The sequence below is a fragment of the Cervus canadensis genome, chromosome 24, assembly GCF_019320065.1.
Source record: "Cervus canadensis isolate Bull #8, Minnesota chromosome 24, ASM1932006v1, whole genome shotgun sequence".
NCBI lineage: Eukaryota > Metazoa > Chordata > Mammalia > Artiodactyla > Cervidae > Cervus > Cervus canadensis.
The window spans coordinates 8,711,569-8,782,708 of NC_057409.1; the positions used below are offsets into that span (position 1 = coordinate 8,711,569).

General features: G+C 46.9%; 2 protein-coding genes and 2 non-coding genes across 7 annotated transcripts in view; 3 read left to right on the top strand and 1 right to left on the bottom strand.

Annotated features, from left to right (window-relative positions):
* Positions 1-11,328: 11,328 nt before the first annotated feature.
* On the bottom strand, positions 11,329-59,845 carry PAFAH2 (platelet activating factor acetylhydrolase 2). Of its 2 annotated transcripts, none has more exons than XM_043445308.1 (11): positions 59,713-59,845; positions 40,386-40,527; positions 39,272-39,425; positions 38,371-38,467; positions 30,854-30,922; positions 30,348-30,489; positions 29,321-29,434; positions 25,123-25,214; positions 22,960-23,130; positions 21,037-21,191; positions 11,329-12,533 (listed from the first exon to the last, which is right to left on the bottom strand). In XM_043445308.1, exons 2-11 carry the CDS (start codon positions 40,473-40,475, stop codon positions 12,439-12,441), a joined length of 1,179 nt encoding a protein of 392 aa, XP_043301243.1. In that variant the 5' UTR covers positions 40,476-40,527; positions 59,713-59,845; the 3' UTR covers positions 11,329-12,438. The 2 variants fall into 2 exon arrangements, with proteins under 2 accessions (XP_043301243.1, XP_043301242.1); XM_043445307.1 differs by lacking the exon at positions 59,713-59,845 and adding an exon at positions 47,717-47,864.
* LOC122426981 lies at positions 36,945-37,053 on the top strand. The gene has a single exon (XR_006265325.1). It is a non-coding gene; the product is annotated as a U6 spliceosomal RNA (small nuclear RNA).
* Positions 59,846-61,720: 1,875 nt separating the features above from the next.
* On the top strand, positions 61,721-61,966 carry LOC122426952. The gene has a single exon (XR_006265300.1). It is a non-coding gene; the product is annotated as a small nucleolar RNA U89 (small nucleolar RNA).
* A 2,996-nt stretch (positions 61,967-64,962) lies between these two features.
* The window catches only part of EXTL1 (exostosin like glycosyltransferase 1), a 16,100-nt gene continuing 9,922 nt past the window's right edge, over positions 64,963-71,140 (top strand). For all 3 annotated transcript variants that reach the window (XM_043445531.1, XM_043445532.1, XM_043445533.1), the window contains exon 1: positions 64,963-66,598. In XM_043445531.1, coding sequence (XP_043301466.1) covers positions 65,823-66,598 — 776 coding nt within the window. In that variant the 5' untranslated portion in view covers positions 64,963-65,822. The remainder of the gene's footprint in view (positions 66,599-71,140) is intronic.

Genomic DNA, 71,140 nt, shown 5'->3' on the forward strand with positions numbered 1-71,140 from the left:
TAGAATTCAAACTCATTTAGCATACATAAGGTTGAGGTCCTAGAAGTTTCCCTCTCATGCTTCATTTCAAAAAAGTACTCATACTCTAGCAAAATGAAAAAGGAATCCCCAAACAAAATGGACCTGAGTGGGAGACAGGAAACAGGGGAACTAACCTTAGAGACCTATGAAGGTGGCATTTCATAAACTGCATGAAGAAGAGCCTCCAAATTATTAAACCCAGGTGGTGAGTTTGCAGGTGTTACTTGTATTATTATTTTAACTTTTCTCTGCATTTTAATTTTTTCATAATTTAAAAGTTGGAAAAAATAAAAAAGTTCAGAAAGAAAAAAATGATACATATCTGTTATGTAAACATGAAAAAAGAGGCAGTTAAACGCTAAGATGAATTAAAATATTAGTTACTTAATGTTTCCTAACTTATAAGTTTCTGCCATCTAGATATTTAAACATATGCTCATTAAAAAAACATGTGATTTTAGGGTTGTACAACAACCTGAAAGTACTTAATAGCATAGAACTATACACATAAAAATGGTTAAAATGGTAAATTTTATGTTACATATATTTTACCATACCACAAGAAAAAATTTCACGAAGTGTGACTTTAAACCATTCAATATTTTAATTATTCTTAAAAACTCTAGCTGGAACTTTCCGGGAAACAATAGCTTTAGCTGTGAGGAAATATTTATACACTGCAGAACCATTTTTGTGTGTGTTTCCTTGCACATGTGCATGTGTGAGCAAGGGTTTCTTTAGGCACACACCTAGGGTTAGACTTGCTGGTTGGAGGATATGACCATTTGGAGCTCTGTATTCCAACTCACCAACTCCCACAGCAGGGTGTGAGTGGTCCAGTGCTTCGGCACTCATGTTTTCAGACTTGTACCTTTTGGGTGTGAAATCTGAGTCTCATTTTTTAAAATCTCTCATTTATTCATTTACTTATGGCTGTGCTGGGTCTTCCTTGCAGCACAAGGGCTTTCTCTAGTTGCAGCAAGCAGGGCCTACTCTCTAGTTGCAGTATATGGGCTTCTTATTGAGGTGGCGTCTCTTGTTGAGAAGCACAGGCTCTAGGGCATGTGGGCTTCAGCAGTTGTGATGCATGAGATTAGATGTCCCACAGAAAGGGATCTTAGTTCCCAGACCAGGGATTGAACTCAAGTCCCCGGCATTGGCAGGTGGATTCCTAACCGCTGGGTCACCAGGAAAGTCCCCTGAGTCTCATTTTTATGGAGTAGGAGTAAGTGGTGTGTGATTGGTCAGCCTGGCTTAAAGGGTCAGGACAATACCCAGCACCTGGTCCAAGAGGGACACAAGCAGGTATGATGTTGGTTGAATTGCATTCGTCAGGGATACTTGTCCCTTGGGAAGCGCTTTGTGTTAAGGGGGAACCAGAGTGCACCCCCAAGCTCCTGGATCGGAGATGCACACCAAGGAAAGTAAAACTAACAAACGGAGATACACACCAAGAAAAGTAAAACTAACAAACCAGAGAGAAGGTGCTGGGCTAGCTGATGTGAGGTTTGCAGGGTAGGATTCTTGGAGGAGGAGGGCCAGAAGCAACGCTAGGAAGAGAGGAGGAACAGAACGCAGTGAAGAGCAGGGGAAAAGGGGTATTTCAGAGATTAAAGCCTGTTACAAAGCTCAAAAGCAAGAGAAAATTCTTAGGCACTGAGGGAGAGAAGTGGGGTGTGTTTGGCAGAAAAGAATTCAAACTAGAGAATAATCAGAAAATAAATTGATTCATGCCTCAGTATCTTCATTCATAAAATCTGGATGTTGATGTTACCTATCTCAAAAAATTGTTGGGAAAGTTACATGAAATAATATATCTAAGGCATTTGGCATATTGCTCGGAAAAAGAAAATTCAGTAAGTACTAGCTCTTGTTAATTAAGATCTCGTTAGGACTTCCCCAGTGGTCCAGTGGTTAAGAATCCATCTCTCAGTGCAGGGGACATGGGTTCAATCCCTGGTCTGGGAAGATCCACAACAGGAGAAGCCACCGCAATGAGAAGCCAACACACCACAAAACAGAGTCGCCTCCGCTTGCGGCAACTAGAGAAAGCCTTCGCACAGCAACAAAGACCAAACAGCCAAAAGTAAATTAATCAAAAAAAGATCTCATTAAACCAAGTCATCCAAGATCAAACAGCTGATAAGTATGTGTCTAGGATGTGAATCAGTTCAGTTCAGTTCAGTCGCTGAGTCGTGTCCTGGACCCCATGGACTGCAGCACGCTGGGCTTCCCTGTCCATCACCAAGATTCTCTGATTCCAAAGCCCAAACTCTAAACCACTGGGCTCTACCTAATAACTTCCATTTACTGAGCACAGTGCTCTATACTCTGCATTCCTTATCTCATTTAAATTTTGTAACATCCCCAAGCTGGGTGTGGCTATTTTACAGGAAAGGAAATTCAGGATCATTTAACTCACTTGCCCAAGCTCACGCAGTTGGGACTCACACCCAGGCCTGCCCAGCACCACACTGGGAGTTAGGAGGCTCGGGTCCCAGCCCTAGATCTGCCACTGATCAACCTGGTATCACTGAGCCTGTTTCCTCTTTTTTTTTTTTTAATAACAGAAGCTAGGTTAGAGAACGGTCCCTCTGGTCCCTTTAAGCTCTACTGTTCTGGGAAGGTGGATTTAATGAAGTCACAGAGCGGTCCAGGAAGGAGGGAGGGGTGTGTCTGAGCCAGACAGGATCGCCATCCCCAGCTGACGGCACAACATCCACCAACAGAGATCCAGAGGCGCCAAGGGACAGGCCCGGGTCTCCAAAGCATTAGTCATCGTCTGCTCCCACTTCCCAGGGGACCAGCTGGGAAGCTGCTCCAATTATACTGGGATGATGAGGGATCTCTAGGATGATGAAAGTGTAGGAGAGGAGATGTCAAAATACACGGTGGGAGATCTGACTTATTCAGCCTGGAGAAGGGAAGCCAAGAAGGGCCCTTTTTCAAGTCTCCAGTGAGTATGGGGCTGGGTGGAAAGGTTAAGACTTGGGGTGTCTGAGACCTGGGCCCTAGTCCTGGCTCAGCCACCAACAAGCAGTATGACTTCTGTTTGGCAAGTTACTTCACCACCCAATCTTCAATTTCCATATTAATAAGTAAGGGAAATAACTTTAAAACACACTCCACCAATTTATACCAAAAAAAAAAAAAAAAAGTATAATATTACAGCCAAAAACAACTAGAAATGCTCAAATACCTTGGCAACAGAGAACACTTGTTAAGCAGGCCTGGGGGTGGGAGAGGTGTTGATGCAACAGAATGTTAAAATGCCATTTGAGACACTGAATAATAACAAACATTGATTGAACACTGTTTGCTAGGTGCTAGGCAAAGGCCGTGACACACATGACCTCATCTAACTAACATCCTCAAGCATCTTCTGAGGGAGGTGTTACCACCATCTTTCAGATGAGTTAGCTGAAGCCCCGAGAGGTTAAGTCACCCAACAAGTTAATAAATGAGGCCCGCAGGACTTCAGTCCAGAGGTCCCTCTGATTCAGAGAGCCGTGCCCCTAACCTTTACACTCACTGCCTCAGACTTGGGTATGAGGACCACGCAGAAATAGAGAAATGTATATATAAGGGTTAAGCAAAGGGGAAAAAAATCCTCCAGACTGATTTATGTTAATACAAGAATGTTGTCATCAATGTTAGGTTTGGAAGTTTATAAAAATGGGCAATTTAGAATGCTGAGAACTTATTTAGGACTGCTCAAGTTTAGCTATTTCTGCTTGATTTTTGTTCATAGAGATGATAAAACATATAATACCTGACCGAGGAGGTGAGCACTGATGATAGGGTCTTTCTAGTTTTAATATTTCATTTCCGAGGTGATCAGAGGAGGAAAGTACAGCTACATTTCCTCATCACTGAGAAGATACTGGAAATCTGAGGACATGACTCTCCTGTAACAAGCTTCTCCGTTATTTCACATTGCCTACCGCACTGCTTCTCGGCCTTGACTGCATATTGGAATCACGTGAAAAATTTTAGGACCTGCTGGTGTCCAGGTCCACTCCCAGAGATTCTTACTGAATTGATATGGGTACAGCTTGGGCATCAGAAGTTTTAAAATTTCCTCGCAATATTCCTTAATGCAGAAACATGTGAAAACCCCTGACCCACCCAATAAAGGCCTAACTCCTTCACTTGGCAGAGAAGGCCTTCTCTGTTTTTTTCAGTAAACTTCCCTATATTCCTACTTTTCACCCATTTTCTCCAACCCAGTTAGAATGTCCTGAACATGCTCTGTTCTCCTATTTATATTTCTGTGCCTTTACCTGTTACTTCCTCCGACCGAAATAATTTCCTCTGTTTCTTCTCCCTTGTCTATCTGGAAAAATCCATTCATCTTCAATAGCAGGGCAGTCAGCCTTCAAGATGGCCCCCAATTATCCCCACTTTGTATTCCTGCCTTTCTGTGGTTCCCCTCCCACGCTGAATAGTCCTGACCTGTGTGATAATGATATTGTGGATAATGATGGAGTATGACTTCCAAGGGTGGGTCATCCAAGACATCACAACCACAACCCTAACCCTCTCTTGGATCACTTGCTCTCACAGAAGCCAACTACCATGTCTTCAGCAGCCCTATGGAGAGCTCCACGTGGTAAGGAACTGAGGCCTCCCGCCACCAGCCATGTGAGTGAGCCAGCTTGGATCCTTCGATCCCAGTCAAGCCTTCAGATGACGGATATCCCAGCTGACATCTTGACTACAACCTCATGAAAGATCTTAAGCCCGAATCACCCAGCTAAGCCATTCTGGAATCCCTGAGTCCTAAATTGTGAGATAATGTTTGTTGTTCTAAGCTGCTAAATTTGGGGATAATTTATTATACAGCAATAGATACCTTATACAAATACCAAGCTCAGGTATATGACACTCTGTGAAGTCTTTTTGGCTTCTCCTCTGCTGAAGTTGAATTGAACCCTGTGTGCTGCTGAGCCTGACACCCTCTCCCTCCCCAGCCCCATCACAGCATCAGCACACAGGGCCTACCTGTGACTTGCCTTTTTTGTCCACTGCATTCTGTTCCAGGAGGAAAGGGGCAGCCACAGTGCAGGCTTCAGTAAGCACGTATGGAATGAATGAACACACATGAGAACGGCTACCCGAGTTTAGCCCAGGCTTCTTCCCTACAGAAACTCCACGGTACGCTGACCGGAAATCATGGATGTCATGGTGGATGGGTCCTGATGATTTTCTTAAAAATTTGACAAAACTCTGGCACCCATGGGTATATCTAAAGCACTGGACTGGAAGTCAGAAAATCTGGATTTTAATTCTAATCTGTCAACTACCTGCTGAACTTCTCTGAGCATTGGTTTCATCCCCTCAAATCCTGAGGTGGGCAAGGCAGACAGGAGTGACCCCATTTTACAGAAAAAGGAAAAAGGCTCTGAAGGGTTCCCTGGCTCTAGATCATATGGCAAAAAAACGTGTCAGTGTCTGAATTCAGACTTGGGTGTGATTCCATGAAAATGAATAATTATATATGCACACTTGGCAGGCTGAGCATCTAGGGACCATCTGGCTTAGCAGGCTGAGGAGGGCTGCATTTCTGAGCAGCTTCTTTTTTTAGACGAAAGCAAGATGGAAAAATAAGCTGTCAAACTACTTTCCCTCATTTTCCACATTGGTGAGATGTGCGCTCAGTTTTGCCGTCTTTTTTAACTCTCAAATGCTATATGTCCGTGTATCTCAGTTCACTCCACCTGTCTTTGGCTACTCTGTCACTGACTCTGCCCTGGGCCCCACAGCTGGGATCTGGGAAACCCCTCTCCCCCACCCCAAAAGGAAGCAGGGGCAGCTGGAGACATCTGAGGGTGGGCGCGCACCAGCTGTTCCCAAGTCTGGATGGGGAACAAGAAGCCTGCAGATGGGGGGATTCAGAGGAGGGACAGTGATCCCTGCTCCCCGTGTCAGTCAACAGGCAGATGCTTTTCCATCCAACAGATGGGTCCCGCTCCGGGAATAATATAGTAAAATGTAATACTAACTATGACCCAGAATCTGTGTCTTCTGGGGAGCAGGAGGCCAAGAGATCAGATGTTAGCCAAATCTAATCAAGAAGACTCTCGCAGGCAAAGTGGAACTCGAAATGAGCCTAAAGGAAGAGCAGGTGTTTGGATGTACAGATGGGAGATTGGGAAAGGCCCTGCAAGCAAGAAAACATTGTGAGAAAGGGGACACACGTTTTTTGGGGGGATGGGTAGGCATATTAAGGGAACTGAGGAAAAAGAAGGCACAGCAAGAAGCAGAGAACCGAAGAGGTGGGGCAAGAATAGTGAGGGGAGGAGATGCAATTCTACAGAGAAAAAGGAGTCCCAAAGATTCTTGACAACTCAAGTGATGGAGACTCGACCACCAGCCCATATTCCCACTGACAGGGAAATTGAAGTTATGAAAGGAAAGCATGCACACGGGTCACAGAGTGAGGGAGACAGGGGGACAAGAACCTGGGGTTCTGGGCAATCAGCTTGGTCATCTTCCCGTGAGACCACCCTTGCAGGCTGGTGGTGTTACACAAGCCGTGTTTCAGGCAGATCTGGCAGCAGAATGCAAAGGAAGAGAGAGGTTTGAGTCCAGGAGACTGTAAGAATTTTTCCAGGGTGAGTTGATGGAGGGACTAGACTCGAGTGAAGTGGGGAAGATGTGCTGGGTGTGAGGATCATGGCAAAGGGAGAAACAAGAGGACCTGGCAAGAATCAGACCTGGCAGTAAGGCTGAGAGCTGTGGACAGGTCGTTCGCAGGACATCTTCAGGCCTGGGAGTTTCTCCTGGGGAGGTCACAGGACATTTTAACTCCCTGACCTCAGACTCAAAGGCAGCAGACAAAAATTTACCAAATAGCCTCTACAATCACCTCTCTATCCCCAGGTCCTTTTCCCTTTCCCACCCTTTACACAGATCTTCTGAGTCTTCCACTCCAGATTTCCAGACCTTCGGTTTACATCTGATGCTTAGGTGTCTGTGTTTGGATGATCAGGTGTGAAACTAAAACTCAAACCAGAACCTAAGAGTGTAGACTCTCCCTAGTGGTGAAGAAAACTGCAAAACTAGAACTGTGGTGTGAATTTTTATTTTTGAGGTGAGGAGCAGGGAGATCAGAGTGAGAGAATGGGAAAACTCTCTTAAGCTAGCTCCACCCTCCCATGACAGTGGGGCAGTTAGCAGGGAGCTCACTGAAACTGGAGAAGCTGGAATGAGAATGAGACCAAGACCATGTTGGACCATTCAGCACAAGGACAGATTATCCCTAAACTTACAGGTATGTAAGAAGGGCCAAATAAAATAGTTATGATTGCTAATTTTTAAAAAATTATTTATTTGGCTGTGCAGGGTCTTAGTTGTGCCATGCACTCTTAGTTGTGGTATGTGGGATCTGGTTCCCTGACCAGGGATTGAACCTGGGACCCCTGCATTGGGAGAGTGGAGTCTTAGCCACTGGACCATCAGGGAGGTCCTCATGGCTAATGTTATTAAGCCCTTAAAATAGACACTGTGCTAAGCACTTAACATACATTATTTCATTTAACTATTACAACAACCCTAAGTTATACTATTGGAATTCCCATTTTACAAATGAGGAAGTTAAAGCTTGTAAAAGTTAACAAGTTAGCATAAAGTCACAGGACTAATAGTGTTGGTGCTGTCTGATTTCAAATCATGTTCTTCGACCCTGAACTGCTTTCCTCATCTGTCAAATCAACAGAGCACCTGGCCCACAGTTCTCGGCAAAGCTCCGTTCTCTCCCAGGTCTGTTTCTCAGGATGTCATTAAATCTCAATGCAAGTCACATAGAAATTGCTGGGGAGTTTAACCTTCTTGATTCAATCTCATTAAATTACATTCCTTATAACCTGAGAGTTTAAGGAGAAGGTGTGTATGTGTATGCTCAGTTATGTCTGACTCTATGCGACCCCATGGACTGTAGCCTGCCAAGCTCCTCTGTCCATGGAATTTTCCAGGCATGAATATTGGATTGGATCACCATTTCCTACTCCAGAGGATCTTTCTGACCCAGGGAATCAAACCTGTGTCTCCTGCATCTCCTGCATTGGCAGGCAGATTCTTTATCACTGCCCTACCTGGGAAGTCCTTTTAAAGAGAAGGGTTATCTATGAGGCAAAACCAAGGTTATCTATTAGGCCATGGGGCCTGGTGATTAAGAGTTTAGATTTTGATGCCTGAATTCCAGTTTTGTCAAATTCTTTCTGTGAGAGCTGGATCAAAAAACTTCTCTACGACCCTGTTTCCTCACACATAAAATGAGGCTAATACCATCTGACCTCATGGGCTTACTGTGAACAGCAAATGAGATGATGCATGTAAAGCCCTGGTCACAGTCTGGGACACACAGTAAGGGCCCAGTAAGTGTTGGCTATCATGATGATGATCATCATCATCAGGGTCATCAGTTTCCATGCAGCTATGGCCAGGGACACTTGGCTTTTGCATCCACTTTGATGGGACAGAAAGTGAGCTTCCTACTGAGGCTAGGTCCCAAGTACAGAGTAAGGCCTCTCCTGTCCCTCTGTCACTTTGCAGGCCCAGGGGTAAGTGGTGACCCAGAAGGCAAAGGGGACAGACAAAGGTTCCCACAAGGCCAAGACACAGAGTTGGAGTCCATCAATGGACACTACAAGAGCCCAGTGGTCCTCTTGAAGAAGGGCAAGCAGGACACATACTGGAAAAGGGCTTGGGAACCGCTGAGAGCATAACAAGAACCCGGTCAATCTTAGTCTGACATGTCCAGGACCTGGGAGGGATGGGGACACTCATTCCATCTCGTATTTACTTACTGTCCTGCCTCATCCACCACCCTGCACGCAGCAATGTCACAACATACCTTACCACTAGGATGCCTCTGCAGGTATGGTCCAACAGTGGGATGGGAAACAAGAATATGCAAAAGAAACCTAGGACATCTTTGCTTTTGGAAAGGATTCACTAGAATGCAATTTATGAGCACATATCAGTTACTTTGCAGGATTACTTTACCTATCTAAAAGGCCATTTAACTGGGGCCCTTCAGTTTGCTGGAAGCTAACAAAAAACTAGGACAAAAGGCCAAAGACCTGTGGTACCCACTCTAAGCAGTGAAAGGAATGATTACAAAGTCTAAGCACTAAAGGCTGTGCATTCTAGTTGCAGGAGTGTCCCTAAAGCCCTCTCTCAGTAAACTAAGCCCTCTTAGTTTTACTTTGTTGTTATTGCTGTCCAGTCGCTAAGTCGTGTCCAACTCTTTGAGATCCCAGGGCCCGTAGGACAGGCTCCTCTGTCCTCCACCCTCTCAGGGAGTTTGCTCAAACTCACGTCTATTGAATCAGTGATGCCACCCAACCACCTTATCCTCTGTCACCCCCTTCTCCTCCTGTCTTCAATCTTTCCCAGCATCAGGATCTTTTCTAAAGAGTTGGCTCTTCACATCAGGTGGCCAAAGTATTGGAGCTTCAGCAACAGTTGTTCCAATGAATATTCAGGATTGATTTCCTTGGACTGACTGGTTTGATCTTACTGAAGTCCAAGGGACTCTCAAGAGTCTTCCCCAGCACCACAGTTCAAAAGCATCAATTCTTCAGCACTCAGCCTTCTTTATGCACCGACTCTCACATTTACTTTAGATGGTTGAAAAGCAACTAAGAGGCTAGCAGCTGGGAGCCTGGAGCAAAGGTGCAAACAGCTCTCCACATCTTCACAGACCAGAGGGCGCCATTGCACTGATAATAGATCTGGACACAGGTGGTTTTGTTCTCTGGGGACTGAATGGAATGTTAGCTACAGCCGGATGACTAGCTTTGACCAATGAACTGTAAATGGAAATGATGATGGTCACTTCTGGGCAGGAGCTTTAAGGACTTAGCAGTGCTTCTCCACTCTCTCTTCCTGCTCCACCACAGCCAATGGGAACAACTCTAGAGAGTGGCAGCTCTCCCGGCCTGGGTCTCCAGGTAAGGATAAAAATGACACCGAGGAGAGCCTTGAGCCAACACACAGAGGACAAGTAGCGTGGGCAAGAAGTAAACGTTTATCCCTTTGGGGTCTGTTTGTTCCCACCATACCATCTGGTCTATCCCAATGGAAACATCCTAAGAAGAGGTCAGATCACAGTAAGAAGTATGTGCGTTATCTTTTTGGCAAATTACTGTTCAAAATAGTCAATACGACATTTTGTGACTTAAAAGGATCATTTTCAGTGGGGAAGATTCCTCTACTCCAGTGACACTGGATCGATGAGTCGTTGCCAGAACATGAACTGAATGGAGGAGATGGGTCCAGTCTCTAAACAACTTCCTTCTTTAGGAAGTTTCAGGTCTTCACAAGATATACCCATTATTGTTATGGGTCTAAGGCAGACGCTGGGTCTCAGGTGCTCACGCTGTTACCACTGACTCCTCAGCATCTGCACAACCATCCCCGGGCACGAGGGATGCTTCTGCTGCTTCTGCGCGCGCTGATGGGCTCTGGTCCCTGTCTGGGGCTTGGAAGGCACTTGTATGCGCTCTCACAGAAGGAAATCCATCATGTATGCTTGAGTAAAACAGCAAGCCAAAAAACCTCAGAATGTACGGTGTTGCTAAGCAGACATGGAACATTTACAAAATTGACCTCACACTGGGTCAACAAGCAAGTCTCAGGATAAGAAAACCATGTGGGTCATTTTCTCTGACCAAAAGCAGTTAAGGTAGAAAACAGCTATAGGGTAACGACAAAAATCTCCCAAGTTTGGAAAGTAGGAAACATACTTTAAATAACACATGGGTTATACATCCTTTCACTTAATCCTAAGTGTGCATAATGCAGATCCTCATTTTAGAAACGCAGGAACTGAGACACTGTAATTTGCTCAAATGTACGCAGTGAGCAGTGGTGGAGCCTGGCTATAGGAAACCAGATTATAGAACTTTAGAGCCTGGGGCTTTCATGACATCCTCCTCACGCTACGTCTCACTGGAATCCACAGATGCTTCCCAGGTAGGTCCACAGCCTCACTGGATGTGGTGCTTCACCTCTGAGAAAGAACAGCTATTGACAGACGGGAGACACAGTCCCAGCTTGCCCTGGTGACACCGACCTTGGACCTGTCATATAGAGTCGCATTTCCCTCTTTCTCTTGCCTCCTCTGGGGTCTCCCACTTGGACTGAAGTGAGAGGTCTAGAGTAGTGGAGAGGGGTGTCTGAGGTTGATATTCCCAGACAGCTTTGAACTAGATCCCAAGGAAGACTTCCTTTCCTTTTAAAGATCGTTTTCCACACTGGCACCCGCGGTAAGCAATCAAAGAAAGACAGAAGGAAAAGTTACTTCCAGATGGCTCCCCATCTTGCTGTAATGAAGATTAAATATAGAAAATACTCCAACATATCATTAGGCAAACATGAGTATTAATATCATTCACATTACAAATGGGACAAAACGGAAATTCAGTCTATAGCTTGACTTAACTCTGAGACTAGGACCTCAGAGCCAGAAGACAGACAACTAGAGCACCCAGATTCTGAGCAAGTTGGAGGCTCACAATACCTAAGGTAAGAAGTGAAACCGAAGTGTTTCTAGGCTTCTCTCTAGAGATGGCTTCCTGCATTCGAACTGACCAAACTCTCTCCCTTTTGCAGTGAGGGCCTGTTCAAATGGCTACTTACCACTGTTATTCTACTTTCTCCATAAACCTATTTGTGTTGTTTCCTGTCAAGCGAGATTTTCAGCAAAACTCTAAGACATCCAGAGCTTATGGGGTACCTCTTGTTCCTCAGCCTCTCTCCCTGTGCTATCATGACAAGGTTATCTGCCCCTTCTACAGGCTAACAAGTATACCTTCTCCTGACTAAATGCCCAGGACTATGCTTCATGCAATGACAAGGCTTGAAAATAAACAGAAAAATCTGATGGTGGTCCAGATCCTAGAAAGCTACCTAAAGTGCTCAGAACTCACCGAGCAGCCCTGGGGAGGAGGGAAAGGCAGAGAAGGAGGAAGAGACGGTGCCAAGATGGGCTAGAGGTCCGGGAGGTGGGAATTTTCCCTCTGTCCTTTGGCTTCGTTTCTTCCACTGCAGAAGCCACACTGGTCCAAGGTGAGGGTGTTGGCTGGCTGGGTTAACAGGGCTCATAGTGCTCAGCTTAGGGCTTAGGTCTTCCCCAGCCCCATCCCACTGCTTGTTCCCCACACCATCAAGTCTCAGTCCTCAGAATGTCCATTTGCCCATCAGTAAGTGACCCAAGTCCCAGTAGGAGTTTAAGATCAACAAGTCTGAGATTCAAGTACCCTGTTACCAATCAGCAGTGTGATTATATCCTCTCAATCAACACAGAAGGGTCATGGCAATCACTTCCTGACAGGAGGCCAAGGGTGTCCCTGGGCAGGCCCCACGTGGAAACTCAGCTCAGTGACCTTCCACAATGACCAGTTGAGCCTACAGGCTGGACAAATGGTGTGGGGCCCCTGGGGTTAGTGATGGTCCAATGCCTTCAATGAGGTTGTTCCATTGGTCATAGTCCTCTTTCAGGTCTGAATGGGGGAAAAAAAAACACAGAACGGTTAGGTAAACTTGTAAAGGAAGATCAGAGAGTAGCTTCCGTGGATTTAGTGGGTCATCCCAGAGACAGGAGCACCTGGGATACTACAAGGACTGGTTATGGTGGTTGCAACTGGTAGGAGCAATAATGATAACTACTGTTCTTTCGGTGCTTTTATGCATGTGCTTCTTAAACAACTTCCTTAACCCATAACAACTCAGTAATGACAATAATAACAGAAGGGAGCATTGATTGAAGGGCAATTCATTCTAGGAACCTTGCTAAACATGTATTGTTTAATTTAATTATCATAATATCACTATGTGTCAAGTACTGCGTGCATGCTAAGTTGCTTCAGTTGCGTCCAACTCTTTGCGACCCCATGGACTGTAGCCCACCAGGCTCCTCTGTCCATGGGATTCTCCAGGCAAGAATAATGGAATGGGTGGCCACGCACTTCTCCAGGGGATCTTCCCAACCCAGGGAAGGAACTTGTGTCACTTAAGTCTCCTGCATTGTAGGCAGGTCCTTTACCACTAGCGCCACCTGGGAGCCCTGTGTCTTGGCCCAATTTTACAGCTCAGGAAACAGGCTCAGTGAAGATACCAGATTCATCCTATGTCAATACAACTGGTTAAGTGGCAGAGACAGAATTCAAGCCCCGGTGAGAAAGTGGAAACGCCACTTCCAAGTTCATGGATGTTGCTGAGCAAGAAGAGATCCTCCATAAGCCAGCCAGTGAATATGAATCCATGGCTGCCTCAGCGAAGGCCAGAAAGAAGAGGACAGTAACATCATGAAGCAGCATAAACTAGGTACGATTCCAAAGAAGGCCCTGGGACCTCAGGCAGATGGAGCTAATGACATGGTAAGAACAGTCAGGAAGGGCCCAAGGCCGCAGGCTGAGGGAGCAGGACACAGCTGAGGAGGCAAATGGTGTTTCTGTTCAAAACAGACAAAAACCTGGGACATGGGCAGCAACCACTCTCCTTCATCTTCAGATTCCCAAGGCCCTGCCAAGGACCTGGCAGGGAATAGGTCCTCGACAAACAGTATGCCATATTCATCACTTAAAAAAATACAGAGCACGCTGCTGTGTGCCACAGTTTGTTCCTGATGCCAGAAATATGCCACAGACACATAGAAACCCTCATCCTCAGAGGGTTCACAATCTAGGAGGCAGAGATAACAATAAACAAAACAACCTACATACGATATGAAAAGGTGAGCAGCGCTGTGGCAAAAAAGCGAGCCAGACAGAGGCAGTGCTGGTGGCCGGGGCCAGGGGTGAGGGGAGGAAGGGATGGCACAGTGTTTTTAAAGAGGGTTGTCAATGTAAGCCTCCCTGGGAAGGTGAGATGTGAGTGAAAACGTGAAGGAGGTGAGAGGGAGACACGAGATTACACAGGAAGACGTTTGGGGCAGCAGGAACAGCGGGGCAAAGGCCTGAAGCAGGACTGTGCCTGGGACGTGGAGGCCTGTGCAGAGAGGGAAGCAGGCCCGGGGAAGAGCCACAGGAGGGACGCCGGGCGTTGACTTTGCCTCTCAGAGAAACAGGAGCCACTGATGGACCCTAAGCAATGGAGTGACAAGACACGGCTTTCTTTCTAAAAGGGGGCTTCCCCGGCGGCTCAGCTGGTAAAGAATCCACCTGCAATGCGGGAGACCTGGGTTTGAGCCCTGAGTGGGAAAGATCCCCTGGAGAAGAAAACAGCTACCCATTCCAGTGTTCCGGCCTGGAGAATTTCATGGACTGTATAGTCCATGGGATCACAAAGCATCGGACATGACCGAGCGACTTTCACAGTCTTTCTAAAAGGATCACTCTGAAGGCTTGATAAAGGAGTGTAGGGACTTCCCTGGTGGTCTAGTGGTTAAGAATCTCCCTTCCAGGCTTCCTTGGTGGCTCAGCGGTAAAGAATCCGCCTGCCAAGGTAGGAGACAAGGGTTTGATCCCTGATCTAGGAAAATCCCACATGCCGTGGAGCAACCAAGCCTGTGCACCACAACTACTGAGCCTGTGCTCTAAGAGCCCACGTAAGACAACTACCGAAGGCTGAGAGCCGCAGAGTCCATCCTCTGCAACAGGGGACGCCATCACAGTGAGAAGCCCACGCGCTGCAACTAGAGAGTAGCCTGCATGGCAAAGAAGACCCAGCATAGTCAAAAAGAAATTTTAAACATTTTATTCAATGTGCAGGACTTCCCTGGTGGTACAGTGAACAAGAGTCCACCTGGCAATGCAGGGGCATGGGTTCGATCCCTGGTCCAGGAAGATTCTTCACGTCTCAGGACCACTAAGCCCGTGTACCACAACTACTGAGTCCGTGCTCTAGAGCCTGCAGCCGCTGAGCCTGCATGCCACAGCTCCCGAAGCCCATGCACCTAGAGCCCGTGCTCTGCAACAAGAGCAGCTGCCACCATGAGAAGGCTGAGTGCGACAACCAGAGTAGCCCCTGCTCACTGAAACTAGAGAACGCCTGCACGCAGCAATGAAGATCAAGGGCAGCCCAGAATAAAATAAATAATTTTTTTAAGGTGCAAAATCTCAAGGCACAAAATACAAAGTATTATTAGGAAAAAAAAAAAAAAAAGAACCCACATTTCAATGCAGAGGACATGGGTTTGATTCCTGGTTAGGAACTAGGATCCCACATACCATGGGGCAACTAAGCCAGAGCACCACAATAGGAAGCCCATGCATTGCAGTGAAAACCCCACATGCCACAAGTAAAACCTGACGCAGGCAAATACATACATAAAATAGTTTAAAAAGAAAGAAAGGACCGTGTGGGGACGCAGGGGTGGCAATAGGGAGTGGGTTGTCTATCCCTTCTCCAGTGGATCTTCCCAACCCAGGAATCAAACTGGGGTCTCCTGCATTGCAGGCAGATTCTTTACCAGCTGAGCTAACAGGGAAGCCCTTAAAAAGAAAGGACTGTGTGGGGAGGCAGGGGTGGCAACAGGAGGACCAGTTAGGAAACTCTTAAGTGAGAGACGAGTTGGACAGGATGGTAGCTGTGGGGGTGGTGACAAATGATGACTTGCTATTTGCATTCTGAAGGTAGGGCCAATAGGATTTTCTGAGGGACTAGATGGGAGGTGTAAGATAAGAGACAAGAATGGGACTTTGGCTTGAGTAACTTGAAGGATGGAGTTACTATTAACTGAGAAAGGAAAGACTTGCAGTTGAAAGCTGTTTTTGTGTGTGATTCCCCTTAGAAGGCCAAATAGAGATGTTGAGTTAATAAATCTGATGCTCATGGGCAAGCTTGAACTGGAGACAAACTGTAGAGTTTTCAGCATGGAGATGGCATTCAAAGCCAGAAGACCAGAGGGCATCGGGGGATACAGGTAGAGAAGAGTCCAAGCCCTGAGCCCTGGAAGCACCAAGGCAGACAGAGGAGGAGCGGACACTGAGAGGGGAGAAAATCTGCAGTGAGGCATCCTGGAAGCAAAGACGGGGCTTCACGGAGGAGGGCCTCACCAGCTCTCCCAGCAGCTGCTGGGAGTTCCAGTGACATGAGGCATGAGAGGTGACCACTGGATTTAGTACTGTGAAGGTTTCATGGAGGAGTGGGATGCAAAAGCCTGACAGGTGTAAGTTCAAGAGAGAATGGGAAGAGAAGGATCAGAGAAAGTGAAGACACTTGTGTGAGGAGTTCTGCTATCATGAGGGACAGGGAAACAGGGTGGTAACTGAGGGCCAAAGTGTGGGTCAAGACAGATTTTTTAAAAGAGAAATTTCAGCATGAGATGAGCCCACAGAGAGGGAAAAATTGATGATCTAATGTAAAGAGAAAGAAAATTGTTGACACAGTCCTCTTGAGCAGACCAGAGGGTGAAATCCAGTGCACAAGTGGAAGGGTTGGCCCAGTAAGACAACTGACTAGGAACCTCTAGGAACCAGATGGAAGGCTGAGTCTCTGCAAGAAGGTAGGGAGATGCGGTGTTGGGATTCGAAGACGTACTGATGGCTTCCATTTTCTGAGTGAAGTGGAAGACAGAATTAATCAGCTGAGAGACCGGATAGGGGAAGAAGGTAATAGAGGTTTCAAGAGAAAGAAGGTGTGAAACTGTCTTCCAGGAGCGAGGGAGGGAGGATAAGCAGGTGGAAACAGGAGCTTCATGCAGTTAATATGAAAGATGCACCAAATCTTCTTAACAGAAGGTAACACAACCCCTGTGTCAGTAGAACGCTGCTCTCAGAGGTAATTTTTAGGATCAAAGGTAATTCTTTTTTTAAGTTTTCTATTTTATTTTTTTAATTTTAAGCATAATTGCTTCACAATTTTGTGTTGGTTTCTGCTGTCCAACAGTGTGAATCGGCTATAAGTATACTTATACTTCTTCCCTCTTGAGTCTCCCTCCCACCCACCCACCCCTCTGGTTTATCACAGAGCAATGAGCTGAGCTCCCAGGATCTGGTGAGAGGTTCAGCTGAGCCACTTACAACCTATTTTAATTTCCCACATGACACATACTGTATGGTCACCAAAAGGCTTTTCTCTCTTTGCAAAACTAATTACCCCAAGCTGAGAGTCTTTGCTTTTTTTCACCATCTTATCTCTCTCTCTCTCTTTTTTTTTTAGTTCTACCACTTTATTGCTACCAACCCATCTCCCTCCACCCTCGTGCACCCATGCTCAGTCATGTAATCCCATGGACTGCAGCCCGCCAGGCTCCTCTGTCCATGGACTTTTCCAGGCAAGAATACTGGAGTGGGTTGCCATTTCCTTCTCCACATCTTATCTCTTATCAAGTGGATACTGCAAGAGCCTCCTACCTGGGCTCTTTCCCTCTCAACCCACCCCATCTTGCCCATCCTCCATGACGGAGTCAGACTATAAACACAAGTCTAATGATGACAATTCCCTGCTTATCCACGAAGGGCACTCACAGCCTATGGAATAAAATTCAAACGTATTCCAGGCACACATGGGCTTCTAGATCTGGCTTCTGCCCACTTCTCCCTTTATTTTCCAACAATTCCACTATCCTGAATGCCAGATACACTAAACACAGCTTCGCAAAACTGACCAGGGCCACACCAACCTTTGTGCCTTCCGTCTAGAAGACTCTTGCCTGCTGAGCCTTACTCATCTCTGACATTGCAGTCAAGTATCATTTTGTCCAGAGAGGCTCCTCTCCTGGCTGTCCTTTCCGTCCCGTCAGGGTTAGGACCTGTCTTCTGGGTCTCTTGAAGACTGAGAGTGTCCCTGGGAGCCGCTGGCAGCAGTGCAGCCGTGAAGCCCCTGGGCTTCCCAGTCGGAGAGCCTGGCAGGCACTCCAGCTTTGTTGTTGTTTCGTCACCAAGTCATGTCCAGCTCTTTCGCGACCCCATGGCCCAGCCTCCTCTGTTCATGGGGTTTTCCAGGCAAGAATATTGGAGTGGGCTGCCATTTCCTTCTCCAGGGGAATCTTCCTGGCCCAGGGATCAAACCCACACCCCCTGAATTGGTAAGCAGGTTCTTTACCACTGAGCCACCTGGAAAGTCCCAATTCTTGCTTTGCCACCTACTAACCAGATAACCTTGACAAATTACTTAAATTCTCTAAGCTTTAGTATCCTCATCTGTAAAACAGACTAATAATACAAGTACTCACTGGGAAGGGCCATCTTCAGGATTATACATGCTGAAGTAACTAAAGTAGTTTAGCAGAAGGACTGGCATCAAGCCTGTCCTCAACAACCTTCCTCGGTCTAAGACTCTCCCAATCATCTGCTGGTCTCCAATAATGAGTATCTTAGTTCAGAAGACATGGCTACTCAATGGAATCCAATCATGCCATGGAGAGGGCCCCTGTCATCTTTAATTTTTTAAAAAAATTTTTATTGGTCTCATCATGAGTCATGTGGGATCTCAGTTTCCAGACCAGAGATTGAATGCATGCTCCCTGCACTGGAAGCACAGCGTCTTAAGTTCTGGACCACCAGGGAAATCCCTCCCCTGTCATCTTTAGCTCTTCCCTAATGATACAGTTTTCAGTCCATCTGCCCTCTGATGGAGAAGGATCATTTCCAGTAGGCATGTATGGATGTGAGAGTTGGACTGTAAAGAAAGCTGAGCGCCGAAGAACTGATGCTTTTGAACTGTGGTGTTGGAGAAGACTCTTGAGAGTCCCTTGGATGGCAAGGAGATCCAACCAGTTCATCCTAAAGGAGATCAGTCCTGGATATTCATTGGAAGGACTGATGTTGAAGCTGAAACTCCAATACTTTGGCCATCTGATGAGAAGAACTGACTCATTTGAAAAGACCCTGATGCTGGGGAAAATTGAAGGCAGGAGGAGAAGGGGACGACAGAGGATGAAATGGTTGGATGGAATCACTGACTCAATGGGTATGAGTTTGAGTAAACTCTGGGAGTTGGTGATGGACAGGGAGGCCTGGCGTGCTGCAGTTCATGGGGTTGCAAAGAGTCGGACATGACTGAGCGACTGAACTGAACTGAACTGAATGATACAGTGCCTAAGAGGAAACAGGGAAAGTGAGCAGCAGACCATGTAGTCAGGGCCCATTAAAGTCTTGAGACAGATCCATTCTTCTCTTACCAGGGGATAAGAATGATGCTCTAAGGTCTCTACTAACCCTAAAGGCTCTAAACTCATCCTAGTATAATGGCTCACAATGAGCAAGATGAAACGAACAGCCATAAATACTGAAATGCAAATTTAGATTTAAAAAGTCTACACATTCAAAACAGGACAGATTCAGAGACTTCCCTGGTGGCCCAGTGACTCAGACTCCACACTGCTAATGCAGGGGGCCTGGGTTCGATCCTTGGTCAGGGAACTAGATACCACATGCCCCAACTAAGAGTTCGCGTGCCGCAGCTAAGGTTCAACACAGCCAAATAAAGAAATAACAAAATAAGATAGATGCATTTTTAAAGGAAACTCAATCCAAATTAAATTTTTTCAGCATTTAGTGGAAAGGTTAATACACTCAGGCCATCCAGCTGGAAGTCTAGTGTCCAGAACACAGAGGCAACAGTCCCACTGAACCAGGCACTGGCGAGACCACATCTGGCATGTTGTATTCAAGTCAGGGCAGCACACATTCAAAGGCACACCAACGAACAGCCCATTCAAAGGGGGAAATTGCAGAAGGAACAGGTGGAGGTACCAGGAACATTTAGCTTAATGAAAAGAAAACTCAGAGGGACACCAGAGGTGACTTCAAATATCTAAAGAGCTGCCATGTACAATGGTCTGAGGCTTCTCGGGGTGGTTCTTGAGGGGATACCCAGGGCAAGTGGGGCGGATTTACAAAGAGTCAGGTCTTGGTCTTAGGTTAGAGTTAGGTCAAGCCTTAGAATCCCAGGCCAGCGTGGCTCCCTTCTGAAGGATGCTGCCCTCTGCACAACATGTGCTGAGGGGTCAGCCTGGCACAGTAGGGTAGCCTCCTCCATTCTGACTGGATCAAAAAGAGACATCTGATCGAGAGAGCTCCGGGCCCAGGCTGAGCAGTGGCCCACAATATGTTTTGGCAGGTAAAGATGGGCTAGTACCACCAAGCTATCTCTCTTGGGAAACTAGTCTAAGAAATTCCCAAAAATGCAGCGGTTACCAGTAGGAGCTAAAGAGGAAAGGATGCAACAAGGGAGAGAACAAGATGCAAGTGGTTCAAGTCGACCAAACTGATGAGGAAGTAGAAGCTACGAATAAGCAGATGTTCTCAGCAAGAGAAAAAGCACGGCAGAGAAAGTGCAAAGGAAACTGGAGCAAAGAGAAACAGAAATATCATGAGAGGAAGAGACAGACAGACTGAGCCCAAGAGAGAGACAGAGAGAGAAGTCAGTCCTACAAACTTCCTCCATTCCTGTAAATTTTCCCTTCCCACCTGGCCAGGTGTACTCTCAGAAATAAACTCCCCTTTTTCCTTGAGGTACATTAGTGAATCTCTAGTCCTTTTCACCAAAAAGCACCTAACTAGAATATCAATTCTTCAAACTATTAAAAGTTTCCAGGGATGGAGCAGGCTGACCCGTGAAGCAGTGTACTCCCCACACTGCATGACCACACGGCAGAGAAGATATGAGAGGACGTGTCCCTTGGGTGGGAGGCTGGACCAAAGACCCTACAGGCCTGGCCATTTGCTGGCCTATGATTTATGACATTAGTCATCATCCTAACTCACAAATGTAGCCCATCTATCATCAAAACCTCCTCCACAACACAGATAAGGCGAGTGATAATGAGTTAGAACAGAGAGGGTAGAGTACAGCAAGGTGAATGTTCCATTGACAATGAGGAAACCAAGGCTCAGAGAAGTTAAATGACTCGGCCAAGGTTACTCAGGTGGTAAGAGACACAATCGGGATTTCCAAAATTTCAGCTAAGTGTTCTTTCTAGAATCCTATGCCATTCCTTCACTCAGGTTTTGCCATAAATCTCCCTGATACAAGACATGTCAGAACAGACCACTGTGCAGGGAAATCTAAGAGACCCCTCCCTGCTGGCTGCCCCATAAGCTCCAGTTCTCTGCTTACCAAGATGCTTCTGCAGGAAGGCCAACATGGCCCGCACCACAGTCTCCTGACCTTCATAGGGGTCCAAGCTTCCACGGGTCTGACTGGAGAAGAATTTACTAATCCAGTTACCAGCCACAAAAACAAAGTCGGTTAGACTCCGATGAACAGAACCACTAGAGGAAAAGAAAAACAAGTATCTGGTAGGGGTCTAGAAGCCAAGGCACACAAATATTTAAGCACCCACAATGTGCAAGGTGCTTTACATGCATTATATCACTTAATTTTCACAACAATCTAGTAAGGGAAGTATTTTCCTCTTTGAAAGAACCAAAGGAGAAAAAGGGTCCACCCAAGTTCACACAGTAAGAGACAGAGCTAAGGTTTGAAAGCAGGTGAGCCTGGCTTCAAAGCTGCCTCAACTCTGAGACCACAAGGCCTGACCTTGCAGGGAAAAGGCAGAGTCAGCTGGAGAGGGGTCAGGGCAAGGAGGTAAGGTCTGGAGCCCTTGCCACTCCCATGTTATTATGAACTATCACCCCATGGCTTTTACCCCATGACTTCTGAACATTCACAAAGCATATCAGCTCCTTCTTTAGCTCAGAACTGCACCACAAAGTAAACCAGAAAAAAAAAAAAAAAAATAACTTGCCTTTAAATAATCAGGAAAGTTAGGGCAAGTGCTTATAAAAGAGGGTTTCTGGATTACAATTTGTCATTTGACATCAAATGCACTTAATTTGAAGGTGAAATTCTCACTAGGTTCATGTTGAGCTAAATTACTCAGAACTAATTTACTAGTCAATTCAATGAGGGAAGGAAGATCTACATGCCAAACTCTGTTTGATATGGTGAAGAAAAGCTGACTTTAAAATGTATTATTTAAGGCACACAGGAAAGTATAAAGAAAAATATAATGGATACTTTGAGTATCCAGCATTCAGTTTAAGAAATAATACGTTGTCAAGAGTTAAATCCACAGTCCCTGCATACATTTTTCCAACTGCTCTCACCCGCCCTTCCCTCTAGAGGTCACAATTATCCTGAATCTCAATGACTTGGGGAAACTCTCCAGCAGTTCTCTGCTGCCATGAAATCAAAATGAAAGGGGAGAGGCTGGCCCCACGGAAGACAGCACGGGCCAGCGTGGGCAAGGGAAGAAGCCAGGGCCTACTGAGCAGCCCCTAGCAGTCCGGCTCTCGGATCTGGCATTTCAAACACCTGAATGAGTCCGGAGGTCCATGACATGCAGTTACTTGTTGTTTTGCTGATTCGGGCTCCTTGAAGCACGTGTGTTATTTGGCTCAAGTACAGGGCAGATCAAGTCAGAGACTTATCAGTGAGACTTTAGCCCTTCAACTGTAGCTGTAAGCCACCTCCTAGGTAAAGTTCATTTCTTAAAGTCACTCAAAATCTTCTCTCTGAAAAATGGCTCCTAAAATCAAACCATCTGACAGTGCTAATGATGGACATGAAGAGAATGTGGCTTTTCTAAGGCAGAAAATAGATGGTTTATGGAAGATACCTGAATTTAGGTATTCATGAAGGTCTCTAAAAATCTGTCTTGTGAATGTCATAGGTCTGCTATCTCCACACTCTCCAAAAGACTCAATAAAATTCCCAAAGGAGATTAGAGATTTCTGGAGTCCACCCAGACCCACACCTCTTCCTCTGCAATGCACAATCCCACAATATCCTTTTCCAGAAAGCAAAAGGTAAATCCTGCCATAAAGTCATGCCAACTAGTGAAGAAATCACTGCAGGTAGAGCTAAGTGGAGAAGGACAGATATGAAATTTGAAAGGCATTAAGATTTTGAGATATAGGAGGTATTTGGACATTCTATGCATGGGTAGAACTTCCAGATAATTTAGAGGGAGCCACACAGCTGAGTAGAAAATGGAGCAATCCCTGGAGATTAGGCATGACCTTGGGGCTTACTCACAGGACAGTTATGATCCTGGATTGGTCGTGCTGGTCACAAATCTTCTTCATCAAGTTGACAGTTTCCGCTGTTTGGAACTTCTCAGCATTGATGAAGAAGATAGGGCCTCGGGCTGTGGGGTAAAAGTCACGTTCCAGAGGAAACATCCAAGCATCCAAAGCCACAGCACACCTGGAACAAGACCAGACATGTGGGATGGCCATGGAGAAACCCAAGCAAGAATAGTTAGGGTAGTGAGGGGAGAGTGAAGTTCTCCCTTTAGTGAGGCAAAGGCTCAGAAAGCCAGGAAGGGGAACCAGGGCCCACATCCTTCGGTTAGGATCTTTTTTAGAGACCCCTTTTCAGTTGAGTTCAGTTCAGTTGCTCAGTCGTGTCTGACTTTTACAACCCCATGGACTGCAGCACGCCAGGCTTCCCTGTCCATCACCAACTCCCGGAGCTTATTCAAACTCATGTCCATTGAACTGGTAATGCCATCCAACCATCTCATCCTCTATAGTCCCCTTTTCCTCCCACCTTCAATCTTTCCCAGCATCAGGGTCTTTGCCAATGAGTCAGTTCTTTGTATCAGGTGGCCAAAGTATTGGAGTCCTTCAGCATCAGTCCTTCCAACGAATATTCAGGACTGATTTCCTTTAGGATGGATTGGTTGGATCTCCTTGCTGTCCAAGGGACTCTCAAGAGTCTTCTCCAACACCACAGCTCAAAAGCATCAACTCTTCGGTGCTCAGCTTTCTTTATAGGCCACCAAAAATTCTTCTAGATTTTTAAACTCTCTGAAGGCACGGATCTGATCTCCTCCTTCTCTTGGCTCTACTCTCAGGCAGCAGACTTGAGTCACACAGAATGACACTTCATTCATTACTCACTCATTCATTCCACTCATCCGGTACCTACTCGGTGCTTAAGCCTTGTGTTGTGGATCCAGAGATAAATGACACAGTTCTGGGAGCTCCGGGAGCAGTGGAGACAGAACACACAAGGCAGCAGAATGTAGCTCAGTGCTCTGATCATACGAGCTGCTAAGTCAGCCCAGAGCATATACGGCAGGTGGTCAGGGAAAGCCTCCCTGGGGCCACAACTCCAAGTCATGGCCACTTTGTCAAGCAGCAGTCTCTGTCACCAAGGGCAAAACTAAGGTCCTAAGATTAGCATCCTACCCCCCCCCCAATGCTCCCCCCAGCTCAATAAAGGATGACCATCTTCCCCTCAAATGATGGGTGCACAAATGGAAAACCTCGATTCCTCTTTTTCCTTCTTCTCATACATCACTAAGTCTGGAAAATTCTAAAACCGATCCTGACTCCACCACCTCTCTCCATCCCCCCTCCTCCATGCTAACGCAAATCCCTCATCTCTCACCTTGACTCTGAAATCACCTCCCTCTAACCAGACTCCTTGTTTCCAGTCTTGTCCTAGAGCCCGCTCTTCACATGTATGCATGCGTGCTAAGTTGCTTCGGTTGTGTCAGACTCTTTGGGACCCCAAGGACTGCAGCCTGCCAGGCTGCTCTGTCCAGGCAAGAATACTGGAGTGGGTTGACATGCCCTCCTCATGGGATCTTCCCAACCCAGGAATCGAACCTGCATCTCCTGCAACTCCTGCATAACAGGCTCTTTCTTTACCGCTGAACTACCGGAGAAGCCCTCATTCTTCACAGAGTGGTTTTTAAATGTAAATAAGATTTTTCTATACTTAAAATTTTTCAGTAGTTTCCCATCACACTTAGAATAAAATCTAACTTCCTTATCTGGCCAAAAGGCCCTGTGATCTGGCCGGTTTATCTTCCTAATCACATAGTTCCCCATCCTGCCCTGCTCCCTCTATGCTCCTCCCACACTAACACAGCAAGCTTCTTTCTACCTCAGGGCCTTTAGCTGTTCCCTGTGCCTAGACTGATCTTCTAGACCGTTATGTAGGTTGACTTCTTTTCCTTAGTCTCAGCTTTTGTCACTTTCTCAAGGAAGCCTCCAGATACCCTAGCTTATCAGCCTGTTTCCTTCTCTTCCTTGCACTTGCCTGCAGGGGATCTGATTACTTGTTACTTTGTTTACCTTGCTTTCTTCTTCACCACTGAATCCCCACCTCCCAAAACAGTGCTGGGTACATAATACTTGCATGCATGGCATGTGGAGCTAACTGCAGCATCACTGGGAAACTCACCTAAATTGCGTCTCCTTGGCCAAGGCCAGAATAGCTGTGGCCCCTCCAAACGAATGTCCCATTACAGCCACGCGGCTCACGTCAATGCTGCCCTGAAGGAAGCCAAGTCAGAAAGGTAGGGGTGCTTTTTTAGGGACTCTTCAGGGCAAGAGGAAGAAACAGGGAGACGATGACACAGAAGCACAATACAGAGCCCTCCAAAACCACGTTATTAAGCACCTCTTGCCCACTGGAGAGTAGCCACTCAGGCCATCCCTGGACCGAACAGCCTTCTCTAGGCAGGAATCCTGAAAACCACGTCTTTCACCTTTATTTTTATAATCTTACCATCTGTAATAGCTGGACCAGGTAGAAACTTGAATATCTATAAATAAATGAATAAACTGAAATTATGTGACCAATCAGTGGAAGAGCACATTAAGGATGAGAACTCTCAGGAATTCCCTGACAGTCCAGTGCTTAGGACTCAGCACTTTCACTGCAGGGGCCTGGGTTCAACCCCAGGTCAGGGAACTAAGATCTTGGAAGCCATACAGCGCAGCCAAGAAAAAAAGAATAAGAATTCTCTTCATCTAGATCCTTGCCTTACAACAGGAGGGATGATACATGCACCAAATCAAGGGTAGAATGGGGGCGCTCCTGCTGCCCCTCCACTTTGCTCTGAAGCAAGGACTGCTTGTACTGAAACCACCTCAGGTTCTACTTCCTCTGATATATGTCCTGACTTTTATCCAGCAGAGTGAGTCTGCTCACTCTAACAAGCTCTGCACGCATCTATTTCTGGTTGTCCCCAGAAGCCTTCAGGACATGGTTATATAAACAGCCACTGCAGCTGCCTGCTAAAGGACTCAGGAAATCTCTCTCGGATTCACTGTCCAGCCTCTGCCCTGAACCTGTGCCCTCCTTTGCTCTCTGCAAAATCTAGCCCAAGATTTTGTATCTAAATTCTCCCCTTCGTGGGACTTCCTTGGTGATCCAGTGGTTAAGACTTTGCCTTCCAGTGGTTAAGACTTTGCCTTTCAATGCCAGGGGTGCAGAATCCTGGTGGGGAAGCTAAGATTCCTACATCATTTCAGTTCAGTTCAGTTCAGTCGCTCAGTTGTCCTACATGCTTTCAGGTAAAAAAACCAAAACATAAAACAGAAACAATGTTGTAACAAATTCAATAGAGACTTTGAAAGTGGTCTGCATTAAAAAAAAAAATTTTCTCCCCACTTTGCTAAATTCCTTCAGATGGGTCCAGGCCTCTTCAGCTTTTTTAATGGTAATATATCCACATAACTCTAAAAATCAGGAGCATACAGAAGTCTTCCCTTTCCACACAGTTGCCCACTCCCTACCCAGACAGGTGAGTTTCTTGTGTCTTTGCAGCGCTTACTTATCCTATACAGGTACACATGAATATATACTTTCTTGCTTTTACATAAGTAATACTGTACCTCACTTTTTAATATAAGAATATTAGTATATCAAGAGCTTCCTTATCCTTTTTTACAGCCACATTTGATTTCACCATGCTACAGACCACTAGTGATCACCAAAACTGTTCTTCTTCCTGGACACATAGCTAGACTATATTTCCCAGCAGTTAGATACAGCCTTGTGATCGGATGTGGTAGTGGCTTTGTGATAGAATGTGAAAGTGATTATCTCCATTTCCCAGCCTGGTTATAAACACTCTTCTGTACCAGCCTCTACACCCTGTCCCATTCCTGGCTCAAAGCACACGGTAAAGGTGGGTTTCACAAGCGGAAGAGAGTAGAGCAATTAGAGGAAGGTAGCCGGTTCCCCGAGTCAGTCCTTGTACAGAGGCACCCATTTTGGACTTCATGTGGGAGAGAAATAAATCTCTTCTTGTGTAAGCCACTGGGATTTGGGGCTTACATGTTATAGCAATTGCTTCCAAGTGGCTCAGTGGTAAAGAACCCGCCTGCCAATGCAGGAGCCGTAGGAAACTCGGGTTTGATCTCTGGGACAGGAATATCCCCTGGAGGTCGAAATGTCAACCCACTTCAGTATTCTTGCCTGAAAAAAATCTCATGGACAGAGGAGCCTGGCAGGATACAGTCCATGGGGTCGCAAAGACTTGGACACAACTGAGCGACTGGGCATGGATGTTACAGCAATTAGTATTATCCAAAATAATACAACCATTGTTCCATAATCTATTAGACCAGTTGTGCTCACTTATGGGTGAACATTTAGGATAGTATCAATCTTCTGTTACAACACACGACACTGGGATGAATAACCTTGTACATACATCATGTAGCAAGTGTGCAAGGATACGTAAAATAAATTCCCAGCATTGGAAATGGCTGGGTCCAACACAATCTGCATCTGTGCTGCTGACAGCTATTGCCAAACTGCCCTGCAAGGGACAAGCTGGACTCACACCAGTTACAGAGCAGCGCCTACTTCCCCACAGCTTTGCCAACAGGGTGAGTAATCAATTTTTGGATCTTGCCCAATCTGACAGATGAAAATTTACTTAGCTTTTTTTTTTTTTCTTAATATTTATTTTATTTACTTGGCTGCACCGGGTCTTAGTTGCAATATGCCAGACGTTCTAGTTGAGGCATGTGACTCTCAGTTGCGACACATGGGATCTAGTTTCTGGACCAGGGATCGAACCTGGGCCCCGTGCATTGGGAGCATGGAGTCCCAGCCACTGAATATTAGGGAATCCCTTTCTTAGCTTTTTTTTTTTTTAAATTCTCTATTTCTCCAAAAGGCTGCCTCTGGAACTAATCCAGCTACCTGTAGCCTGCCATTCCCCGATGCCTGTTTCAGGCCCACAGGCCTGCACTGCAGTGCCTGGGGCCTGCTTCTCCAGTGGGAACTGACAACACACGCTGGTAAAGCTCTCTGGATTTCAGGTCCTGCCTTACTTATTGGCTATCCAGGCTGATGCTTCTTCCTGGAAGACTTTACCAGAGTCTTTAAAAGATATTGTCTAAAAAGACTCTGGGACACAGGTTTCAGAGTCAAAAAGCCCCAGTGTAAAGTTTGACTCTACCACTCACTTAGCTATGTAACCTTGGGCAGATACTTGGCCTATTGGACCCTTGGTTTCTTTCTATGTTAAGATATAACAATGTGTGTTGGTGAAAAGAGCTCTTATCATAGAAAGTATTCATAAAGGACTCACTGTTATTATATATACATATATATATATATATACATACATATACATACAAACCATTTTATCAATTTATGATTCTCATTCATACAATGGAATGTTACATGGCTATTAAAAAATCACACCACAGGAAAATATTAACTGGCATAAGAAGACATTCATACTATCTTGCTAAATGAAAAAAAGGCCACAAACTAGCTTATATTAAATAATAACATTACTGTTTTTTTAAAAGCATTTTTAAAAGACCTAGAAGGACCAACATCAAAAAACTCTGTTTCATTTTCTTTCATGCTTATGTGTGCTTTCTTGGCTCTCTAAATAAAGGCTGAGCTACTTTTCAGATTATGGGGAAAAGGATAGGATGCGGGAGGAAAATATACTTTTATAGGCACCAAATTTCATAGCAGGGATAGCTTCTCTCCTCCCAGGGGTCCTTAGGAGTCCCTAAAGAGAAGGAACAAGCCTGCAGTAGACAGCACAGTGTCTGCAGCTCCACAGGCCTTCCTGTGTGAATGAACCATCTCTCCCTCATCTGCGTGGCCCCAATAGACTGTCAGCCCTGGTGCTCAGGTTCCCCTAATGCAGAACTGGGTGTATAACCTAGGCAGGCCAACCAGAATACCCTATCCCTCTGACATAGTGACTGGCTCAGAATGGGCATATGACCCAAGCAGAGCCATGGCCTTTCCAGATCACTGGAAGCTAAAAAGTCTCTTTTCCTTTTAAATCTACAGCTGAGTTGAAATGCAGGCTTGGAATGCCAGCAACCACCTTTCTTGCCTGATGGAGACAGTCTGGTGAGAATGAAGCCCATATACACAGAATGGAGCTGAGCCAGGAGAAGGGAGACAGTGCCAAGAGCTTTGATGACAATGCTTGAGACCCTGGATCTAGCTACACTGGCCTAAAGCCAATCTGCCTTTGGTCTTCCTATTTATTTGAGCCAATAAATTATCTTTTGGTTGAAGCTAGTGAGTTAGGTTTCTGTTATTTGTAACCAAGAAAGTCTTGATGAATAAAAAATGTTCCAGGTCATACCAACTTCTGCCATACCTTCAAGGTCATCAGATCCAACCCGCCAGGCAAAATGTTGAGAACGGTCTGCCCAGCAGTGACTTCTTGTAGGATCTTCAACACCCTCACACACTCGCTTACCCTCTGATGCACCTGCAACAGAGACAGTCCCGGTGGGAGTGGAATGCCACGCAGCCATCCAGTGGGAATCTCAGTCCCCCTCAGAGCCAAGGAAGAATGCAGGGATGGTGTGCCCACCCACATCTCAGCAAGCACTGCGGGCCCCACATCCCGAGAAAGCCTCAGCTCCCTCACAGCCACTCACGTCAGCCCCACCTATCAGCACAATGGAGTCAACCCAGCTATTCAGACTCTATCTACCTTTCCATGGCAAACAGAGGTGTAATATGGGTATACTGTGTGGCATATGAAAGCATCTCAAAAACAAAAGGACATAAAAGGGTTCCTATTTTCAACCCTATACTGGATTCTGCTTGCCATTTATAGCATATGTCTACTGCTTTTGTCTGCTAGTACTCATCCACCCTTACTTCTATTAACCTTGACTTCTGAGGATTGCCCCTCACCAAAAATCTAGCAATGCATTTCTGATGGGAACTTCATATTTTGGTACTTCTCCCCAGCCTAAGAGTCTCTATCCAGGATCTTTTATATTATATCTTGGGGAAGAAATTGGGGACAACCCCCAAACAACCCTATTCTCTTAGATGGTGAGGGCGGACATGCAACCTCGTAAGGTAAGCCAGTTAGTAGATGAGACCAACCAGCAAGGGGACAGAAACAACAGTGGTTCCAGTGGTCCCGTCCTTCCTACAGTCTGCTATGTAAACCAACCAATTCTCCTTTTGTGGAACAAGCTTGAGTTGGGTTTCTGTCACTTGCAATTGTTAAGAGTTTTGATTAAGACCTCATTTCTCAGCTGTGACGAGCTCAGGACCACTCTGAGTGAAGGTTTCAAAAGAAGTGAGTTCAAAGTCTTCTTAGTGAGTGTCTTATACAGAAGACAGGCTTAGTAAACTCTCCCTCCCTATTGGCATAAGCCTACCTGGTAGTTCCGAACATAGAATTCCTTCTCCCCTTCCTCAATTTGACGGTGGGGGATCCATTCCTCCTCCAGGGCCTCATCGTCAGGCTGGTTCTCCTCTGGGGTCTGCTTGCAGAAACAGGTGGCCGCAGCTGACCCATCCCTGCAACACATGTGCCCCCAGGGACTTATCTCTCCCCTTTACCAAATCCTCCTTTTCAGCCGAGCCAGTCTAGCTTATCCTCTAGCTAAATGTGAAAAAGATAGGGGGCATACATAGGAGAGTAGAAAAACATGGGGATTTGGGGGACTGACCTGGGTTTGAACCCCAATTCAGCTGTGTCACTTTCAGCAATGTTAGTCAATATCTTTGAACCCTGGTGTCCTCATGTTTTAAAATGGATATAATCCCTACCTTGCCTAACACTAGGACTGGAAATAATATATCCACAGGAAACTAGCCTATACCCAAGCCCAGGACGGCAGGCACCCGACCCATGATGGTTCGCTGTGACTGTCATCCTCACCTGTGCTCTGGTACAGCAACCACAAAGCCACGAGAAGCCAGCTCCATGCAGAAGGCCGAATACAGTGTCCTAGAGATCCAGGAAGGAACCGAGAGAAGTGATCAAAGAATGGCCTGCCCTTAGCCTCCCGTCCAAACATGCTCTGCTAGTAGCCATCAGAAAAGATGGAATGGAGGAAGCTTCATCTGCAGCAGCCCTTCTTCAGGAGCTTTCCCCAGACAACACACCCCAACTCTCACCAAAGCTCCAAGTGTCCTCCTCCAGGGAGCATGTGCAGATTGATCCACCATGTTTTGCAACCCCATACACTGATTCATCTCCCTCATCCCAACCCCAATACAGTTTGGCTACTTCAAACAATTGCTTTTTTATTGTCTATATATTGTGCATGCTGCATGCCAAGTCGCTTCAGTTGCATCTGACTCTTTGCAACCCTATGGACCACACCCTGCCAGGCTCCTCTGTCCACAGGGTTCTCCAGGCAAGAATACAGGAGTGCGTTTCCATGCCCTCTGTATATTGTACATCTCCCAAATTAGTTGGTAAGCTTCTTGAGGACAGGGACTCTGGCTAGTTTTTAACATGCAAATATGCATCTGTGATTTAGCGTGTGGGTTCTTTTGGTCTGTCCTCCAACATTCAAAAAAAAAAAAAATATGGCAGACCCTGCTAATTGCCTACTCCAAACACCTATTTTCCCCTTCCTCCTTAATAACAGAATCTAATTTTCAGCTTTTGAACTGTGGTGTTGGAGAAGACTCTTGAGAGTCCCTTGGACTGCAAGGAGATCCAAACAGTCCATCCTGAAGATCAGTCCTGGGTGTTCATTGGAAGGACTGATGCTGAAGCTCAAACTCCAATACTTTGGCCACCTGATGCGAAGAGCTGACTCACTGGAAAAGACCCTGATGCTATGAGGGATTGGGGGCAGGAGGAGAAGGGGACGACAGAGGATGAGATGGCTGGATGGCATCACCGACTTGAGGGGCATGAGTTTGAGTAAACTCCAGGAGTTGGTGATGGACAGGGAGGCCTGGCGTGCTGCGATTCATGGGGTCGCAAACAGTCGGACACGACTGAGCGACTGAACCGAACTGAACTGAAGTTTCAGCTGAAGACACTCTCGTGGGTCACAGTGACATTTCCCGGCCTCTCTGTAGCCAGGTTCGTCTACGTGACTAAGCTCTAGTACAGCAACAGGAATGTAATGCTACTCTAAGTGATTTAAAATTTTCTAGTAGATATATTTTTAAATAGTGAAAAGAAACAGAATTTTTTGGATATTTTGATGTTTGTCCTTCTAGTTCTTTTAAAAATGTATTTAAAAAACAATAATGTTATTATGTAATGTGAGCTATTTTGTGGCCTTTTTTTTCATTTAGCAAAACAGTATGAATGTCTTCTTATGCCAGTTAATATTTTCCTGTGGTGTGATTTTTTTTAAAGCCATGTAACATTCCATTGTATGAATGAGAATGGTAAATTTATAAAATGGTGTGTGTGTGTGTGTGTGTGTGTGTGTGTATAATAACAGTGACTTCTTTATGAGTACTTTCTATGATAAGAGCTCTTTTCACAAACACACATTGTTATCTCTTTACATAGAAAGAAACCAAGGGTCCAAAAGGCCAAGTATCTGCCCAAGGTTACATAGCTAAGTGAGTGGTACAGTCAAACTTTACACTGGGGCTTTTTGACTCCAAAACCTGTGCCCCAGAGTCTCTTTAGACAATATCTTGTAAAGGCTCTGGTAAAGTCTTCCAGGAAGAAGCATCAGCCTGGATGGTTAATAACCCAATATAGCTACAACATTATCACTTCAACATATAATCAAGATTTTTAAATTAACAAAGTATTTTATTGCACTATCTTTTTTTTTTTTCATATGAAGTCTTTGAAATCCAGTGTGTGTTTTATGCTTACAGCATATCTCAGTTTGGACCAGTCATACTTCAAATATTCAAGACACATGTGGCTAGACGTTACCATAACAGACAGGGCAGCTCTAGTCAATGGTATGTAAGCAGTTGTGTTATATATAGAACTTTCAGGAGAGTTCTCCCTTCCTATAGCATGGACTGTGGATGTAATGGCTAGAGCTAAGCAACCTCTCTAGGTCATGATATATTCTTAGAAGCAGAAGCCACACACACAGAGTAAGATTATAAAAGAAGTCTGCTTTTTTACTTTATAGAACTACCATATTAGCTCTGTCTAGTTTTACTTTATCTGAGCAAAAAATAAACTTTATATTATTTAGGTCACTATTGTTTGGAGTTTTTCTATTAACTACAACTTGCCTATACCCTAACTGATTCAGGAAGGTCAGTTACTTAAATTTCTTTTCACCTTCTCTCACTTCTCCTGGGGAGGCAATGAACAGGATTTAAGAGCTAGAGATTTCTGATCCCTCCCCAGTTCAGACTGTAACCTTGAGCAAGTCCGCCTTTCAGAGTTGGTTTGTTCATCTGTAAAATATTCTTCCACCCACCTACCTCACAAGACTATGTGGGAACCAAAGAAGACAGAGGCACATTACAAATGGTTAGGTAATATTTAAAAATACACACACCTCCCTGGGATGGAAAGTCACAAGTCTGTGACCCATGAGAAGGATTTCAGATCCTGAATTAACCATAGATACAATGAGAGGAAACCATGACCCTTTACCTCCCTGCCTATTTTTATTGGAATTTCACTACGGTTAATGAAGAGTATTTATAATTGATTCACCCAAGTCTATTTAGATGTGAAACCTCAAGACAAAGTCTTAGACCAAAAAGACTACGCTAAAGTCATGCACTCACCTGTTCTCTCGAGAAAATACCTGTGAGCTTAGGAAAGAGTATTTCTTAGCTTCTTTTCTCCACTAGACTACAATCTGAAGGCAGGGACTCTATCTTATTCACTACTGAACACCCAGCCACAGCATAGGCCCTCACACATTGTAGGTACTAAATTTACTGAATAAGAAAAGCAACACTGAAAACCACCTTGCTGTCCTTCTAGCCACATCTCTACATCTGCTCTCCACTTCCTGCCATAGACTATAATTATGTGCATCTAGATGCAGTCTCCTGTGGATTAAATTCCTTGATTTGTTTTATTTCTATATGTCCCACCTTTTTTTCATGCCAAGAAACTGGCACAGAGCAGGTGCTCAACAGAAATCTGCTGAATGTATGGAACCTAGCAAAACAAATATTTATTGGGAAAAATACTGTTTTCCAGGTACTGCCCTAGATATCAGGAAAGAGAGAAGACAGACATGGTCTCTGCCTTCATGGAGCTTACAATCTAGTAAAAAAGACATATTTTAAAGAATAATCATATAAACAATTAATTCATTATAATTATGTTAAGTACTGAGAAGAACAGATGGTCTTATGAAAGCATGTCAGGATGGGTGTCCCTAAGAAGGTGACACCCAAACTAAGAACCTGAAGGTAATTTGAAATTAGCCAGGCAAAAGACTAAAGGTGGGGAGAAGAAGAGAGGAACAGAACAGGAAATACTCCAAGCAAAGGGAACAGCCACAGAGCACAGCACAGATGAAAACCCTAAGGCAGACATTTGCAGCATCATGGATGGACTGAGTGAAGTAGTGAAAGGTTGTTGCTGAGCCGTGAAAGATGCCGGGATTCTTGGCTTCTGGAGGAGAAGAATTCAATCCAGGGCCAGTGATGAGGCTTGATCACTCAAAGCTTTTGTGTAGTAGTTTTATTAAAGTAGAAAAGAGATAGAGAAAGCTTCTGATGTAGACCTCAGAAGGGGGCAGAAAGAGTGCCCCCCTGCTAGTCTTTAGCCAAATGTTATACAGCTACTAGCAGTCTGCTAATTAGAGAAACTCAGAGAATGGCATCAGGCCCTTCACCTACAACATGCATTTTGAGATAACATATAGGCACAAGGTGAGTTGTTGGGGCCATAAAATGATTGACAGGAATCTTGAAGAAAGGCAGGTTTCCAAGCAAAACAGCCTCATTAACATAGCTTAAGAGAACATTTGCATGAGTAAAATAAACTGGTTCTGAGTCTTAGGCGGTACCAACTAGAAGACAGAGTCTAGAGTAAATACATGGTTCATTAACATAACTTAAGACAAACATTTCCATAAGAAAAAAGCACTGGTTAGTTCAAGGTTTGAGAAAACATAAGTTGTGTGAGAGTTGGATTATAAAGAAAGCTGAGCGCTGAAGAATTGATGCTTTTGAACTGTGGTGTTGGAGAAGACTCTTGAGAGTCCCTTGGACTGCAAGGAGATCCAACCAGTCCATCCTAAAGGAGATGAGTCCTGAATATTCACTGGAAGGACTGATGCTGAAGCTGAAACTCCAATACTTTGGTCACCTGATGCGAAGAACTGACTCATTTGAAAAGACCCTGATGCTGGGAAAGATTGAGGGCAGGAGGAGAAGGGGACGACAGAGGATGAGATGGCTGGATGGCATCACTGACTTGACGGGCATGAGTTTGAGTAAGCTCCAAGAGTTGGCAATGGACAGGGAGGCCTGGCGTGCTGCAGTCCATGGGGTCAGAAAGAATTGGACACGACTGAACAACTGAACTAAAGTTCTGGTGGAACCAGGTGCCCTCATGGCAACACAGAATTTTAAAAGATACCTCTTTTTAAACTTGTATAGAGAAGGGGAAAAAATCTAACACTTGTAGTTTGTTTCCTCCTGCCGCTTAAGAGAGAGATAAAAAATGTCTGACACTTGCCACCTATTTCCTCCATTTGGAGATCCCTGGCCTTCTGCCTGTTACCCTCTCAGTAAGACAAAGAAATACTGTTAATTATATGTGGAATCTTAAAACAAAAAAAAGATACAAATGAACTTATTTACAAAACAGACTCACAGATTTAAAAAACAAAGTTTTGGTTACCAGGGGGAAAGGGATAGTTAGGGAGTTTGGGATTTACATGTACACACTGCTTTATCTAAAATGGGTAAGCAACAAGAACCTACTGTATAGCACAGGGAAATCTGCTCAATGTTATATAACAACCTAAGAAAAGAAATTTGAAAAAGAATAGATACATGTATATTATATGTATAACTGAATTGCTTTGCTGTACTCCTCAAACTAATGCTATACTGTTCATCAACTGTACTCTAATCTAAAAAATAGAATTTTTATAATTAATTAAAATTTTATAATTTATTTTATTTTAAAGTATTTATTTTATTAAATATTTTATAATATTTAATTAAATAAAATTTTATAATCTAATTTTAAAAATAGAGCATGTCTCAAATACAAAAAAATAAAATAAAAATTCCAGTATCTTCAAACAAAGAAAAAAACTCAAAAACTCTTGAGGCAGAAACTAACATAGTACCTTTAGGGCTGTTTGTCTGGAAAGCTGGAGGTGGGCAAGTCACAAGGAATGAGGCCAGAAACTTTGCCCTGTACCTGCCTTCAGATAAGATCATGACAAGAGCTGAATTAAGTTCAAAGGGCTATTAAATATAAAAAGGAATGCATCTGAGTTGGTTCTAATGAGGTGGATGAACCTAGAGCCTATTATACAAAGTGAAGTAAGTCAGAAAGAGAAAGACAAATATCATATACTAACATATATATATATATGGAATACACCTAGGTGCAGAAATAAGAATTCATGGGGAGAATTCTGAATGGATACTGACTTGGAAGGGTGGTACTGATGAACCTATCAACAGGGCAGCGATGGAGATGCAGACGTAGAGAACAGACTTTTGGACACAGTTGGGGAGGGAGGTGGGATGATTTGAGAAAGTAGCACTGAAACATATACATGACCATAAGCAAAATAGATAGCCATTGGGAATTTGCTGAATGACACAGGAACCCAAAGCTCATGCTCTGTGACAACCTAGAGGGGTGGGACAGGGAGGGAGGTGGGAGGCAGGCTTAAGGGGGGGGGACATTTGTATACCTATGGCTGATTCATGTTGATGTATGGCAAAAGCCAACAAAATATTGTAAAGCAACTATCCTCCAATTAAAAATAAATAACTTTTTAAATAAATAAAAAGAACTTACTGATGTTCCTCAGAGCAGGAATATGCCAAAGCAAAAAATAATAATAATAAAATAAAATAGAGTGCTCGCTTTGGCAGCACATATACTAAAAATTGGAACGATACAAGAGAAGATTAGCATGGCCCCTGTGCAAGGATGACACGCAAATTCGTGAAGCGTTCCATATTTTTTAAGAGCACCATGGGCAAGACCCAGCATCTGTACTAAGGCACAGCTTAATAAACCATACTAAACCATCAAAAAATAAATAAATAAAATAAAATAGAGCTCCCTGGCTACAGTGTAGACAGTCATTCCAGTGGAGGTGGGCTGTGTTAAGGCAAAAATAGATGATGTTGTGTAACACTCTTGGACATAAACTAGACTTAACATGTTGATGAATGAACATACAGTGAGAATATTCACAAGCTTAAACAAGAACCACATGCACAGTAGTTAATACATAACTACAAAACACACCAAGGGGCAGAAATAAGAGTTCATGGGGAGAATTCTGAATGGATACTGACTTGTAAGGGCTTCCTGTTATCTCAGTTGGTAAAGAATCTGCCTGCAATGCAGGAGACCCTGGTTCAATTCCTGAGTCAGAAAGATCCGCTGGAGAAGGGATAGGCTACCCACACCAGTATTCTTGGGCTTCCCTTGTAGCTCAGCTGGTAAAGAATTTGCCCAAAATGCGAGAGACCTGGGTTCGAACCCTGGGTTGGGAAGATCCCCTGGAGAAGGGAAAGGCTATCCACTCCAGTATTCTGGCCTGGAGAATTCCACAGACTGTATAGTCCATAGGGTCGCAAAAAGCTGGGACACGACTGAGTGACTTTCACTTTCACGGTTTCACTGTCTTGTAAAACTTAGGCCAGCGTTCCCTGAAGTATGATGAAGGGGATCTTGCAGTTCATCACCCCACAATCCTCCATGCAGAGAGATGGAGAGGAGTACAGGCATAAGTGTGCACCTACTCGGTGCCTGTCTGAGTCCTCACCTGGTGCCTCATCTGAGTCTGTTTGACAGATGAGTTAATCTAGGCTCAGAGACTCCTACCATGGTCCTGAGTTCACATAGCACAGTGGTATGGCTGAGATCAACAGCTGAGGCTGCAAGCTCCACGGGAGCAGGGAGCAAGTCTGTCTTCATCACTGCTGTCCCCGATGCATGTTGAATAATTGACTCTCTGAACATAAAGCTCAAGCTCCTTCAAGCACTTCTGGGCTGTTACAGGAGAAGAAGGCTAAAACAAGTATTTATATAAATGCTAGAACAAGAGAAGGGAAAGATATGAAGGTTGCTGAAAGGCTCCACCAGGTAAAAAGGGCTTGGGGAAGACCTTCTAAAAAAGGTGGACCCAGTGCTTTGGGATGAAGCAGATGATAGATAAGACAGCTGACAGATGGAAATATGGGTATCTCTGCCTTTTGAGAACATGCTGAGAGTCAGAAGCTGCAACCAGGCGAGGAATGTGACAAGGTCTGGGGGAGAGCAACTCTTACCTGAAGGCTCCCATGCCATGAGAGAAGATGATCAAGGGGTATCCAGAGTCCTTTGTCTTAAAGGGGCCATTCCAGCTAACAGGCAGGCGACAAGATCCTAGTAGAGACATGGGATATAGAATCTCTGGCTGCCACCAAACTGTAATCCCAAGGGCAGCCTGGGCAGAAGCATGGTGGGAACCCAATGGCCCTCCTCTCAAGAGACCCAGCGTTCACCCGAGCAGCCCAGGACAATCAGTTATTTATTCTTTTCCTTTTTCTCTCCTCGGGAGCATGAACACAACAGAAAATGGGAAAAAAAATCCAAACGGGAAGTACTGAACAACTTACAGGGTAAATCCCTGAGATGCTAAGGCAGTGGGCAAAATTCCTAATGGTGAGGTCTTTGGGGGAAGTGGATGACTCAGTGTGATCTCACCCCGAAGAGGGAGGAGCTAGAGGGGTAACTGCAGGAGACGGTATGCTCCTTGGTGGTCAAGAGTGTTCCTTTAATCTACATTATAGCTGACACAGAGGGAAATAATGCATTCTGGATAAATGAGTAATAGCTGCCACCTATGGAATACATTCTACATCCCAAGCACAGCACTAGAGTGCATCTTTTATATACGTCCGACATTACACTCCTACAAAGGTAGATATTCAGACACATTAAGTAACTGGCCCAAGCCCCACGCTAGTAAAGGATAAGGACTGGATTCGAATCCAGGGCAGTCTAACCCTATAACTAAAGCTCTTAGGTTTGTAATTCTCTCCACTCTCCATACCACACTGACTAACGGATGCCCCACTACAAAAGGGCTGGACAACACAGACTATAAGGTACTGTGTCTGCCTGGGGATCTCCAAGGGACATAATCAAGCAGCTGGGAGAGCATCCAGGGGTGAGACCAGCTCTTACCCACAGCCAGGTTGAACAGCAAACCCCCCCAGCGCTTATTAAATTTCAGGTATTCGGCCAGGCCAGCGCAGTACTCATAGCGGGGAATCCACAGGGGCTGTTCCGAGGTCTCCTCTGCCTCTTGGCAGGGGTAGAACAGTCGAAAGAAGCTACCCTGTAAGAAAAATAAAGACAGCAGCTGCTCAGAGCAAGAAGCCAAAGCATGGCTACGTTTCCCAATGGACACGATCAGCAATTGTTTGGGGGTACCAGTCAAGTACTAAAACAGGGAAACTAAATTAAAAAAAAAAAAAACTGGGAAACTTTACCTTCAATTCACATACCTGAATTTTACACTCAGAAAACCCAGAAAGAAGCAATTTTATGTTCAGCATTCATGTAAGGCTTATGTTATTTCAAAACAGCCAACTGTATTTTGAATTACATCGGAGGGGTACTAAAATATTTCCAGTGCTTGGGCTATCAAAAGATTTCAATTTGGCCAGAAGCCCAGGCCTGGAGGAGCCCCAGAAGTGAAGGAGTAGCTCTTGTGTTGAATGGGGTGACATTGGTGGCATCCAGGGCAACCCTGGAGCCTGGCCCCTGGGAAGCAGCAGCAGCACATTCATTCTACAGGGGAGTAAATGCCTCTCACAAGGGAGAGGGAGAGTTCAAGGGCCAGCCGAGAATGACCTAGGAACTAAAGGAGGGAAAGTCTCGGACTAAAGTAGGAGGGGGGAACAGATGACAGCAGAAGAGAAGAAAAAGGAGACTGTCTTCCTATGTGGGGCCAGGGAGTCAAAGGTCAATGGGTACATAGCCCACTGCTCCTCCTCTCATACACTCAGATTAGGGCGAGATCCAAAACCTTTCCAGGATCAGGCACCTGCTCTCATGACATCAGAGAGCTACGTTTGAAGTTAGAGGCCCCAGTTCCTCCAAGTTGGGAAAAAGAAACCATCATCTCTTGTCTATGGAGATGTTTTTAATTGAAAAGAGGAGAAAAGTTCAGGGGAAAGAGACTTGGGCACTCGATGATCAAATCCAGACCAGCTCTAACTCAGGTTTCCCCTAGCTGGAATTACATCATCAGACTTGCTGACAGACGCAGCGGGGACGTGCTGGAGACACTTACCTGGAGGCTCTGACCCTCCATCACATCCCCACAGCCTACGAGGTGGGGTCCCGTGACAGGTGGAAAGCTCACGGACTGGTTGACCCCCATCTCATCACCAGCTGAACTGAACAACGACTTGGGCAGTGGCTGAACTTGATGGCTGGAGGGTGGAACACAGAACAGCCTCTTGCTGGTTTCCTCTCAGCTTCCTGTTGCTTATTCATGTCATCAGCCACCCCTCTCTACCCCTCCTATCACTCCTCCTCCCTGCCAGTGACTCAGCCGATCTTTCAATCATCCACCTTGCTACACTGCCCTCACTAAGGTTTGCTGTGCTATGCTTAGTCACTCAGTCGTGTCTGACCCTTTGCAACCCCATGGACTGTAGCCAGGCTCCTCTGTCCATGGGGATTCTCCAGGCAAGAATACTGGAGTGGGATCCTCCTGGGGATCTTCCCAACACAGGGATCAAACCCAAGTCTAGGGGGCTGCTTTTTCTGTTGCTATTGGTGGAGAGGTGAGGAGAAGATCATGGAAAGGAAGCCTCCATACCCCTCAAAACCCACTAACAAGTGTTCATTTAGCACTATGTGCCCAGCACAGCAGCAACTGGGCAGAGAACATAACACAGACCCTGTCCTCAGGAGGCTAAGAACAACAAAAACAACCACTAACATCTATTATTTACTATGTGTCAGCACTGACCTAAGACTTTTACATACTCTGAGTCATTTCATCCTCTCAACAACCATCTGAGGAAGGTACTATTTAGACCCTGTTTTACAACCAAGAAAACTAGGGCATGAAGAGGTTGAATAACTTTCCCAAGTCACGTTGCTTCTAGGTGGCAAACTCAGGTCTGTCTAATCTAGACCTGAGCTCTTAACCCACACTGATCCTGCTAGTGGGGAGACTCAATGACATACATACAAAATCACTGACCTAAACTATAAACTATAAAAGGCACTTATCTGGGTCTTAAATATGAGGAAGATTTTAGAGGCAGGGGAGAGGGAAGCATTTTTATAAAGGACATAATGTAGGAGCAGAAAGGGCCAGAAATTAAAGGTTAGAGTATAATGTGGGCAGGAGATCAAACAGGAGCCTCCCACGTGGCAGGCGTGCATGCTCTGACTAGAAAGCATTCCTATAACTTGATTGCTTCTTGTTTATTTTTTTAAAACAAGGATGTCTTTTTTTTCTTTTTTTTTGACCATGCCGGGTCTTAGCTGCAGCATGTGAGATCTAACGCCCCTGACCAGGCCCCTGCATTGGGAGCATGGAGTCTTAACCACTGGACCACCAGGGAAGTCGAGGTTACTTTTTAAAACGGGACTAACGCCACTGGCTCTCCCTCCCTCTTCAATTACATCACCACCAGCAGCACGCTTACTCTGTGCCAGGAACTGCAGCAAGGGCTTCACATACACGCATTATTTAATGAAATCCTTATAATAATCCCCTGGGATATGAATTGTTAGCTCATGAGGATGCTGATGCTTAATAAAGTGAGGCAATTTAGCCAAGAACAGTGAACAGAGCCAGAATTTGATCATGGGCAGTGTGGCTGTGACAGTAGAGGCTGTGGTCCAACTTCCTAACATTCATCCTACCCTGCCCTCCTACGAGATCCCTGGGGATCTGGGTGGGGTTGACACCTCCCTAATCTCTAGAGTTGGAGCAATCAGCCCTACATATCCCCATCAGTATCTGGATCAAGAGTGGGCTCATGACACATATTGGGCCAACCAGGGCAAAGCCCAGGACTTTGGCTTGATGGTCGAGTGTGGACAAGTTCTTTCTTGTTTTGAACTAGCATGATGTGCGGATGTGAAGCCTTGAACTGTCGCAGCCACTTTGTTACCTTATGAATGAAGTTACCCGTGGAGGATGCAGAGCTGAGAGAATCATAGAGAAATGGACTTATTTGTGAAGACATTAAGAATTTCTGGATTAGACCAGAGATCAAATTGCCAATATCCACTGGATCATCGAAAAAGCAAGAGAGTTACAGAAAAACATCTATTTCTGCTTTATTGACTACGCCAAAGCCTTTGACTATGTGGATCACAATCAACTGTGGAAAATTCTGAAGGAGATGGGAATACCAGACCACCTGACCTGCCTCTTGAGAAACCTGTATGCAGGTCAGGAAGCAACAGTTAGAACTGGACATGGAACAACAGACTGATTCCAAATAGGAAAAGGAGTAGGTCAAGGCTGTATATTGTCACCCTGCTTATTTAACTTATATGCAGAGTACATCATGAGAAACGCTGGGCTCGAAGAAGCATAAGCTGGAATCAAGATTGCCAGGAGAAATATCAATAACCTCAGATATGCAGATGACACCACCCTTATGGCAGAAAGTGAAAAGGAACTAAAAAGCCTCTTGATGAAAGTGAAAGAGGAGAGTGAAAAAATTGGCTTAAAGCTTAACATTCAGAAAACTAAGATCATGGCATCTGGTTCCATCACCTCAAGGGAAATAGATGGGGAGACAGTGGAAACAGTGTCAGACTTTATTTTTCTGGGCTCTAAAATCACTGCAGATGGTGACTGCAGCCAAGAAATTAAAAGACGCTTACTCCTTGGAAGGAAAGTTATGACCAACCTAGATAGCATATTAAAAAGCAGAGACATTACTTTGCCAACAAAGGTCCATCTGGTCAAGACTACGGTTTTTCCAATGGTCATGTATGGATGTGAGAGTTGGACTGTGAAGGAAGCTGAGCACTGAAAATTTGATGCTTTTGAACTATGGTGTTGGAGAAGACTCTTGAGAGGCCCTTGGACTGCAAGCAGATCCAGCCAGTCCATCCTGAAGGAGATAAGTCCTGGGTGTTCATTGGAAGGACTGATGCTGAAGCTGAAACTCCAATACTTTGGCCACCTCATGCGAAGAGTTGACTCATTGGAAAAGACCCTGATGCCGGGAGGGATTGGGGGCAGGAGGAGAAGGGGGTGACAGAAGATGAGATGGCTGGATGGCATCACCAACTCGATGGGCATGAGTTTGAGTAAACTCCGGGAGTTTGTGATGGACAGGGAGGCCTGGCGTGCTACAATTCATGGGGTCGCAAAGAGTCGGACATGACTGACCGACTGAACTGAACTGAAAGGAAACTTGGCCCACTCCTAGACCGTCTGGTTACAAGAGCCAATAAATCCCTTTTTATTGTTTAAACCAAGGGGGTTTAGATTTCTACTGCTTGAACCAAAAGCATCTAAAGTGACCCACTGAGTCCTGGGCCACATTTTCAGTCATTGCGTTATTCTACTTTCTTTAAGACACTCTGGGATGGATTAGGTAGTTCGAGTCAAAACATGCCTGGGCAAGAAGAGACCTTAGGGGTCACTTCTCCCATCCCCTGCACCACCACCTCGACTCAGCTCAGTACAGAAATGTGCTTCACTGATGAAGAGATCAAGGTCCTAAGAGATTAAGTGAAATGCTCAAGGTCACCAGAATTATTGTTACACATAGATCTCCTCATTGCCAACTTCCAGTTGTCTGGCCTAATGGAAAACTCCAGACAAGCAATAATCTTAATGCCATTCTACTTAACTTTGGAAGACAATAAGTGGTATTCTTTCTACCACAGACTTGCTTCATCTCATTTCTCTGAAGCAAATTTAAAAACTGAATTCTTTTTAAAAAGAAGCTAAGCTCCTGATGTAGTCAGTGGACTATTTAGCCAAAGGGAAGTTGAACATGTGCTGCTTAGTCGCAGACCCTGACCTTTTCCACTTGAGGGCAAATGCACAGAGGACCCACAGTGGGAAGGAAGGAGGCATAGGACAGGTTGCCCACAAGACAATGAAGCAGCTGACAGGTCACCCACAAGACAATGAAGCAGCTGAAGTTTTGTTAATATTTGCTGATTGAGTGAAAAGGAGAAATAATAGGATTTGGGCAACTAAGTGGATTTGGGGAGTTATGCAAGGAGGGAGAGCCAAAGATGAGTCAGGTTTCAGGACTGGGTGACCAGAATGATAATAGCTTATAGGAAGAGATGCTAGTCTTAATCCAAAAACAGAACACTGCATGAGATAGGAATCAGGACAAGGGCACTTGAAAATGCCTATAACAGAAGGGGAGCAGAATTCTCTGGTAATCCTGGAAAGTTTCTGGGAAGGCCATCAACTAAATTGAATTTGGAAATAAATAAAAATTAAAGAAGCTAACGGGACAGAGTAAGGATAACAAGAAAATGGTGCCTGGCTCATACTGACTGATGCTCAAGTAGAACGGGGAGATGGGAAAATCCAATCTAACCTGCAAATTTTTGCCTAAGAAACATCCACACAGAGCATCCAGGGTCATATCTAATAAATGTCAAGGAATTCTCCAAGGAAATCAGTCCACATGTCTCTACCTATTCTGGCTCACCTTATCTAAACAATTTGGGGTGATGGCTACCTAAAAGCCTCTCTACCCATCCAAACCTGCCCCGCCCATCAAAGCCTAGTGAAATCTCTGGTACTCTGTGAGGCTTCCCAAGTACTTCCAATCTTCCTTCCTCTCAACTCGAGTATGTCTGCATCACTCACTTGATAACCAAACATGGGCTGCCTCAGGACAGCTCTTGAATTAGTTCCTACTCTAGCAGTGGAAACAGTGACCGATTTTATTTTCTTGGGCTCCAAAACCACTTCAGATGGTGACTGCAGTCAGGGAATTAAAAGACACTTGCTCCTCAGAAGAAAGCTATGACAAACCTAGATAGCGTATTAAAAAGCAGAGGCATCACTTTGCCAACAAAGGTCCATACAGTCAAAGCTATGGTTTTTCTGGTAGTCAGCTACAGATGTGCGAGTTGGACCATAAAAAAAGGCTGAGCACCAAAGAATTGATGCTTTCAAATTGTGGAGCTGGAGAAGACTCTTGAGAGTCCCTTGGACTGCAAGGAGATCAAACTAGTCAATCCTAAAGGAAATCCACCCTGAATATCTATTGGAAGGACTGATGCTGAAGCTCCAATACTTTGGCCACTTAATGTGAAAAGCTGATTCATTGGAAAAGACTCTGATGCTGGGAAAGATTTGAGGGCAGGAGGAGAAGGGGGTGACAGAGGATGAGATGGTTGGATGGCATCACCAACTCAACGGACGTGAGTTTGTGCAAACTCCAGGAAATAGTGAAGGACAGGGAAGACTGGCATGCTTCAGTCCATGGGGTTGGAAAGAGTCAGACACGACTTAGCGACTGAACAACAACTAGCAGTTTTCAATCAGCGACTTGCCTCCAAGAAGTGGTCCAAGTAGAATCTAGATCAGAGGGTCCTGAATCTATTATCACAATCACCTGGAAAACTTTTCAAAAACAAAGCTTTTAGGGCACCCACTGCCAGAGGTCAATTAGTTTATAAAGCTTCCCCAGCTTTCTGATCTGCAAGGTTTGAGAACCTCTGGTCCAGATGGTACGCAGGATTTTTCTTTTTTTGAGACGTGTGCAAACAATAAACATTTACTGAGTGGATACGGTATTCCAGTCCACCATTTTCATATTAATGAAAAGATAATGATTATGATGTCACTTGGTTTAATCCCCATGGCCACCTAGAAGCATGTTCCTGGCAGTTCCTGGCTTAATGTAGTGATTTGCATAGAACTGGTCTCAGTAATTAGTTGATCCAATGCATGCTATTTAATTTTTTACACACTTATGCCTTATTTCTTCAGATATGCTACAGAGGTAGAATGTGTTTTATATTTCTTTGGAGGATAAACCATCTATCCTCATGCTTTCCCCACACAGAGGAACCCCATAAATGCTTCCTTTATTTGGCTTTGATTTAAACCCTTTCAATTCTTTAATCTCTATATTTTTGATCTAAAAATTAGACTATATGGTATAGCGGGGAAAGAAAGGCTTTGCTGACAGTCTGAATTCCACCTCCACCATTTAATTGGCTGTTTAACCTTGAGCAAGTTCCTTCAATTCTAAGCCTCTGATGATTTTTCCACATGATAGAAATAACAGTCACTCATGAAGTTGCTGATGAGGATTAAATGAAAGTATGTGAAACACTTAACATATAGAAGGCATAATAACCATAACTAGCTACATGACCTCTTAGCCTAAGTTCCTTGAGAGTAAAATGAAGACACTTCATAAGTGAAATTTAGTAACAAAAGTGATATTGCCTAGGGTCTGGTACATTTTAAGTGCTCATAAAATGTTAGGAATGAATTAACAATGTTATGTCTCTCTTTCATTATGCCCAGCCAAGCTTTTTTTTGGGGGGGTGGGGGTGGTATTTGTAGTTTTCTGGATTAAATCCTTTGACAAAATGGTTTCTTTTCTTCCAGTCTTATCAGGTCTGAGACACCTATTCCAAAATCAGTCCCAGGTCTCCTGCATTGCAGGCAGATTCTTTATCATCTGAGCCACCAGGGAAGCCCTTAAACAGGCCCAGAAGAGCCCAAAGGGAACAGAGAGGGTTTACATTGCAGCTGTCCATCTCCTGCTGGGGCCCCAATTCCAGTGAGCAGGGCCCACCCTTCTGCCAGCTGTGTGGACTTATCATCCCTGGCTATTTCAGGACACAGTCCAAGATAAGCACTTCTCTGGGGCTTCCTTTCAGACAAAGCTCTCATTAGCCTGTGGTCTCTGGGGAAGTGAGGAAATATCATCCTGTTCTTAGAGAAAGCAGACACCAGGCACTCAAGGGGCAAGTCTGAGCAACAAAGGGGCAGAGCTACAAAAGGAGCCAAGATGAGAGTATTTCAGAGCATTAATAATTACAGTAAAAATAATCTCTCTCGCTTGTGGAGGCTTTACAGTTTACAAAGTACTTTCACACATATTAGCTTATTGGCTCCAGAACATAGCCTCAAGCTAAGACTGAGAGCAACTGTCATCTCCACTTCGTAGATGAAGAGAGTGAGTCCCAGAGAGGGGGTATGATCTGCCCAAGGTCACGCAGCAAAGGAGTTACAGAGCTGCAATAATAAAACCCAGCTCTGCTGAATTCCAGTTCTGAGCAACTCCGTGGATTGGGAAGAAGGAATGGTGACCCTTGTCCCATTAGCATGAAAACCAAGAAAGTGAGGGTAAGAGTGAAGCACATAGAAGATGCGGAGCACAAAGAAGCCCAAGTTTCAGAAAGGGGATGCTGAGAGCTCACGGTGGGGCTCCAGGGGCACCAGGAATGACAATGCAAGATGACAGTGGGAGAATAAAGGGTGCGGGTGGATATTGGCGGTGTCTCAACAGGAAATAGAAAAGGTGAAAGACTAATGGGGAGTTCCTGGGATTGAGACGAGGAGCCCCCAAACCGGGCTGGAATGTGGCAAAATCCGCAGACACCTCAGTTCAGAATAGAGGTTTTCTCCAAACTTACCCAGTCACGTTGATCCCTCAGAAGCAGCCCGGACGGTCAACTCGACAGAAACGAGAAACTGCCCAGGAGCCGGTGGCCCCTTGGTAATTGTAGTTTCCAGAACTCGACATTGGCACTTACAAGCATTTCCCGCCTCTGTCCAGAACTATAACTCCCGAGGTGCACCGCGAAGATTGCCCATAAGATCCCAGGACTACAATTCCCAGAGTTCTACACGCCCCCCGCCCCCCCCCGCCCCCCCCCGCTTCGTTCTGTGAAACCGTCCAAAGTTCGGAATGAAGCACGATTCCTCCCCCTGGTGGTCGAGGAGCCGCCACCAGGATGACAAAGCCGGAGCGGAGGGTTACTGTATATAGTTCCGGTTAGTAACCCTCCGCCTCAGCGTTCCTCAAATAATTCCTGGGTGTGCCTGGAGATAAACAAGGATTAGCTTTATTCACAGGGGAGCTGAGGAGGAGATCTGAGCATGTCTTGTGTCCTTTACGAACCTGTACCTGTTGACACGTGTGATATTCAATTGTCCTTCAGAAACTCCTGGCCAAGAACTGAGAGGAAACAGAGATTCCTCCCTGTCCCTCTGTCCGTAGCCCCTCCTCCATCCACCCTCACTTTGCTGGCCCTATGCTGGTTCTTAGAGACACCCTGGTGAACAAGTTAGTGTTGCTAACCTCAGAAGAATTCCCAGTCCAGCAAACGATCCCGACAAACGAAGAATTACACTGCGATAGTTGCTCTAATGGGGAAAGCGCAAGGGGTTATGGGAGCCTTCTTGAAAGGGCGAACATACCCAGGTTTGGGGGAAATAGGACGGTGTCTTCAAGGCTTCGTAGAGATCTTAGAGAAATGTTAACATTGCGAACTGAAGGAATAGGACTTGGCCAGGAATACAGAGAGTATGAAGAATATTTAACACTCTGGCTGGAGCACAGAGTGTGAGGAATGGAATCGCGAGGCACACCTGAGGGGGGAGACAGGGTCACGTCCTCAGGATTCTGGTAAACTTCATAAGAAAATTGGATCATCCAAGCAACTTAGAAACTTTCAAGAACTTCCTACTCCTTGCTGAATGAGGTCCCAGCTTCTTAGCTTGACATTCTAGGTCCTTCCCAACCTGCCCCAAACCACCACTTACTCTGAAGTGTTGCTCATGGTTTTTTCTTTTTTTTTTTTTTTTCTGACAGGAATCGCTCTTCTGCCCTGCCCCCAGCTACGTTCACCCACTCTCAAGATGTCGTAGGTTCTCATTGTTCTCTCCACACTTTTATTCACGCTCTTCTCTCCACCAAACACTCTGCCCTGCTTTGCGGCTATCTAACCCAGTTCTTTACAATTCCTCTTGATCCTCCCTCTCCACGGAGCTTCCCTGATTCCCTTCCAGTCCAAACGACCTCCGCCCCCTCTCCGTTGCTGGGATATTTGTCTGTACCTCTCATTTGGGGGCTTACCTCACACTGCCCTGTGCCATCTCCTCAGTGGGAGGTCTTGACTCTCCATTAAACTGTGAGTTCTTTGAGGTCAGGTGATGAGTCCTACAGCTGATCCCTCCTCCCTCCCAACCACATACCCCCAAATTGCCAGTGTCCAGATTCCACGCTTCAGGCTTTTAGACCGTCGTCTCCTCCTGACACGCTGTCACCACCGGCAACAAAATAAAGGCATCAGGGGAGAATGATTGTAGCACCACACTGTGTAATCAAGCCCAGATTTAATTAAAGCTGTGGTTGGTGGCCGTGATGGCAGAACATAAAAAGCTTAGTGCACATCAGAGATGGTTCTCTTCGGCTAATTAATTAGTGCTTTGCAGCTGGCACAGAACTCATGACTAATCAGAGTCCCTAGTTAGGAGAGGGGCCACTGCAGTTTGTTTCTCTGTTTCTGACTCCCAGACTAGGCCATGCTGGGGACATCTGCTGGCCAAAAGTTTTAAACTTCCCAGGAAGAGGAATGTCACAGCCTCCTTTGTCAGAGTTAGGAAGATCTACCTTGGGCCCAAACTCTTGTTGCAAAATAAAATACTTGAGTTCAAACACATTTCCTTCCAGTCTAGTCTTTTTGAAGGTAAACAACCCAAATGCTTTAAGTTTTTAACAAGTGCTTAATTTCCCAGGCTGTCACTATAGATCCCATCTTCCAGTCATCCAGGGATCTCTTCTGGTTGACTACCATCCCACTCCAGCCTTTACTTTGTTGCTGAATTACTTTATTCATTTTTAAACATTTGTTTGTTTATTTGGCTGTTCCAGGTCTTAGTTGCAGCACTCCAGATCTTTGATCTTCATTGCAGTGTGCTGATTCTTTGGTTGTGGCATATTTAGTTGCAGCGTGCAAACTCTTAGTTGAGGCATGTGGGATCTAGTTCCCTGACCAGGGATCCAACCTAGGCCCCCTGCATTGGGAGCTTGTACTCTTAAGCACTGGACCACCAGGGAAGTCCCTAAGTTACTTTAAGTTGGCATCTGAGTGACCAGTTTTAGATTTCCTCTTCTCCTCCCTGCCTGCTGAAGTTGATGGACAACACTTCGAAATCAAACTATAACATGCATACAATAAAGTGTGTGTAGTGCACTAACTGTACACCTCAACCTTTAAAAAAAATCTGATGTAACCGTCACCCAATTTGATATGTAGAACATTTCCAATGCCCCCAAGATGTTGTCTCTATCCCTTCCCAGTTTACAGTCACCCATCCCCTCAAGAGAGCCATCAGCTTTTGTCTCTATCATCTCTGGACCCATTTGGAGTCCGGATGAATCCTCTTTTAATGTCTTGCTAACAGGCAGAGTGTATACATTTAATAAAGATCAACATGACTTAGTGACTGAACAACAACAAACAGGCAGAGTGTATATGCTTAATAAAGATAAAGAACAGTAACTGTCCTTCTCTATTATTGTTGCCATAATAATAATAGGACCTATTATTGTTACCGTAGTAACAAAATTAAGTGCTGGAAATAGGGCAGCAGTGAATAGAGAGGTTAATTCCCTACCCACATGGTACTTTCATTCTGCTGAGTGGAGACAGATAATAAACAGATAACCAAGGTAACTGCATACTCTTTAAATTTTATTTATTTATTTTTGGCAGTGCTGCATCTTGATTGCTATGTGTGTGGGCTTTCTCTAGTTGGGGTGAACAGGGGCTACTCCCCAGTTATGGTGTGCAGGTTTTTCATTGTGGCGACTTCTCTTGTTGAGGAGCACTAGCTCTAGGCTCTTGGACTTCAGTGTTTGCTGTCTGACCGCTCAGTAGTTGCGGAGCGTAGGCTTAGGTGCCCTGCGGCTTATGGGATCTTCCTGGACCAGGGATTGAACTGGTGCTCCCTTCTTTGCAAGGTGGATTCTTAACCCACTGGACCACCAGGGAAGCCTGATTGCATACTCTTAAATGTTCTAAAGGAAATTAAGATGCTTTGATGGAGAATAAAAGGAGTGAGTTATTCTCAATAGGATAATCAGGGAAGGATTCTCTGAGGACCTGGCATCAGAGCTCAGCCTAACCATACCTACTGTTTCTTTTACCTACTACATGTCAGACATGTCATTAGGGACTTTCAAATCCTTTAGGGAAGTATGTCAAATTCTCCTGGGAAGTATGTCATAGTCTTTCTGTTTTTCAGACAAGAAAACAGAGGCTCAAAGAGGTAGTAGCAGACAGTGTTGATCCCTCTCTCCTATCCCCCCATCCCTTCTGAGCCCCGATGCCAGTGTGGTGGTCTCCAGCAGCTGGGAGTCCCTCCACTCCAAGTCCCTTTTCTCTCTGCTTCCTTGATTGAGGGCTTTCTTAGGCATCTATGAACGAGGAAGGGAGAGGCATGTGCCCCCTACCTCAAAGGCAACCTTCAGCCATCATGGAAACTGATGACTCCCCATCCTTAGATAGGATGATTCTGAGATGCAGTTCATACTGTCTCTTAGAGTTTCCAGGGAGCTGAACCCAACTGATGCACCTCATCTTATTTTCTCCCCTCCTTGTCTCACTTTCCCCATGCTCTCCCTTCTGCTTTGAAATCACCTTCCAAATAGATCATGAGCACCCAAGTCTCAGGGTCTGCTTTTTGGGGAACTCAAGCCACCCCTTGCTCCAAGCACAGCAAAGTAATTGGGTACATAATAGTCTCTAATTGTGTCACGTCCTTTCACCCTCCATGCCTTTGCAAGTGCTGTCTCCTCTGTCTCCTCTGCCAAAACATGTGTTGAATCCAACACAAAACATGTGATCCATCCAACATCCACTTCACTCCATCCCTGCCACCCTCCACCCGATCATCTCCAGCTTCCAGTGTTCAGAACTGGTAAGAATTGTGTTTGTGCCAAGTGCTTGGCAAACCCCATCTCATTCAGTTGGCACAGAGATTCTGAGGCATCAGTAGTACCATTCCTGGTTTGCAGGTCAGGAAACTGAGATTCCTGGAGGCCAGGAGACTTGCCCAAGTTTTGCAGTTAATAACTGGCAAAGCCAGGGACCTAAATGCAGATCTACTTATTAACTCTGGGCTGGAGGGAAAGGGTAGGAATCGGGGTCTCTGAAGTTGTTTCAGCATTTCCTGCCCATCAGATTCACTCCTCCTCATCCGTAGTGACAAGCTGGTCCATGGACAGGCATGCACTCAGCCACTCACATGTGTTTGTTTGTGCTCTTCCCATTTGCTGGGGCTGTGTCTTTCCTGTCTGCTCTCTGTCCAGTTTTTCAAACTGAGCAGAGATGTCAGTTTCTCTGGGAAATCCTTCCTAGTTGAATCCCCCTGGGCTATCCTGACACTGGCATCCCTGTGACAGCACATATCACAAGGCAGTGAGGTGCCCTGTGTGCCCGTCTCCTCTGAACACAGCCTTGGGTTCTGGAGGGCATGGATGCCATCTTATTCATCTCTGTGGGTCTGGCACTGTAACTAGCACAGTGGGTGTTGGTTAAAAGATTGAGTGAAGAACTTCCCTGGCAGTCCAGTGGCTAAGACTCCACTCTTCCAATGCAGGGAGAACAGGTTCTATCCCCAGTCAGGGGACTAAGATCTCACATGCCTTGAGGCATGGCCAATATACTATATATATATATATATATATATATACACACATATACATACATAAATGAGTGAATGAGTAAGAGGCACCCAGTAGGGATTGCAAACATGAATGCCTTCAGGGTCCAAGCAAGTCAGGTAAATTGGTGCAAGACAATAGGAAGCAGGAGGGGCTACAGCAAACTGGACAGCCAGTGGTTCACCTGACGTGTTCATATTCAATTAAAGAACATGGGTGGGTGAAATTCAGCCTCTGTTCAGAACAATAGTAATAATAATAGTTATAGTAAACGTCCTCTGCACCAGAAGATAAGGTGCATGATTCAGAGTGTGGACTCTGGATTTGAATCTCAGCTCTCGACCTATTAGCTGTGAGACTTTGGTCAAGTCACTCAACCTCTCTGAGAGGCAGTTTCCTCACTTGCAGATGGAAATGATAATACCTACCTTACAGAGTTGCTGTGAGGACTCAAAGAGCAAGTACATGGAAAGTACATAAAACGGTGCCCGGCACATGCGAACACCTGAGATGACAGGCTATTGCCATTCCTTGACAGTGAGTGCTCAGAGAAGGCCTCCCTGAGGGGGTGACATGTAAACTGAGCCCTGCATGTCCATAAGGAGCCACCCATGATGAGCTCTGGGAGAAGAACATTCCAGGCAGAGGGAACAGACGGGTGAAAGGTCCTAAGGCAGAAATGGCTTTGCTGGGTCTGGAGCACAGTGGCCAGAGAGGGGGGCTGGAGACAAGGTCTTGAGAGCAGGCAGAGCCCAGATCATGGAGGGTCTTCTAAGCTGTGGAAAGAATATTCTCGTGTGATGGAAGCCACTAGGGCAAGTTTGTTTCAAAACATAGGTTTTATTGTTATTTAGGTGCTGTGAGGCTGACAGACCAGGAAACAACTACCATTGAAAAAATAGTTTGGGACTTTCTTGGCGGTCCAGTGGTTAAGACTTCATGCTTCTACCACAGAGGCCCCGGGTTCCGTCTCTGATCTGGGAACTAAGATCCCACATGCCAAGCAATGCAGCCAAAAAACAAGAAAAAAGAGTTTGTTATGCACACAGACAGCAAGAGGAAGGGGCACAGCATGCCACAGAGGGGCCACATGGGAAGCATCAGGGTCAGTCAGGAGGAAGAGGGAGGGAGGGGAAAACACGGGCAAGGACCTTTATTGTGGTTTCCATGGGAGGAGTTGGTGAGAGAGCAGGCAGGCTTAGAATTGGCTGGTGTGAATAATTTCAGTGGACTCTGAGGCATGGGGACTATTTCCAGTTGTTTCTGGTACCTGACCCTGGAGTGCATAGGGCGGTGGAATAGTGGCCCTGAGTGTGAAAGCCGGTGTGAAAGGATGTGATGGATTCAGTTCAGTTCACTCAGTTGTGTCCAACTCTGCGACCCATGGACTGCAGTACACCAGGCTTCCCTGTCCATCACTAAATCCCGGAGCTTGCTCGAACTCATGTCCATCAAGTCAGTCATGCCCTCCAGCCATCTCATCCTCTGTCATCCCCTTCTCCTCCTGCCTTCAATCTTTCCCAGCATCAGGGTCTTTTCAAATGAGTCAGTTCTTCACATCAGGTGGCCAAAGTATTGGAGCTTCAGCTTCAACATCAGTCCTTCCAATGAATATTCAGGACTGATTTCATTTAGGATGGACTGATTGGATCTCCTTGCAGTCCAAGGGACTCTCAAGAGTCTTCTCCAACACCACAACACCAACTTTTCCAACAGTTCGAAAGCATCCATTCTTTGGCACTTAGCTTCCTTTATGGTCCAACTCTCACATCCATACATGACTACTGGAAAAACCATAGCTTTGACTAGACAGACCTTTGTCGGCAGTGGTTGGTTTTGCCTGGATTGGTTGGGGTTTTCTTTTTTTTGGATTGGCTTTGTCTGGATTTGTTGGTTTGCATTTGAAAAGCAGGCTCAAAAGATGAGCTCTTTACTATCTGTAGGAAATGGCTACCGTAGGAGAGGAAATCCCTCTCCAGTCAGCAAGGCCCTGATGTCAAACATCAAAACACAGAAACTAAAAACACAGGGTTAACATGGAATTACAGCCAAGGCGGCATGGGGTTTACATTTTGTCAAATCCCCCTGGCTGCTGTGAGGACACAGTGAGCAAGAGAAAAGCAGAGACCAGAGCCCAGTGCAATGATCCAGGTGTGAAATGATGGTGGCCTGGACTACAGAGGATGCAGGGAACATGGGAGCTGGCTAGCATCAGGGTCTGTATGAGGCGGGGCTACAGGACCTGATGGACATCCAATGAGGACACCTTTGGATTACAAGAAGTGACCTGAAGCCCATCTTATTCTTATTTCTGGAGTTCACACCTGTGTTTCCTTCCCCAGTTATGAACTGTACTATCTCACTTTTTTGATGTTGATGGTGTAGCAAAGGGATTCTCGGAAATACTTCTGGATTAGAGATTGAAATAAAGTGTTCAACATAGTGCCTGACACACAGTAGGTACTCAACAAATCAGTAGCCTTTTGTCCCATGAGGGAAAGTAGAAAGCCAAGCAGATCTGATGTCAAACAGATTGTGGTTTGGCCCCAGCTCTACCGCCCACTAGCTGGGTGGCCCTAGACAAGTGATTTCACCTCTGCATTTTCTGTCCCTAATCTGGAAACAGGAGTAAGAGCCCCTCACCCTTCTGGTGCTTGTAAGAATTCAATGAGGCAATGTACAATATGTCAGGGTCTCCATCAATTGCAGTAATAATAATCGCATCTTTAGGAATGTCAGTCTAAGCCAGACTCCCAAGGTAGGGCCCAGACTCCAGAAAAAGGGGACTGAACCCCTTTCAACTCCACCTTGGAGCACCTCTAGGCTTGATCCCTGCGCCCAGCTCCCACCCCTCTGCTGAACATCTCCTGAAAGAGCCAACAGAAAGCTGTGTTTACTCTGCCAAGCAGCATCCCTGGGGAGGGAGGTGAGGACAAATAAATTTTCCTGCCTCAGCTCTGGAAAGCAGGCTGTTAGTTACCTGTGGTTCCAGGCAGCCTGCCTGCTAGGTAAACACTTGCTAAGCTGGCCCCAGTGCTTAACCCCTTGGCACCCAGGGCTGAGGTGGAGATGTCCAGGCGTGGACAGCTCTGGGAGGTTCCAGGAACTAGAGGAGGCTGGGCATGGCTTCTGGAGTCTACAGAGAAAGTCTAATTCATGTGAAATACTCAGGAAGATGGCACAGAATGACTTCAGAGCTAGGGTTTTAAATTGACTTTACCTGGCCTGTCCAGATCAGCGGTCCCCCAGTCCCTACCCTCAACCCCTGCCCCAGGAATGCAGGCTCCAAAGGAGCAGCAGGATCTGAAAGCTCAGCCTATGGTTTTCAGCAGGCGTTCTGGTTTGTGAGGGGCTGGACCAGAGATGCCCACACACCTCAATCTCCCCTGGTTTTCTCCAGATAACAGAAAAACCACTGTGCAGGAAGTAGAGGCCTGCCTCCCTGGGGAGAGGAGCCAGACCCTGGACCACAACTGGGTGGGCCAGTTAGAAGGTAGTCTTGGGTCGACTATCACTATTCATATATGTGTATCCCTGTAAAGTTTGCCAAGCACTTTCCCACATGTTGTCTCATTTAAGGAGCCCCATAATGAACCTGTGAAGCAGAAATTAGCCCCCTCGCCGTGATGTAGTGGTTCAAAACCAGGCTCTATTACTCACTAGCTGTGATGCCTTGGAGCAATCGCTTCACGTCTCTGAACCTCATTAACCTCACCTGTGAAATGGGGCTGATAGTTGCCCTGGAAGTTTCGCTGCAAGGCTTAAATGAAATCATGGATCCAAAGAGCTCAACATCAGCTGGCACGTGGTCAGCAAATCTGTAAGCCCTTCTCTCAGATCCCTCATTTTATAGAAGAGGAAAATGAGGCTCAGTGAGCTGTCAACTCATAGTCTTCAAAATGTTTTTAAAAAATTATTTGAATGCGTAGTGAGGGGCTTCCCTGGTGGCTCAGTGGTAAAGAATCCACCTGCCAATGCAGGAAACTCGGATTTACATCCTGATGGGGGAAGATCCCACATGCCATTGAGCAACTAAGCCTGTGTGCCACAATATCGAGCCTGTGCTGAAGAGCCCAGGAGCCAAGACTACTGAAGCTCTCGCGCCCTAGAGCCCTGCTTCTCGGCAACAAGAGAAGCCACTGCAATAAGCCCGAGCATCACAACTGGAAAGTAGCCCCCACTCACCACAACTAGAGAAAAGCCCATGCAACAACGAAGACCCAGCACAGTCATATGTAAATAAATATTTTTGTTTTTTTAAATTCATCATTCTGCTGCTGCTGCTGCTAAGTCACTTCAGTCATGCCTGACTCTGTGCAACCCCATAGACAGAAGTCCACCAGGCTCCTCCGTACCTGGGATTCTCCAGGCAAGAACACGTGAGTGGGCTGCCATTTCCTTCTCCAATGCATGAAAGTGAAAAGTGAAAGGGAAGTCGCTCAGTCGTGTCCGACTCTTATCGACCTCATGGACTGCAGCCTACCAGGCTCCTCCGTCCATGGGATTTTCCAGGCAAGAGTACTGGAGTGGGGTGCCATTGCCTTCTCCAAAATGCATCATGAGCACCTGTCAAAGTTGTATTTCACTCATTCATGAGGACTCTCTCAGGATGACAAAGCTGGTTCAGAGGGGTACATGCTAATCCACTTCAGTAGTGTTAGACTCTTTGCAACCCCTATGGACTGTCGCCCCCCAGACACCTCTGTCTGAGGGATTCTTCAGTCAGACTACTGGAGTGGGTTGTCATGCCCTCCTGCAGGGGATCTTCCTGACCCAGAAATTGAACCCATGTCTCCTATGTCTCCTGCATTGGTAGGCGGGTTCTTTACCACTAGCACCATCTGGGGAGCCCCTGGTTCGGAGGGCTCATTGATCAGCAAAGCACAGAGAAGGTTGAAATAAGATCGCTAGTCAGAGTCCCAACTGGCAAATACAGCAGAGGTCCCCAACCTCCAGGCCGAGGATGGCACCTCCTTGTCAGATCAGTGGCAGCATGGGATTGAACACACAGTGCACAATAAGTCTGGGTGGAAGGGGAGTTTGGAGAATGGATACATGTGTGTATATGGCTGAGTCCCCTCGCTGTTCACCTGAAACTGCCACAACAGTTAATCAGCTATCCACAAATTGTTGTTGTTGTTAACCCAAGGACTGTAGCCCATGAGGCTCCTCTGTCCATGGGATTTCCCAGGCAAGAATACTGGAGTGGGTTGCCGTTTCCTTCTCCAGAGGATCTTCCGGACCCACAGATCAAACCCGCGTCTCCTGCATTGGCAGGTGGACTCTTTACCACTGAGTGACCAGGGAAGCGCTTACCCCAACACAAAAGTTTAAAAATAAAGTGCACAATAAATGCAATGCACTTGAATCATCCCAAAACCATGCCCACCGTCCCTGGTCCATGGAAAAATTGTCTTCCATGAAATTGGTCCCTGGTGCCAAAAAGGTTGGGGACCGCCACCCTACAGCACGTGACTGTAAACTTTGAGGTGATCTCTGCTGGTCAGAAATCATTTGTATCACTACTGGACAAAAGTCCTTTCTATCTTATCTGTTTTCTATAAGTTAGCATCTTAGTCTCAGGCTTATAAAACATCTGGACCCTAATACATAGGGAGCCATGTGACCCTCAGGGGCTGTTAGATGATGCCCCAGTGGACAGATGAAGGTCAAGCACTATCCCCATTGCCTCACTTCCAAGTTCGTATACTCTTCCTTAATAAAGTCAAGTGTTGACAGGATGGGAAAGGGAAGGACTGACCTGCAACCTATATTAGGATTACTTCTGAGTGAGAATTCCAGATCTTGTTGCTCTGGAAAGCCTAGTCCTGCTACCATATTAGGCTGATGGTAAGAAACTGAAGGCCCAGGAAGAAAGGGTGTGACTTGTCCAAGGTCACAAGGCATGCCTGGGAGAGAAGCAAAGGGCAGAACTGCTTTTCCCAACTCCCCTCCCAGAGTCCCTTGGGCTGCTGCCCTGGCCCTCCCCCAGCTGTGAATTATCCGCTGTGGGCCTAGTGGGACAGACACATTTTAGCAGGAGCTGGATCGATACTGCAGGGCCCTATAGATCTTCACCACGGTTTGGGGTTATCTGTGCTCCAGCAAGTGGAAGCTGAGACCCCAGAGCCTCCCAAAGCCTTCAGCCCCCGCTCCTGTTAATTCTGCAGTGAGACACCCAGATGGTTCCAAGCAGGAGGAAAAAACACCAGCAGATAAGAAGCAGCAGATGGGTTTCCACGGTGATAGCTCCAAGTGTCTTTCTTCTGGAACGGAGATGGGCTTGCAGGAGGAAAAACACAGGGGCGGGAAGGAAAACCCAAATCCTGGCCCCAATCTACCCAGATGGACAGCTTGGAAACCTTTTGTGCAAATCATCTTCCTGCCCCGGGACCTAAGGGGGGACAGAGGACTTCATTTGTTAGGTGCCTGAGGGTCAGGCATGGTGTTCTGTATGCCAAACATTCATGATCTCATCTAATTCTCTTCCCAGCAAGCCTTTGAGGAAGGAGCTATTAGCAGCATTTTACAGATGAAGAAGCAGAAGCACAGAGAGATGAAGCCGCTTGCATAGAAACACAAGCTTGCTAAGTACTCTTGACCACAGCACTCTACAGGGCACCAAGCCCCTTCCCCCTGGGAGACTAGATATAATCTTTCTGGAAATTCCAGCCCAACCCAGAGAAGGAAGGACTGGAGGGAGGCAGACTCAGGGTGCAAAGAGGGAACAATTCAGATCAAATACAAAGATGTTAGTGCCCATTTTCTACCTGGGCACCTTGGCCAGCATGACCCCTGGCACTTCAGATAAGAAGAAACCCCATGCTTAGGCAGCCCCCAAGCAGCGTGATGCCACCATGGAAATGAAACAAACACTGTAGTGCTCAGAGCTCCTGGACGCCAGCGAGAGCACCTCCTTGTCCCCAAATCCTAATAAAAGGCCTTTTGCAAACTTACCCTGCAGGAAACAAGACTTCTGCCTCCTCCCAGAAGCCTCCAGGCAGGAGCCAGACCCCAGGCCTTCTGTCTTCCTCTCCTCGCTTGTCTTCCTCCTCCTATTTACTGCTCTCCACTCCTTCCTGCCCTGTCCCACTCCCGTCTCCCCGAAGTGGTGATTTCTCTCCCACTGATCAGAGCTCAGGTGTGGGACTGGAACTCCTGGAGGCTTCTATGAACACTGAAGAGCCTGATGGAAGCCCCGGAGCACTTGGCAGAGCCCAGAGGTATATTTTTAGGATAAGCCCAGGGCAGTCCTGCCTGGCAGGATGCCCTGCTTTCTCTTCCTCCATCCAAGCCCTAGAGCAACTGCGTGATTTGCTTCTGGCCAAGTCCAGGCCCCAGCTGGCCTGAGAGCCCCGCTGCAGAGATGGAAGTAGGAGAGGCCTTGTGTACGGATGCAAGTGTGGGTGTGGGCATGAGCCAGCCAGTGTGCCCAGGGCTGGGGCTATTGGAGCTGGAGCCGTATCCCTACAAACCCTTCACCAGCTGGCCTTGGCCTCCTACCCTTCCAACATCGTCCATCATCCGTTCATTCACTCATTCAGCAAGCATGTGTTGGCCATTTATTATACTAATGCTGGGAATGAGAAGGATGAATGGGATATGACTCTCAGCCTCAGAACCGAAATCCTGACCTTCTTCCCCTAACCGGCTCCCCACTCAGTTCATCTCAGTTGACAGCAGCTCCATCCTGCCTGCGGCTCACGCTCAGGCCAAACCTCACATCTGACCCATCAGTACATTCGTTGTTTCACCCTGGCTCAAAATAGATCCAGGATCTAACTGCTTCTTACTCCTTTCACCCGTGTCACCCTGGTCCAAACCACCATCACAGCTCACCTGCCTGACTTACCTGGCCCCACGAGGCTCCCTGCTTCTGTCTCTGCTGCCAAATCAGCCTCTTGCCTGGAGTCCCAGCGGTGCTGGGAAAACAAGGTCAGACCAAGCACACAGCAGACACAGTCCCCACCAGAACCTGCGCCCTGGTGGGAATGACCTTCCTCTACAAATACTTTCTGCTTACTCCCTCACCTCAAAGGTCAGCTTTTCCTGCCTTTTTTTTTTTTTTTAAATGTTTATGTATTTATTTGGCTGCACCACGCCTCACTTGCAGCACATGGACTCTTTTACTTGCGACATGGGAACACTTTAGTTGCTGCATGTGAAATCTAGTTCCCCGACCAGGGATCGAACCCAGGCTCCCTGCATGGGGAGCTCGTAGTCTTAGCCACTGAACCACCAGGGAAGGCCCCACAGAGGCCTGCCTTTAACATTGAACAGTGCAGGCCCTTCCCTTCTCCAGAGCACTATTGCCAACTATCGCGTGGGGTATGTTACTTGTCTGTTTTGTTTATTGCTGATTTTCCCTCTCAGGAAAGCAAACTCCACCAGAGCAAGATTTTGTTTGCTTGGTTCACTCCCTGAGGGCCTGCCTGGCCCAGAGTAGGGGCTCATTAAGTAGCTGTGGAATAAGTGAGTGACTTGTGGGGTGACCCAGAAAAAAAAGTCCCTGCCTCCACTTCTGCTGTTTCCTGTCTGTCCCCACAAAGGCAACCACAGTGATGTCACTGCCTCAGACAGCTTTTCTGGCCCCCTGCATTAGGCAGCCCCTCTGGGCCCTCCCAGAGTCCCCTTCCCTCGTCCTGTAATTGCCTGGTAGCTGACCTCTGTTTCCCTAGAACAGTGAATTTCAGGGAAGAGAGTGCATAATGTTTGTCTCGCTCAGGAACTAGAATGGTCCAGAGGTGAAAGGAATGGACAGCCTGGGTCTAAGTCCAGGCTGAGGTGTGGAAATTGAGTCAAGTTACCTAAGCTGGGGCTTCCCTGGCAGTCCAGTGGTTAAGGTCCTTGCTTCCAACACAGGAGGTGCAGGTTCAGTCCCTGATCTGGGAACTCAGATCCCATATACCAAGGGGCGAGGCCCCCCAAAAGAAGTTACCTGCGCTCCCTGGGTCCATTTCCTCACCTGGAAAATGGGGATAATAATAGTATCTCCCTCAAAGCCCCCTCAGGAGAGGATTAAATAAGCAAATGGTGGGATCTGAGAACTTGGTGGGGCACCCGAGGGCTGGCTCCCCGCCATGAGGCAGATCAACAGCACAGATGGCCTTGCCTCACTTCGCCACTGCCTCCAGTTCCTGGCAGCAGCCTGCAAGGAGGCCAACAGGTGGGGCTGGGCACGAGCCCGGTGAGCGCAACCTTGGATCTGACAGCCCACGGGAGGGCCGAGCCTGGGGAGTAGTTAGAACAGTGCCCTGATTGAGATCTGGCCTCATGTGGCCCCTTAACCGTATCCTGCTTACCTGGGAGAGGCCCTGAGCAAGAACCCAGGTTATATCAAGCTGCGCAAGATCCGGGCAGCCCAGAACATCTCCAAGACGATCGCCACCTCACAGAATCGTATCTATCTCACTGCTGACAACCTTGTGCTCAACCTACAGGATGAAAGTTTCACCCGGGGAAGTGACAGTCTCATCAAGGGTAAGAAATGAGCCTGGTGACCAAGAACTCTGCCTCCAGGGAGGAAGTGGATCTGTTTCTGCCCTGGTGTTTGAGGAGTCACCTTGGGGCCCACCCCACCCCCACCCCGCTATCATGAGATGGTCCCTCTGCATCGCTCCTCTCAACCCTTCTGATGAACAAAGACTGACCACTTCTGGGGCAATGACTTTCCTCCCTGTGTTGGCCAGGGGTGTTGGGACAGTGTGATTTCTCAGTGATTTGCTACGGTGTTGATTCCTCCCTCGTGGTCTGGAGGCGATAACCACCACCCCAGGAATTCTCAATAAATTTTTATTACTGAAGCTGAAAAAAAAAATAAAATAAAAAATAAAAAAAAAAAAAGCAAATGGGCTGACCCGTAGAGCCACAGATGGCCCTAAGTATACTATGAATGTTAGCTATTATTGTTCTTCAGAATTATATCTCCAGAGCCTGGCACAAAACCTAGCCTGTGTTTAGTACTTATTAAGTGTTTGCTGGATGAGGGACTTCCCTGGTAGTCCAGTGGTTAAAAATCCACCTTCCAATGCAGCGGACGCAAATTCAGTCCCTGATCAGGGAACTAAGATCCCAGATGCCGAGGGGCAACTACCGAGCCCATGCTCTCTGGAGACCAAACACCACAAATCCTGTGTGCTGCAACTACGACCCGAAGTAGCCAAAATAAATAAATATAAATATATTTTAAAAAAGTATTTGCTGGATGAATGAATGAGTGTGTACAGGCACAGAGGAGAAGGAACGGCATGAGAACCTAAAGGAGGGCCGGAGGAGAGTCAGGGAAGCTTCCTGTAGGAAGGGAGCTTTGGGCTAATCCCTGTAGGAGGAGGAGGAGTTAGTGGAGGAAGGTGAAAGGCAGGAGCAGCGAGCGCAAAGTCCCCTTTCTCTTGCTGCAGGAGAGAGCCTGATGCCTGTGGAAAGTCAGCACCTCACTTAGTGACTGACCCTGTAGTGTGAAGAGGCCAGAGTCCCCCAGTGTGGGCCATTTTGAGGACGTTCTTGAGTGTGTGAATGGTGCCCCACCCCAGGCTGGCTGCCCCCTGAGGCCCTAACATCCCCCTGAGGGAGCCTGTGGTGGCTCCCTCATCGCATCAGCAGCCCTCTGAGATCAGGGGAAGGCAAGAAGGCAGGAGACTAGGACTTCCTGTGGTCCAGGGGTTTAGAATCCACCTGCCAGTATGGGGGTCACATCAGCAACCCTCTGAGATCAGAAGAAGGCAAGAAGGCAGGAGGCTAGGACTTCCCTGGTGGTCCAACGGTTTAGAATCCACCTTCCAACATGAGGGATGCTGGACCAGTCCCTTGTTGGGGAACTAGGATCCCAGTTGACTTGCACAACTAGACCCGCATAGCAACTACTTGGCCCTCATGCCACCCTGCACCACAATGGAGAACCCATGTGCCGCAACGAAGATCTGATGCAGCCAAATAAGTAAGTAAATATTTTTAAATTTAAAAAAAAAAAGAAAGAAGCCAGGAGGCTGCTACTTGTTGAGGGACGCCCCCCCCCCAAAAGGGTAGGCCTGGGTTTTAACTAGGCTATGGTCTTAAAGTGGATATTATTACTCCCTCCCTAGAGAAGCAGGGACAGAGGCCCAACATTGTCCAGCCAGTAAGAGAGAGAAGCAGAGGCCACTCCAGGTCAGACTGGGGCTCCTGGGAGCCAGTCTGTCTGTCTATCACTTCAGTGACTCCCCAGTGGGTGACATGACCCATTCCTGACTCCCCTCACAGAGCACAGACCCAAGAACTGAGAGGTGCGGGGTGGCTGGGGGGAACCCTCAGTGGGGTGTGGATTAATGGAGAGTCAGGAAATGGAGCCTTCAGGGAAAAGAAGGTGCTGGTCACTTAGTCATGTCAGACTGTTTGCGGCTCCTTTGTCCATGGAATTCTCCAGGCAAGAATCCTGGAGTGGGCTGCCATTTCCTTTCTCCATGGGATCTTCCCAACCCAGGGATCTAACCCAGGTCTCCTGCACTGCAAGCAGATTCTTTACCATCTGAGCCACCAGGGAAACCCTTCACCCTCAGGAAGGTCCCTCAGTCCACATATGGACTGGAACAAGAATCCAGTACTACAGACCCTTCCGACAGAGTTCCAGGTAAGGGCTAACCCATGGGCCTGAGTGTAAGGTGTCAGGAAAGGTGCTGAAAAAGCTGGAGCTAGAGTTGGATTGGCAGAGGGTAAGCGTGGGGGGCTGAAGGAAGAGAGACCAATCCTGGGAATAGTTGGAAGCACCTTATCCAATATCACACACCCACCCCTCAGCAACTTGATGCCTCACTTATCTCATCTGTTGATGAAAGGGGTTAAAACGTGGAGAGCCTGTATTCCAGCCAGAAGCAAGTCCCCCCGCTGCAGTGACCAGTGGGAAGCTCTAAGGACTCTAGTCAGGAGCTCAAGGTTCAAATCCCACCCTACCACTCCTTAGCAGGGTCTCCTTAGAAGATACCATCCCCTCTCTGAGTTTCACTTTGCTCATCCATAGGAAATGGCAGTGATTAAACCTTGGCCTCGGAAGGCTGATGTGAGATAGATGTTGGAATAGCTCAAGGCCAACCATGAGTTGTGGGCCCTGCTGGTTATCATTATTAGCAATCCAGAAAATTGGTTTGGAAGGGGTTAAGTGGAAAGCTTGCCTCCCAGACAGGAGCCAATCAGAGCTGGCAGGGGAGGAGTCAGGCTGCCGCTGGGAAAGAGATCCAGATTGACCAAACGCTGCCCTGAGAGGGGAGGCGAGACACCGCAGGGCTTGGGAGCCATGGGGCAGGGGCTTGGCAGGGGGTCCCCGGCCTCTGCACCCTGATAGCTCCAAGCCAGAGGGTGCAGGACCAGCTGCTAGAGGTGGAGGGAGGATGGACTGAGCTGCCTGGGCTGGGACAGCGGCAGGGTGGGAGAGGACCAGGACTCAGAGCCCTCCCAGCCCCCCAGGCAGGGGCCACCAGCTGCGCTCAGGCCTTGCCCTCAGCTGACCCTGAGAGCCCACATGGGACGTAGGGTCTAATTTTAGCTCCAGCCACAGGGCCCTCAGGCCAGGAGTGCTTGCCAGTGGACACAGGGTGGCCGGGCTGCTCAGGGGCTGCTCAGAAAGGGAGAGGATTGGGGAAACCGGCCCTGCTTCCATCCAACCCTGCACCCTGGCCAAACTGCCTCGTGTGGGAGTCCTGACGGGTCCCCCATGGCCTGGCAGACCGCCCTCCTCTCCCTCAAGGCCAAGGTCAGGGGGTGCAGCCAGGAGGGCAGAAGGACACTGGCTTGCAGTCTGGACAGGGGTTGCATCAGCCTGAGCAGCGCCCAGGGGCAGGGGGCCCTGCTGGGAAGGGCAAAAGTTGTCCAAAGGCGGAGGAAGCAGAGTCCGGAGCACAAGAAGGCAGGGCCAGAGAGCGGGGTCCTCCCTGGTCCGTGACTTGTGACTTGCTGTTGGATCTTGCCCTCCATAGGCCTCAGTCTTCCCATCTGTACAATGAGGGCGCTGACCTAGAAGGTGGATCCCCATCCCAGAGGCGCCCCCCCCTCTGAATCCCTGGCTTCCCCTGCTTCCTGCAGCCCTGGCTGTGGGTGGCCACATGCAGTCATGGAGAAGAAAGTCCCTCTGGCTGGCCCTGTCGGCCTCCTGGCTCCTCATCCTGCTAAGAGTCTTCCCAGTTCTCCGCCTGAAAGAGCCCGCCAGACGCCAGGCAGGGGCCCCCCAAGGCTGGCCCCGCTGGCTGGACACAGAGCTCCTGCAGAGTTTCTCCCAGCCTGCGGAGCTCCTGGAAGATGGCCTTCAACCTCCTCAGGGCCCCCGTGGCAGCAGCTGCACCTGGGGAGCTTGCTTTGATGCCTCGAGGTGCAGAGGTGGTGGCCTCAAGGTGTTCGTGTACCCGGCGGTCGGACCCATCTCTGAGACTCCACGCAAGGTCCTGACTTCCATCGAGGGCTCCCGCTACCACACAGCCAGCGCTGCGGAGGCCTGCCTCCTCGTCCTCGTCCTCAGCCCCGACACCCCTGCGGGAGAGTGCCACCCGGTGCCCCCGCAGTGGGATGGGGGCAAGAACCATCTGGTCCTCAGTCTCCACCCCGCCCCTTGCCTCCGGATCTTCCAGCTGGGACAGGCGATGGTGGCCGAGGCCAGCCCCACGGTGGACACCTTCCGGCCTGGCTTTGACGTGGCCCTCCCGCTTCTCCCCGAAGCCCACCCTTTGCGAGGGGGGGCCCTTGGCCAGCTGCGGCAGCACAGCCCCCTCCCTGGGGTGGCCCTGATAGCCGTGGCAGAAGAGAGGGGCGGGTGGCGCACAGCGGGCACCAACTTCTCTGCCTGCCCCTGGGATGGGCGCTGTGAGCAGGACCATGGACCCAGGCAGTAAGTGGACCTCTCCCCTCGGGGGCTGGGTGGGAGGGGTCTGTGGTGGGAGTGAGCCCAGGAGGTGGGGTAGGATTGAGATGGGCAAATTTAGACCTCAGCTGCAGCAGGAGGGAATCGGGTTAGACAACAGAGAACATGACCACCAAGATGGTCATCTGCTGCAAGGGGTGTTCAAGGCAGATTTTGGAATTTTTTCCTGGGGATCTTTAAAAGCATAAAATGTAACTCACTCCTATTTACTCTTCTTTTATGCCAATCCTTCCTTCCCTAACATTTTATTTAACATACAAGTCTACAGTGCTTACTATGTGCTCGTGCTAGTCTCTCAATCGTGTCCAACTCTTTGAGATCCTATGGACTGTAGCCTGCCAGGCTCCTCCGTCCATGGATTTCTCCAGGCAAAAGTACTGGAGTGGGTAGCCATTCCCTTCTCCAGGGGAATCTTCCTGACCCAGGGATTGAACCCGGGTCTCTTGCCTTGCAGGCAGATTCTTTACCATCTGAGCCACCGGGGAAGTCCCACTATGTGCTGAGCACTTTTTATAAATGATTATCATAAAATAATACTAATGTCTATCTTTTAAGTATTGGTGTACCAGACACTAGAGCCCAGAGAGGTTAAGTAACTTTCCTGAGGCCACCCAGCCAGAAAGAGTACAGCCAGTATTTTAATCTAGGATTGCCTGGCTCCAAAGCCTTCAGCATTAGAGTTCTGGGTTTTAAGCAGGAGTTTATGATCAATTCTGTCACATGCTTTTGGACCATGATCACAGATGGAAGCTGCTCCTATGTCTCATTTTGGGGATTAACCTCTAGCCTTTGGCTATAGCAAATATGGATTAAGTCAGACCTGCAAAAGAATTCCGACCAGTGAGAGTGTCTGAATACATACAAGGGACATGGGGACCCATGGGGACATGGAGAACTCATTCAAAAATGTTTCTACCTGGGCTAGTTGGGGTGATACATCTCAGGTGGTAAAGCAGTAAACCCCTAAGCACCCTAACCCCTCCTGGCACCCTCAGGAAGCCAGCAATATCCACAGGCTGGCTGGGCAGACTGGAGTTGGAACCTGTCTCTCTAGAATCCTTCTCTTGTCCCCTGTGTCAGATATCTCCCTCTTCTTTGCTAGAACATGGCTTATTCTGAGCTCCACTTCCCTCCCAGGAATTCTTCACGTGGCCAAGCTCCATTTTTGCCTCTGCCTGGGGCTTCTGGGGCTTCTCTCAGCCACAGCGCTCTTGTGGGAATGGAATCTCTCTACCTCCCAAAGGCACGTGGTCTCCAGGGAGCCCCGCAGCCAGGTTAGGAATAGCAGACCTGCCCTTCAGTCCCCATGGCCCTTCTGCCAGGACCCATCCCTAGCAGGCATCTTCTGGACCTCACCTGAAATGCTGGGGATCCCCCCAGGAGCCTCAAGACCCAAATTCAGACAGAGCTGACCTTTGGTGACAATGTTCTCCACTCACTTGCCCGGCCTTACTTCTGATTAGACACTTAGCCTTTCTTAATTACAGGAAGTTCTTCTTTCAGCTGACTTTAGTGACTGCTAAATGCTGTCAATTACTGGTGAATCTGAAAGGTATTTTAGCCTGAACTTTGAGAAACTGAAACTTGGGGAGTGCACACTGTAGGTAGGAGCTCACTAAATGTTTACTGATTGAATCCAAACTGGCCAGAACAGGCCAAGGTTTTCTAATAGCTGTGGGTCACCGTCTGAGTTGCCTTTTTGATGAGTTTATTTCCAAGATGTCATGCCTGGCAGCAGCTAACTGTCCCCCGAACTTCAAGCAGTTCTGTCTTTGGCCTCCACCCACTTGCAGGCGTCAGGACTTGTAATCTCTGGAGTAGCTGGAGCCTCAGTTTCCCTGAAGTGCCAGGCAGCTGTCTGAACAGCCAGTCAAGTATACGGACAGAGAGAAGGAGGCCCACAGCCATGGGCCAGCCCCCAGAAGGTGGCCTGAATAAACAAGTGCTGGCCAGAGAAAGAGGCAATTCACGTCCCTGCCACTGGCCCACATTCACTCCGCTGGGGGTGGGGGGAAGGGAGGAAAGGAGCATCTAGGGAGAGCCCACTCTTCAGGGCCAGGTGCTGGGCCAGCCATGGCTAATCCTCTCAAGCACCTTTCAAGGGAGGTGTTACTATCCCCATTTCAGGGAACAGGAAACTGAGGCTCAGAGAGGTGGAGGGAGCCAGCTAAGGGCCTTTGGTGACAAGCTCCTTGGTTCACCAGGGCCTCCCTCACCAGGGCTGACCTGGCACTTATGAGCTGCAGAGCTTGAGATTAAACCGCACATTTCTGGCTCCAAAGCCCATATTTTTCCACCTTCGTTGAACAGTCTCCTGTTGCTTTGGAATAAGCCTCTAACAGTTTAAATTGTTATTTATTTACTTTTATGAATAGGGGATTCATTCACACAGTACAAAATTCCAAACGCACAAAAGGGCATACAGTAATAACTCCCTGCCATTCGTGTCTCGGGCCACCCAGTTTTCCTTCCTGGAGCCAAACACCGTTGCTAGTCTCTCTTGTGTCTTTTCTGAAGTACTCTGTGTGGATATAAACGTGCATAGGTTCTCTCCTGCTTTGGTTTTTTTTTAACATAAATTTAATGCATGTTTTAAGATCCCCTGGCCTGTCGCCACTGTGCCCAGAAGGTACAGTGCCTAGGGCCCACTATATTGTAGGAGCCCATGAAACTATTTTCATTTCTTTGAAAATCAGAAGGAAAAAAGAAATGAACTTTTGAATAGAAGAAAATGCTTTAATATATAATATTAGTATGTTCATTTTTATACCAACACAGTTGTTGAAAATAATTTTTATAATATTTTTATGGTCGAGGGGCTGCAAAGGCCAGAGCCTAGAGCATTGCAAATTGCAATGCGGTCCTGCCTAGGGCCATGGGTGGAGTCACCTCGTCAGCAGCCTTGGGCACTGAGGCCCCAAGTCCATGGCAAACACTTTACAGAGTCACAGATGATCAGCAGTCACCATGACATCCCTTCTACAACACACACGCATGTGCGCACGCGCACACACACACACATGCAGCGCTCAACCAGCCTCTGATAGGGAACTCAAGCCCTCCCACGGCCACCCACTGACTACTCTCAGCCAGCTCCATTCCTAGAATTGGTGCCCAAACTGACCTTTCAGACATCTGGTCCATTGGTCCTGAGTCTCTCCTCTGTCGCACACTGAGCTTTCATTTGTCTAGCCCCACTAAGTGCCCATTCTCTGCCAAGTGCTCTGCTTGGCCCTGGGGATACCGGCTGAGGGAGGCACAGCCCCGTCCCTCAAGCAGCTCGGTCTTATTAGAGAGACAGACAAGTCCCTGGTTATGACAGACATTGTTAAGCAGAGAGAGGCTGGGCAAGCTGCCTGCCTGGCTCCTCTACTTCAGAGCTGTGGAACCTCTTGAGGCCTCAGTTTCCTCGCCTGTAAAATGGAGCATACACATCCCTCTCATCTAATAGGGTTGCTGTGAGAATGAAGTGAGCCTAAGTACTTAAAGCACTTAGAACAAAGGACATGCTCAGTGAAGGTGAGCTTGGTTCATTTCTACTTCAGGGCACAGAGGCTGTGGGAGCAGAGGAAGGCACCATCTCTAGAGAGACCATGGAGGGCTTCCCAGAGGAGGTGATCTTTGAACTTTAGACGTTAAGACGGAGTAGCGGGAGCTCTTCAGGCTGCAAGGCAGGGAAGGGTGCTTCAGGCTGAGGAAGAAGGATGAGCAGACACACAGAGGGGACAGTGGAGGTTGACGAGGACTGACTGGCACAGTTTATTCAGTAAGTCCTCTGGCTCTGGCTTCTCTGTAGCCTTACACTTAGGAGTTTTCAGTCCTTTAGGGGTTTACTGGGGGAGGAAGAGAGGACTGTGACCAGCTGGCGCTGTGGCTTTTAGTGAGATGGAAGGTGTCCTGTTTTTAACTTGTAGCTTCTTCCAGGAGAAGCCTGGTGGACACCTGAGCATCAGACCAAGAAAGCAGGGTCCGCTGGGAGACCCCTGGGTAGTAGCTCCGGGGTGGTTCAGATAACCCAGGGTCAGGGGTCAGCACACTGTGGCTCTAGTTCCAGCTCAGCCCCCACGCTCTCTGAGACCCTGAGCCAGTCCTCGGGCTCTCTGAGACTCAGTCTCCCCATCTGTTCAAGGAAAGTTGGTCCAGAGGCTAAGTACTCCTAGGATTGCTTCCTGAAGGTTCAGACTCAGGACCAGACAGGCTGTAGCTGAGAAGGGTCCTGGGATTCTCTCGGCCCTACTCCTCAGTCCCACTCAGGGCAGGTCTATGGGCCCCAGAGTCCTGTGCACACCCATGCGTGCACATACACACACACCACACCACACACACAGACACACACACACACAACACCACACCACACACACAGACACACCACACCACACACACACACACACACGCAGCGTGGAGTCCTGTGCACACCCATGCGTCTGTCCACACACACACATGCACACACACACACCCATAGCCAGGTCATGGCACTTCTTCCCTGGCCAGGCAGTCCCAGGGTAGTGG

What these genes read in the sequence shown, in the direction of transcription:
- PAFAH2 (XM_043445308.1), bottom strand. Translation starts at nt 40,475, where the DNA reads ATGGGGGTCAACCAGTCCGTGAGCTTTCCACCTGTCACGGGACCCCAC. An exon ending in GTTGCTGTACCAGAGCACAG is followed by an intron (nt 30,490 to 30,853) that starts GTGAGGATGACA and finishes CATGTGTTGCAG; the next exon opens with GGATGGGTCAGCTGCGGCCA. An exon ending in TCTATGTTCGGAACTACCAG is followed by an intron (nt 29,435 to 30,347) that starts GTAGGCTTATGC and finishes TCTCTGTTGCAG; the next exon opens with GTGCATCAGAGGGTAAGCGA.